This window comes from Oncorhynchus kisutch, unplaced genomic scaffold, assembly GCF_002021735.2.
Source record: "Oncorhynchus kisutch isolate 150728-3 unplaced genomic scaffold, Okis_V2 Okis04b-Okis11a_hom, whole genome shotgun sequence".
Taxonomy (NCBI): domain Eukaryota; kingdom Metazoa; phylum Chordata; class Actinopteri; order Salmoniformes; family Salmonidae; genus Oncorhynchus; species Oncorhynchus kisutch.
The window spans coordinates 4,369,138-4,441,226 of record NW_022261981.1 but is presented as its reverse complement, the minus strand read 5'-3'; the positions used below and the strand labels follow the sequence as shown (position 1 = coordinate 4,441,226).

The following is a 72,089-nucleotide window of genomic DNA, read 5'->3' as shown; positions in this document are numbered from 1 at the left end:
GTGCTTGCGAGAGGAGGGAGTATCTACTTTTGTATTTAATTAGATAAAGTTTACAAGCTTTCAAAGAGTTAGACATTAGCATGAAGAAGAAAAGCAGGACGGGGCTGGAAGGGGAGGAGACTAGGAGACAAGTCACAGAACAGAAACAGACAGGATGGGGCTGGGAGGAGACTAGGAGACAAGTCACAGAACAGAAACAGAGAGCTCTTGGGCTGGAAGGGGAGGAGACTAGGAGACAAGTCACAGAACAGAAAACAGACAGCTCTTGGGCTGGAAGGGGAGGGGACTAGGAGACAAGTCACAGAACAGAAACAGACAGGATGGGGCTGGGAGGGGAGGAGACTAGGAGACAAGTCACAGAACAGAAACAGACAGCTCTTGGGCTGGGAGTGGAGGAGACTAGGAGACAAGTCACAGAACAGAAACAGACAGCTCTTGGGCTGGAAGGGGAGGGGACTAGGAGACAAGTCACAGAACAGAAACAGACAGGATGGGGCTGGGAGGGGAGGAGACTAGGAGACAAGTCACAGAACAGAAACAGACAGCTCTTGGGATGGAAGGGGAGGAGACTAGGAGACAAGTCACAGATCAACTGATAGGAATGTTTCTATATCTGTTTCAGCCTTCCTGCCTGGGCCCTTTGTCACAGATGGGGAAGGAGAGGGAGCGAAGTATGGAGAGAGAGAGAGAGAGAGAGAGAGCGAGAGAGAGCGAGAGAGAGCGAGAGAGAGCGAGAGAGAGAGAGAGAGAGAGAGAGAGAGAGAGAGAGAGAGAGAGAGAGAGAGAATCCAGGCTTAATTTGTTCTCTCTGTTTGTGTAGGTCGATTTTCAAATGGATCACGTGAACCTTGGAATTGAGAGCTTTGAAATGTGCTGAGATCTTATGGGCCCGTCACATCATGTCAGATGGAAGACATTCATTTGATCTGCCAGCGCAATGACTCACACACACACACACATGACTCATATCTCCAGATACCTCAGAAGTAAGCTGGCCATGTACAATACATGTTGTCTCCCACGGCTACTTTTGGTCAGTTTAAACACAACGGAACCACAGACCACAAACCCTAAAGACAGGAAGTCTTTGCTGTTGCTGCACCAAGTACAGATTTAGGTTAAACAGTGTTTTGTTTTTAACCCACTTTCCTTGTGGAACACTTCAGAATAACCTACAGTTGGATGGACTGGTGTCTTTCAGGTCATTCAGAATAACCTACAGTTGGATGGACTGGTGTCTTTCAGGTCATTCAGAATACCCTACAGTTGGATGGACTGGTGTCTTTCAGGTCATTCAGAATAACCTACAGTTGGATGGACTGGTGTCTTTCAGGTCATTCAGAATAACCTACAGTTGGATGGACTGGTGTCTTTCAGGCCATTCAGAATACCCTACAGTTGGATGGACTGGTGTCTTTCAGGTCATTCAGAATACCATACAGTTGGATGGACTGGTGTCTTTCAGGTCATTCAGAATAACCTACAGTTGGATGGACTGATGTCTTTCAGGTCATTCAGAATAACCTACAGTTGGATGGACTGGTGTCTTTCAGGTCATTCAGAATAACCTACAGTTGGATGGACTGGTGTCTTTCAGGTCATTCAGAATAACCTACAGTTGGATGGACTGGTGTCTTTCAGGTCATTCAGAATAACCTACAGTTGGATGGACTGGTGTCTTTCAGGCCATTCAGATGGTTGGTTGAGGATTTCTTTGCTGAGGGAAATGGTTGTTTTTTTGTGTTTGTGTTTTGTATGTTTTGTATGTCTTGTGTATTTCCTACTCTCCCATGCTGCCTTGATTGTGTAATTGTTTGTCATGCAGGGCTCCCGTGTAAACAACACCTCGGTCTCAATTGGACTCAACCCTGCCTAATGAAAGAATAAATCATGTAAAATACAATCCTATCATTCCATATCTGAGAAGATATCGTTGGTCCTTCCTTGTTTGGTGTTGTCTATTTCTCCATGTCTCCAGCTGCTGGGTTATTTCAATCACATCTAAATGAGACAGTAATTAGTGGCATCAGAGCTGTGGAGACGATACTCCTACGCTCCTCCCTCCCTCCCTGCTGTCCTCGAGCAGGCCCACATAGAAAAAATGAGAAAAAAATACTCATATGCTCCTCTTCTCCCTCCTCTTTTCCTCCCTCCATCCCTCTGTCCCTCCCTGCTGTCCCCAAGCAGGCCCACTTAGACAAGAGGGAGATAAAACAGAACTTGACTTTGCTGAATAATTGAAGGGGTTTTTACAAGAGCAACAGCCTGCAATCTGACCTCAAAAAGGCTTTACACAGGGCTCTATCAGTGGCACCCAGGAGCCAACACACACACACACACACACACACAAATAAATACATACAATGTCCTGTGCGTACAGTATATAGATGTATTGGTTACCAACACACACTCTACAAGGAAGAACACAGGAAGGTTTCTTCAGCAGGATTCTATTTCAACACGTCTTATAAACAGGGACTGTACAGGGGATAATGTATAGCATCAGCCCCAGTGATGGTGGTGATAATGTATGGCAACAGCCCCAATGATGGTGGGGATAATGTATAGCAAACAGCCCCAGTGATGGTGGTGATAATGTATAGCATCAGCCCCAATGATGGTGGGGATAATGTACAGCAACAGCCCGGTGATGGTGGTGATAATGTATGGTAACAGCCCCAGTGATGGTGGGGATAATGTATGGTAACAGCCCCGGTGATGGTGGGGATAATGTACAGCAACAGCCCGGTGATGGTGGTGATAATGTATGGCAACAGCCCCAGTGATGGTGGGGATAATGTATGGTAACAGCCCCGGTGATGGTGGGGATAATGTACAGCAACAGCCCGGTGATGGTGGTGATAATGTATAGCAACAGCCCCAATGATGGCGGGGATAATGTACAGCAACAGCCCGGTGATGGTGGTGATAATGCATGGCAACAGCCCCAGTGATGGTGGGGATAATGTACGGTAACAGCCCCGGTGATGGTGGGGATAATGTACAGCAACAGCCCGGTGATGGTGGTGATAATGTATGGCAACAGCCCCAGTGATGGTGGGGATAATGTATGGTAACAGCCCCGGTGATGGTGGGGATAATGTATGGTAACAGCCTCGGTGATGGTGGGGATAATGTGTGGCAACAGCCCCGGTGATGGTGGGGATAATGTATGGTAATAGCCCTGGTGACGGTGGGGATAATGTGTGGTAACAGCCCCGGTGATGGTGGGGATAATGTGTGGCAACAGCCCCGGTGATGGTGGGGATAATGTATGGCAACAGCCCCGGTGATGGTGGGGATAATGTATGGTAATCTGAAGCTGAACATTCAGAGAAAACGTATTTAAGGATAAAAGCATGAAAACATCCCTGGAAGGGGTTGACACAATTATAGTATTGTGGCTGTGATGTAAAGCACCTCGGGAAGGTGGTGGTAATGTAGAGTATGTCAGTACGGTGTGGTAATGTGGAGTATGCCATTATGGTGGTGGTAATGTGGAGTATATCAGTACGGTGTGGTAATGTGGAGTATATCAGTACGATGGTGGTAATGTGGAGTATATCAGTACGATGGTGGTAATGTGGAGTATGTCAGTACGATGGTGGTAATGTGGAGTATATCAGTACGATGGTGGTAATGTGGAGTATGTCAGTACGGTGTGGTAATGTGGAGTATGTCAGTACGATGGTGGTAATGTGGAGTATGTCAGTACGGTGGTGGTAATGTGGAGTATGTCAGTACGATGATGGTAATGTAAAGCACCTCAGTACGGTGGTGGTAATGTGGAGTATGTCAGTACGATGGTGGTAATGTAAAGCACCTCAGTACGGTGTGGTAATGTAAAGCACCTCAGTACGGTGGTGGTAATGTGGAGTATGTCAGTACAGTGGTGGTAATGTAGAGTATGTCAGTACGGTGTGGTAATGTGGCGTATGTCAGTACGGTGGTGGTAATGTGGAGTATGTCAGTATGGTGGTGGTAATGTGGTGTATGTCAGTATGGTGGTGGTAATGTGGTGTATGTCAGTACGGTGGTGGTAATGTAGAGTATGTCAGTACAGTGGTGGTAATGTAGAGTATGTCAGTACGGTGGTGGTAATGTGGCGTATGTCAGTACGGTGGTGGTAATGTGGCGTATGTCAGTACGGTGGTGGTAATGTAAACACAGGAGACCATCCATGTAAACATATAAAACATGGATCCCCACTCTCTCTCACACACACACACACACACACACACACACACACACACACACACACACACACACACACACACACACACAGTCTTGTACTGCTAACCTTGTGGCGACACACAATGCAGTCCCATTCAAAATCCTATTTTCCCTCACCCTTACGCTAACCCTAATTAACCCAAAAACCGAACGAAATGAATTTACATTCTAAGCCACACAGAAACATTTATGTAACATTAATATTCTGTACAATTAATAATGATAGATTATATAGGATGCAATAAAATATATAGCACGCGCTCCAGCAGGTATATTTCACTGGTCACCCCCAAAGCCAATTCCTCCTTTGGCCGCCTTTCCTTCCAGTTCTCTGCTGCCAAAGACTGGAACGAATTGCAAAAATCACTGAAGCTGGAGACTTATATCTCCCTCACTAACTTTAAGCATCAGCTATCAGAGCAGCTTACAGATCATTGCACCTGTACACAGCCCATCTGTAAATAGCCCAACCAACTTCCTCATCCCCATATTGTTTATTTATTTATATTTTTAGCTCCTTTGCACCCCAGTATCTCTACTTGCACATTCATCTTCTGCACATCTGTCACTCCAGTCTTTATTTGCTAAATTGTAATTATTTCGCCACTATGGCCTATTTATTCCCTTACCTCCCTGATCTTACTGTCAGGGTTTACTAGGAGTGGTGGGTAGGAGTCAGGCGCAGAGAGCAGAGGGTTTACTAGGAGTGGTGGGTAGGAGTCAGGCGCAGAGAGCAGAGGGTTCGGTGAAATGTAATTATTTATTCTCCGGCACAAACGGTCACGCCAAATTACAGGGCGCATAACACTGACCAGCCCAAAACACAGGACAAACAGTCCGCAGAAAACAAAACGAAAACACATCCACAACCATAACACTGACCAGCCCAAACACAGGACAAACAGTCCACAGAAAACAAAACGAAAACACATCCACAACCATAACACTGACCAGCCCAAACACAGGACAAACAGTCTGCAGAAAACAAAACGAAAACACATCCACAACCATAACACTGACCAGCCCAAACACAAGACAAACAGTCTGCGGAAAACAAAACGAAAACACATCCACAACCATAACACTGACCAGCCCAAAACACAGGACAAACAGTCTGCAGAAAACAAAACGAAAACACATCCACAACCAACAGAGTAACAAAATAATCCTGCACAAACCTAAGCGGGCCTAACAGGTTGAAGTAGACACAAACCTAAGCGGGCCTAACAGGTTGAAGTAGACACAAACCTAAGCGGGCCTAACAGGTTGAAGTAGACACAAACCTAAGCGGGCCTAACAGGTTGAAGTAGACACAAACCTAAGCGGGCCTAACAGGTTGAAGTAGACACAAACCTAAGCGAGCCTAACAGGTTGAAGTAGACACAAACCTAAGCGAGCCTAACAGGTTGAAGTAGACACAAACCTAAGCGGGCCTAACAGGTTGAAGTAGACACAAACCTAAGCAGGCCTAACAGGTTGAAGTAGACACAAACCTAAGCGGGCCTAACAGGTTGAAGTAGACACAAACCTAAGCGGGCCTAACAGGTTGAAGTAGACACAAACCTAAGCGGGGCCTAACAGGTTGAAGTAGACACAAACCTAAGCGGGCCTAACAGGTTGAAGTAGACACAAACCTAAGCGGGCCTAACAGGTTGAAGTAGACACAAACCTAAGCAGGCCTAACAGGTTGAAGTAGACACAAACCTAAGCAGGCCTAACAGGTTGAAGTAGACACAAACCTAAGCAGGCCTAACAGGTTGAAGTAGACACAAAACCTAAGCGGGCCTAACAGGTTGAAGTAGACACAAACCTAAGCGGGCCTAACAGGTTGAAGTAGACACAAACCTAAGCGGGCCTAACAGGTTGAAGTAGACACAAACCTAAGCAGGCCTAACAGGTTGAAGTAGACACAAACCTAAGCAGGCCTAACAGGTTGAAGTAGACACAAACCTAAGCAGGCCTAACAGGTTGAAGTAGACACAAACCTAAGCAGGGCCTAACAGGTTGAAGTAGACACAAACCTAAGCGGGCCTAACAGGTTGAAGTAGACACAAACCTAAGCAGGCCTAACAGGTTGAAGTAGACACAACCTAAGCAGGCCTAACAGGTTGAAGTAGACACAAACCTAAGCGGGCCTAACAGGTTGAAGTAGACACAAACCTAGGCAGGCCTAACAGGTTGAGGTAGACACAAACCTAAGCGAGCCTAACAGGTTGAAGTAGACACAAACCAAGAAACACAAAAAGGAACAGGTGCAACTAATAAGACTAAACTAACAGAAAAGGGAAAAGGGATCGGTGGGGGCTGGTAGACCGGGGCTGGTAGACCGGGGCTGGTAGACCGGGGCTGGTAGACCGGGGCTGGTGGACCGGGGCTGGTAGACCGGGGCTGGTAGACCGGGGCTGGTGGGGGCTGGTAGACCGGCGACGGTGGGGTCTAGTAGACGGCGACGGTGGGGGCTGGTAGACCGGCGACGGTGGGGGCTGGTAGACCGGGGCTGGTAGACCGGGGCTGGTAGACCGGGGCTGGTAGACCGGCGACGGTGGGGGCTAGTAGACCGGCGACGGTGGGGGCTGGTAGACCGGCGACGGTGGGGGCTGGTAGACCGGCGACGGTGGGGGCTAGTAGACCGGCGACGGTGGGGGCTGGTAGACCGGCGACCGTGGGGGCTGGTAGACCGGCGACGGTGGGGGCTAGTAGACCGGCGACGGTGGGGGCTGGTAGACCGGCGACGGTGGGGGCTGGTAGACCGGTGACGGTGGGGGCTGGTAGACCAGCGACGGTGGGGGCTGGTAGACCGGCGACGGTGGGGGCTGGTAGACCGGGGCTGGTAGACTTGCGACGGTGGGGGCTGGTAGACCGGGGCTGGTAGACCGGCGACGGCGGGGGGGGGGCTGGTAGACCGGCGACGGTGGGGGCTGGTAGACCAGCGACGGTGGGGGCTGGTAGACCGGCGACGGTGGGGGCTGGTAGACCGGCGACGGTGGGGGCTGGTAGACCGGCGACGGCGACCGCCGAGAACCGCCCGAACAGGCAGGGGAGCCACCTTCAGTGGGGGTCGTGACACTTACTCCATTTGCCCACACTGTACATAGATATTTATTTTGTGTTATTCACTGTACGTTTGTTGATTTTATGTGTAACTCTGTTGTTGTTTGTGTCGAACTGCTTTGCTTTATCTTGGGCAGGTCGCAGTTGTAAATGAGAACTTGTTCTCAACTGGCCTACCTGGTTAAATAAAGGTGAAATAAATTGTTTTATCTATTTCTTATATGGTCTAACTAAGACTGGCTTAATGAATCAGACTTGTCTTACTAAGACAGGCTTAATGAATCAGACTTGTCTTACTAAGACTGGCTTAATGAATCAGACTTGTCTTACAAAGACTGGCTTAATGAATCAGACTTGTCTTGACATTTTCCACCAGTTAGCCTCTACATTTCACTGACTGAGTGTTACCCATAAACACTGACTGTCTGACTGTCAGATCTACCGTCATTTATACAGTAAAGTGTGAGGGAAATACAATGCAGTGTTATTTTACTCTTCCTTCTACAGTAACAGACTGTGATACAGAGATGCTGATTTGCTTCTCGTGTGTGTGTGTGCGTGCGTGTGTATGTGTGTGTGTGTGTGCATGTGTATGTGTGTGTGCGGAGAGAGATGTTGGAGGAGCAGGGATGGGGGAGACCGATCAGGGAGGAGGATCGGAGAGTGAGGGTAGCGCCCTGGGATTCGCCGCTGACAGGAAGCAGAAATTGGAATATGGTCCCTCCTGTTGTCGCTGGAGACTCTGGCGGGCCGTGTGGTGGTTGCTGCTGTGGGGAGTGACGAGGGTGTTCGCCATATGCTCAACCCTCCCGGTGTCCCAGGGAAGTCAAAGTGGAAAATGAACCCCCTTCCAATATGTTCAAATCCCCCCCCAAATGAAAATGTGACTGTAAAAGACAGACTTCTTACCCCGGCCAATTTTAGATCAAAGCCAATTAGAGCAGGGAGCAAGAGGCAGGATGGAAGAGAAAGAGAGGGGGAGTTATGTATGAAATGCAAAAGGAAGTTGTAGTTCTACAATATGATGAGCGACTAGAGAGATGTTATGATCGAGAGACAATCCTCTAATGATGACAAACATCCATTTAACGTTACCACAGTTACTAGATCTCCGGCGTCTAAAAAGAGAACTGACTGTACACTACAGATACTGTAACTTCCTGCTCGCTTCCTGCTTGGTTAAACAAGGATGTGTGTTTTCCAAGCCACCTGAGACCGCCTGGTTTCCTCGGGGTCTGAGGTATAGCAGCCACAGGGCCTCTCTGTCTCTGACTTTATTAAATAGGATTTGGTTCATGGCTGTGGACAGGACTACATAAGAAGTGTTACAGAGTTACAGATGGATCTTACAGATGGATCATACAGATGGCTCATACAGATGGCTCATACAGATGGCTCATATAGATGGATCATACAGATGGTTCATACAGATGGTTCATACAGATGGATCATACAGATGGATCATACAGGAGGAAAGTGTTGAGCTCTATAATACTCACTCATTCAAAACAGAAATTGTCCAAAACCAGGGCCCTGTTGAAATAGCTTTTAAATGCAACCTTCCTTCCTCCCTTTGTTGAGACATTAAAGTATTCAAACAGGGCCTAAGAGAAGAAGAAATATTAAAGGCACCTCTATTCGCCCCCTATGCCCTTCCCGCCTCCCATCTCATCCTCACCTCTCCCTCTTCTTTCTCTACTCTCTGCATTAATCGTCTCTTTTCCTTCACCCTGACTCCTTTTCCCATCTTCCCTAACCTTTAGTTTCTTCACATTCTCCAGAGAGTAGGTCACATGCTCCAGACCTGGCCCGTGCCATCTGGCCCACTTCCTGTCATACCTGCCCCAGGAGAGGGTGACTCTGCTGGGTAAACAGCAACTGGGATGACAGAGATAGAGAGAGAAAACCACCATTGTAAATATAACCTATATTTTTATGTTTATTTATTTTTCCTTTCGTATTTAAACTATTTGCACATTGTTACAACACTGTACATAGCCAATAATATACCTATATTTTTATGTTTATTTATTTTTCCTTTCGTATTTAAACTATTTGCACATTGTTACAACACTGTACATAGCCAATAATATACCTATATTTTTATGTTTATTTATTTTTCCTTTCGTATTTAAACTATTTGCACATTGTTACAACACTGTACATAGCCAATAATATACCTATATTTTTATGTTTATTTATTTTTCCTTTCGTATTTAAACTATTTGCACATTGTTACAACACTGTACATAGCCAATAATATACCTATATTTTTATGTTTATTTATTTTTCCTTTCGTATTTAAACTATTTGCACATTGTTACAACACTGTACATAGCCAATAATATACCAGAGAGAGAGAGAGAGAGAGAGATAAAAGAGAGAGAGAGAGACAAAGAGAGATAAAGAGAGATAAAGAGAGAGAGATAAAGAGAGAGAGAGAGATAAAGAGCGAGAGAGAGAGAGAGAGAGAGAGAGAGAGAGAGAGAGAGAGAGAGAGAGAGAGAGAGATAAAGAGAGAGAGAGAGAGATAAAGAGAGAGAGAGAGAGATAAAGAGAGAGAGAGAGAGATAAAGAGAGAGAGAGAGAGAGAGAGAGAGAGAGATAAAGAGAGAGAGAGAGATAAAGAGAGAGAGAGAGATAAAGAGAGAGAGAGAGATAAAGAGAGAGAGAGAGATAAAGAGAGAGAAAGAGAGAGAGAGAGAGAGATAAAGAGAGAGAGATAAAGAGAGAGAGAGAGAGAGAGAGAGAGAGAGAGAGAGAGAGAGAGAGAGATAAAGAGAGAGAGAGAGAGAGATAAAGAGAGAGAGAGATAAAGAAAGAGAGAGATAAAGAAAGAGAGATAAAGAGAGAGAGAGAGAGAGAGAGATAAAGAGAGAGAGAGAGAGAGAGAAAGAGAGAGAGAGAGAGATAAAGAGAGAGAGACAGAGAGATAAAGAGAGAGAGATAAAGAGAGAGAGAGAGAGAGAGAGAGAGAGAGAGAGAGAGAGAGAGAGAGAGAGAGAGAGAGAGAGAGAGAGAGAGAGAGAGAGAGAGAGAGAGAGATTGAGATAGAGAGAGAGGGAAAGAATTGAGCTGGGGGAAGGAAGAGAGAGAGGGAGAGAGATTGGAGATAGGGGGACAGGAGAGAGAGAGAGGGAGAGAGGTTGAGATAGGGGGAAGGAGAGGGAGAGAGATTGAGATAGGGGGACAGGAGAGAGGGAGAGAGATTGAGATAGGGGGACAGGAGAGAGAGAGAGAGGGAGAGAGATTGAGATAGGTGGAAAGGAGATAGAGAGAGGGAGAGAGATTGAGATAGGTGGAAAGGAGAGAGGGAGAGAGATTGAGATAGGTGGAAAGGAGAGAGAGAGAGGGAGAGAGATTGAGATAGGTGGAAAGGAGAGAGAGAGAGGGAGAGAGATTGAGATAGGGGGACAGGAGAGAGAGGGAGAGGGAGAGAGATTGAGATAGGGGGACAGGAGAGAGAGAGAGAGAGGGAGAGGGAGAGAGATTGAGATAGGGGGAAAGGAGAGAGAGAGGGAGATAGGGGGGAAAGGAGAGAGAGAGGGAGAGAGATTGAGATAGGGGGAAGGAAGAGAGAGAGAGAGGGAGAGAGATTGAGATAGGGGGACAGGAGAGAGAGAGTGGGAGAGAGATTGAGATAGGGGGACAGGAGAGAGAGAGAGAGAGGGAGAGGGAGAGAGATTGAGATAGGGGGAAAGGAGAGAGAGAGGGAGATAGATTGAGATAGGGGACAGGAGAGAGAGAGAGGGAGAGAGATTGAGATGGGGGAAGGAAGAGAGAGAGGGAGAGAGATTGAGATAGGGGGAAGGAAGAGAGAGAGAGAGTGATTGAGATAGGGGGAAGGAAGAGAGAGAGCGAGAGATTGAGATAGGGGGAAAGGAGAGAGAGAGAGAGATTGAGATAGGGGGAAGGAAGAGAGAGAGAGAGTGATTGAGATAGGGGGAAGGAAGAGAGAGAGGGAGAGAGATTGAGATAGGGGGAAGGAAGAGAGAGAGAGAGTGATTGAGATAGGGGGAAAGGAGAGAGAGAGAGAGAGATTGAGATAGGGGGAAAGGAGAGAGAGAGAGGGAGAGAGAGAGAGAGAGGGAGGGAGATTGAGATAGGGGGAAAGGAGAGAGAGAGAGGGAGAGAGAGAGAGAGAGAGGGAGGGAGATTGAGATAGTGGGAAGGAAGAGAGAGAGAGAAAATCCTGTCAGTACAGAAATGCACTGTTAGGAACTGTAAGGAGCATTGATTAATCAAGTACCTCTGGTAACCATCTGTGTTCGAGACAAAATAGGTCTGATTTCATGATACTGAAAATTTGATTTTTGCAAAAGCACAAAGGAAATAGCAGCATTTTAGTAGCATTAAGTAGTTTTAATGAACAACAATCTAAAATTACTTATCCAGACAGTTCTGCAGCTTTCTGGTAATCAACAAGTATTATATACATATGAAATGAGGATTTTCTTAGAGCCCCGACCGACATTACTTTTTTGAATTCTAAAACACCACTGGAGAAATCCTGAGTCCATTTCCACAGCCGACCACATCAAAGACCTTCACATATTGTCTCCCACTTTCCTCCGCCTCTCTCCCCCTTCATTCTCTCCTCCCCCTCTACTCTCCTTCTCCCTGCTCAATATAAAGGAAAAATAATAAATGCAATTGGTTAAAAAGTGACTAAGGCACAGATTAATCTCAATGTACCACCCACGGCCTAAATATTCATATAAATATCCCATGACCGTTGCCACGGAACATTCTATTGGTTTTCCTCCTTTCTAAATTGGCGCGCCCTGATTGATGAATATTTTAACACATGTGCAGTCCGTGGGACATTCATCATCAGCGTGGCTAGTATGAACAGAATAAATGAGCAGTCAAGTCAGGTAGACGTAGGCTAAGAGCTATGGTGTAGCTACTATCATGCTAGAATAGAACTATGGTGTAGCTACTACCATGCTAGGCTAGAGCTATGGTGTAGCTACTACCATGCTAGGCTAGAGCTATGGTGTAGCTACTATCATGCTAGAATAGAACTATGGTGTAGCTACTACCATGCTAGGCTAGAGCTATGATATAGCTACTACAATGCTAGGCTAGAGCTACGGTGACGCTACTAAAATGCTAGGCTAGAGCTACGGTGTTGTAGCTACTACCATGCTAGAATAGAACTATGGTGTAGCTACTATCATGCTAGGCTAGAGCTATGGTGTAGCTACTATCATGCTAGGCTAGAGCTAGGCTAGAACTATGGTGTAGCTACTATCATGCTAGGCTAGAGCTATGGTGTAGCTACTATCATGCTAGGCTAGAGCTAGGCTCGAACTATGGTGTAGCTACTAACATGCTAGGCTAGAGCAATGGTGTAGCTACTACAATGCTAGGCTAGAGCTACAGTGACGCTACTACAATGCTAGGCTAGAGCTACGGTGACGCTACTACCATGCTAGGCTAGAGCTATGGTGTAGCTACTACTATGCTAGGCTAGAGCAATGGTGTAGCTACTACTATGCTAGAATATAACTATGGTGTAGCTACTACCGTGTTAGGCTAGAGCTAGGCTACAGTTATGATATAGCGACTACAATTCTAGGCTAGAGCTATGCTAGAGCTATGGGAGATCTACTACCATGCTAGACTAGAGCCAGGCTAGAGTTATGATATAGCTACTACCATGCTAGGCTAGAGCTATTGTGTATCTACTACCATGTTAAAAGCTAGAGTTATGATATAGCTGTTACCATGTTAAGCTAGAGCTAGAAATATGGTGTACCTACTACCATGTTCCTGCAGGTTCATGCTCTACAACATCTGCATAGTATGACCCTACCTCACACAGGAAGCAGCACATGTCCTAATCCAGGCACCTGTCATCTCCCGTCTGGACTACTGCAACTCGCTGTTGGCTGGGTTCTGGGCTCGTGACAACAAACCTCTGAAATGTATCCAAATACGCTGCAGCCCGTTTGGTTTTCAACCTTCTCATGCTCTCCCATGTCACCCCGGTCCTCCACTAGCTTCCAGTCAAAGCTCGCATCCACTACAAGACCATGGTGCTTGCCTACGTAGCAGCAACAGGAACTGCCCCTCCCTAACTGCAGGGTATGCTCAAACCTTCCTCCCAACCCAAGTCCTGCCACCTCTGGACTCTTGGCCCTCCTACCCCTAATGGGATGTCAGACCCTGCTCAGCCCAGTCCAACTCTTCTCTGTCCTGGTGTCACACCCTGATCAGTTTCACCTGTCTTGTGCTTGTCTCCACCCCCCCCACCAGGTGTTGCCCATTTCCCCCACTTTATCTCCTGTGTATTTATACATGCATTTTCTGTTTGTCCGTATCCAGTTCGTCTTGTCTTGTCAGGTCGTACCCGCGTGTTTCCCGGTTTCTTGTTCTCAAGATTTTGTTTCTACTCTTCCCGGTTCAAACCTTTCTGCCTGTCCTGACCCTGAACCTGCCAGAAGTCCGGTACCTGCCTGACTCTGATCTGGATTACGAACCTCTGCCTGTAGATTCAAACTATCTACCTCCTGTGTTTGCATCTTGGTCTTATCCTGAGGCGTAGTCCTGGCACCACAACGGTGGAACAAGCGAACCCCTGAAGATAGGCCAGCAGAGTCCCTGCCCATCTTCAGAAAATATCTGAAACCCTACTTTCTTCGAAGACTCTCTTAAATAACCACAAAGCACCCCACCTCGCTGATGGCTACTTTACTGAGGAGAAGTGTACTGACTATGCCTGTGATATGTGGTTGTTCTACCTAGCTAGTTACAAATTGATAAAGTGCCTAAAGCTAATAGGGAAGTGGAACAGAGAGAACAGGAGGAGAGTAGCGACTCTGGACCCTGCAGAGTTGCTAAAGGGACAATCTTATTGGCTGAAATACATTGGACCCTATCCACATTCCTCCACCCTTCACCTGCATGGTTACAGGATCAGGACTTATCGCCAAGGCTTTCATCCAGAGCACCAGGCTATTGGCAGCAGCAGCCTCTGTGATATCCCTCCTCTGCTCTACTCTGTGGTGGAGCTGGCACCAAACCCACCGTTCACTTCCTTCCACATCAGAGGGTTCCGCCACATGCTAACTGTCACACATGAAGCACTGCTAGCCCAAAGGGGGGTCTGCTGGCTCATATGGGAATATGGAGAAGGGCTGGGGAGGTTGCCAGAAATAAAAACATGGAGAGATACTGTCACACACACATGCGCACATGCATAAACGCATGCACACACACACACATGCGCACATGCATAAACGCATGCACACACACACACATGCGCACATGCATAAACGCATGCACACACACACACACAGAAAAAATAAAACATCAGGCTCCTCAGAGAGTATGGTGATTTATCCGGATGCCTGTTCTGTTCTGCGTCGCACTCCAGAGAGACCCTGGTGGTGCTCCACTACGCCCAGCCTAGAGTGCACCGGAGCTGGGACCAGCGCTGTAGAAGAGACCCCTTCTCTCCTCTCCTCTGTTCCTCCTTCTTGCTCGTTTTCATAACCACCAGCAGCTGTTGGAGCAATTAGCCATGAACTAACTGTACTTTACTACAATACCCCAGACCTCAGCCTCATCACAATTAGCTCCCTAATGGGGTCTAAACAACCAAGGAGGAACAAATACATAAAGAAGGCAGTGTGTGTGTGCCGGAGTGGGGGCGGGCAGAGAGAGGGTACGGTGGCGCAGTGCATCGGTGCTGCAATGGGGCAGTGGGGGATATGGGGCAGTGGGGGATCTGGGGAAGGTAGTGGGGGGATCTGGGGAAGGCAGTGGGGGGATCTGGGGAAGGCAGTGGGGGGATCTGGAGCAGGCAGTGGGGGATCTGGGGCAGTGGGGGATATGGGGCAGGTAGTGGGGGGGATCTGGGGAAGGTAGTGGGGGGATCTGGGGCAGGCAGTGGGGGATCTGGGGAAGGTAGTGGGGGGGATCTGGGGCAGGCAGTGGGGTGGATCTGGGGCAGGCAGTGGGGGATCTGGGGCAGTGGGGGATATGGGGCAGGCAGTAGGGAGTGATCTGGGGCAGGCAGTAGGGAGGGACCTGGGGCAGGCAGTAGGGAGTGATTTGGGGCAGGCAGTGGGAGGGATCTGGGGCAGGCAGTGATCTGGGGAAGGCAGTAGGGAGGGACCTGGGGTACGGTGGCGCAGTGCATCGGTGCTGCAATGGGGCAGTGGGGGATATGGGGCAGTGGGGGATCTGGGGAAGGTAGTGGGGGGATCTGGGGAAGGCAGTGGGGGGATCTGGGGAAGGCAGTGGGGGGATCTGGAGCAGGCAGTGGGGGATCTGGGGCAGTGGGGGATATGGGGCAGGTAGTGGGGGGGATCTGGGGAAGGTAGTGGGGGGATCTGGGGCAGGCAGTGGGGGGATCTGGGGCAGGAAGTAGGGAGTGATCTGGGGCAGGCAGTGGGGGGATCTGGGGCAGGCAGTAGGGAGGGATCTGGGGCAGGCAGTGGGGGGATATGGGGAAGGCAGTGGGGGAATCTGGGGCAGGAAGTAGGGAGTGATCTGGGGCAGGCAGTGGGGGGATCTGGGGCAGGCAGTATGGACGGATCTGGGGCAGGCAGTGGGGGGGGGGGGTCTGGGGCAGGCAGTGGGGGGATCTGGGGCAGGCAGTATGGAGGGATCTGGGGCAGGTAGTGAGGGAATCTGGGGCAGGTAGTGGGGTGATCTGGGGCAGGTAGTGGGGGGATCTGGGGCAGGTAGTGGGGGGATATGGGGAAGGCAGTAGGGAGGGACCTGGGGCAGGCAGTAGGGAGTGATCTGGGGCAGGCAGTAGGGAGTGATCTAGGGAAGGCAGTAGGGAGGGACCTGGGGCAGGCAGTAGGGAGTGATCTGGGGCAGGCAGTAGGGAGTAATTTGGTGCAGGCAGTAGGGAGTGATCTGGGGCAGGCAGTAGGGAGGGACCTGGGGCAGGCAGTAGGGAGTGATTTGGGGCAGGCAGTAGGGAGGGATCTGGGGCAGGCAGTAGGGAGTGATCTGGGGAAGGCAGTAGGGAGGGACCTGGGGAAGGCAGTAGGGAGTGATCTGGGGCAGGCAGTTGGGAGGGACCTGGGGCAGGCAGGAGGGAGGGACCTGGGGCAGGCAGTAGGGAGGGACCTGGGGCAGGAAGTAGGGAGGGACCTGGGGCAGGCAGTAGGGAGGGACCTGGGGCAGGCAGTGTGTTCTCTCTTCCTTCTACTCCTATGCGGCCTTTGGCAGTCTGCCGAGCGGAAGAGGAGAATGAGAAAAGAGGGGGATGAAGAGGAGGGGAGGAAGAGGGAGAAGAGTACGAAGTGGAGGAGGAGGGGGAGGGGGAAGAGCATGGGGAGGAGGGGGAGGAAGAGGAGGAGGGAGACATAGTGGAGAAGGATGAGGAGGAGGAGGAGGAGGAGGCAGTCACTGCATGGCGGGCGGTGAGACAGTGGGTTGTTTGACATCTCATATTCAAATTGAATGTGACATATCTGTGGTCTTTACGCCGTCGTCTAACTATCAGTTCTGTGAAATGCTAACATTTGGTGTGACGGGGTGTTACTGTGACTTTTAGACAGGGCTCTAGACGGTCCCTACGGGCTCCTTTCTGTGTGGGAGAGGGATATGACACACAGACACACACACACACACACACACACGTACATATGCACAGACTCACACATGAACACACACACATACGCATGCACAGACACACACAAACACACACACACAGACTCACACACACACACGTACACACACACACACACATATACATACATACATATGCACAGACTCACACATGAACACACACACATACGTATGCACAGACACACACACACACACACACACACACACACACACACACACACACACACATACATACATACGTACATATGCACAGACACACACAAACACACACACATACGCATGCACAGACACACACAAACACACACACGTACACACACACACACACACAGACACACACACACACACACACACACGTACATATGCACAGACTCACACATGAACACACACACATACGCATGCACAGACACACACAAACACACACACACAGACTCACACACACACACACGTACACACACACACACACATATACATACATACATATGCACAGACTCACACATGAACACACACACATACGTATGCACAGACACACACACACACACACACACACACACACACACATACATACATACGTACATATGCACAGACACACACAAACACACACACATACGCATGCACAGACACACACAAACACACACACACACACGTACACACACACACACAGACACACACACACACACACACATACATACATACGTACATATGCACAGACACACACAAACACACACACATACGCATGCACAGACACACACACACACACACATACATGAAGGTCTGAAACAGAATATATGGTTGATTACTTTACTACAACGACATCAGTTCATTAGTGTGACCTGCTTCAGCAGTCACGTTCTGGTCTTTGACTTATTTATTTATTACTGTGACTTGATTCAGCAGTCACACTCTCATGTATATCTTCTTTAGTAGGTGTGCTTGCTGAAAGAACAACTACTCAAATCTGACATACTTTTTTATGAACCCTCGTCTTCTGTTGACATCTGTAGCTCTCAACCCGTAACAACAAACAACGTTAAAACCTGCCGGTTGACCAAAAGTATTGTTATGGTAGAGGAAGAAGTTTAGAAGTTGGAATTGTTAGAAGCTAGTGTTGAAAATTTGAGGTTTGCTTCGTAGTAGAAGTTGCCACAACCTGATCTGTTTTACCTGTCTTGTGCTTGTCTCCCCCCCCCCCCCCCACCAGGTGTGTCCCCCCCCCCCCCCCCCCCCCCCCCACCAGAGGTCTCCACCCCCCCCCACCAGGTGTCTCCACCCCCCCCCCCCCCCCCACCAGGTGTCTCCACCCCCCCACCAGGTGTCTCCACCCCCCACCAGGTGTCTCCACCCCCCCACCAGGTGTCTCCACCCCCCCCACCAGGTGTCTCCACCCCCCCCACCAGGTGTCTCCACCCCCCCCCCCCAACAGGTGTCTCCACCCCCCCACCAGGTGTCTCCACCCCCCCACCAGGTGTCTCCACCCCCCCCACCAGGTGTCTCCACCCCCCCCCAACAGGTGTCTCCACCCCCCCACCAGGTGTCTCCACCCCCCCCACCAGGTGTCTCCACCCCCCCACCAGGTGTCTCCATTCTCCATTATTTCCTGCTTATTTATACCTGCGTTTTCCATTTGTCTGTTGCCAGTTCGTCTTTTCTTGTCAGGTCGCCTGCCTGCCTTCCTGTACCTGCCTGTCTCTAACCTGAATTTCAAACCTATGCCTGCCCTCAACTTGCCCTTTGCTTGACCCTTGTGTTAAAACAAATATCTAAGCATCAAACTCTCCTGTGTCTGCATCTGGGTCTTATCCTGAATCGTGATAGAAAGAACTGGCCATGACTGCACAACTGACTCGGACCAGCTCGGCAACGCTGTCTCCTTCCAAGGAGCTGTCATCTGAAGACACGAGGAGTTACTTCAAAACGTCAGAACTCCAGACCTGGGTGCAACGCCACGGAAGCAATGCTTCACTGCATTGCTGGAGAAATTCCCCAGCAAACTACAGCGGTAACCTGCCAGACTCTCAGTAATCCCGCTACCAGCGGCACTTTTCCCCAGCCTACCCCGGCTTCCCGAGGACCCCACTTACCTCCTACGGAGCGCTATGCTGGAGATCCAGGAACCTGCCGGGTGTTTCTCTCCCAGTGCTCCCTTATAGCGTACCTGATAATGCTGATGTCCGGGAGGCCTGAGCTACGGCGGTTGTCAGAGCAACAATCCACCGTTTGCCTCAGTCTGGAGGAGTTTGTGGCGGAGGTTAGAAAGGTTTTTGATTCTCCATTGTCCTGGAGAGAGGTTGCTCGGAAGCTATTTCAACTGCGTTAAGACTCCGGTAGTGTAGCAGACTACGTGGTAGATTTTCGCACTTTGGCTGCTGAGAGTGCCTGGAACCCAGAATCCCTATTAGACACGTTCCTTCATGGATTATCAGAGATGGTTGAAGATGAGCTCGCAGCCTGGGTGCTTCCCTTGGACATCGACTCTCTCTTTGCCTTGACCATACGGATCGCTAGGCATCTACGTGAACGTAGGAGGGAGAAGAGGTCTGTTCCCGGTCACACTCGCTCGTCCACGGTTCCCACCTTGCCACCCGAGGAATCCCGGAAGTCCCTGGCGTCTACATTACAGGAAGAATCCGATGTCACCCGAGTTCCATCTGGAACGCTGAGGGCTATCGACTCGCCTCCTCCGGAGTCCATGCAACTGGCCAGGGCTAGATTGTCTCCTGCTGAACGCTTATGCAGACTGAGCACCAAGAGCTGTCTGTATTGTGGAACAACAGGACATTACATATCTACTTGTCCATTAAAAGACCATGCTCATCAGTAGGTACGAGTACGCTAGTGAGCCGTACGGGGAGTTTCTAATCTCCCATTACTCGCACCCCTCTCCATGCCATCCTGAGGTGGGTGGACCGGTCAAAATATCTCCGGGTGCTCATTGACTCTGGGGCCAACGAGTCCTTTATGGACGCTACCCTGGTGTTGGAGCTGGGAATCTCCACACAACCCCTCTTCATTCCCGTGGACGTCTGGATGGGCGCTCTGTTGGCAGAGTCACCCACAATATGGTTCCTATCAACCTGTGAAGGTCAGGTAATCACAGTAAGTCTATGCAGTTCCTGATCATCGAATCTCCTCATGTGCCCGTGGTGTTGGTTTTCATGGCTCCAGAGGCACAATCCACTGATTCGACTGGGCTACTGGTTCTATCATGGGTTGGAGCCCATTCTGCTAAATGTGCAATATCTGAAGTCGGCGCAGCCTGCCCCGGATCTCTCTGCCGTCCCTGCCGATTATCAGGACCTCTGGGAGGTTTTCAACAAGGCCCGCACCACATCTCTTCCCCCACATCGACCTTCTCCCGGGCACAGCACCGCCTTGAGGGCGGGTTTTTTTTTCCCTGTCGGGTCTCATAGTAGTAGTAGTAGTAGTAGTAGTAGTAGTAGCAGTAGTACAGTAGTTAACCTCATAGTAGTAGTAGTAGTAGTAGTAGTAGTAGTAGTGGTATTAGTAGTGTTTAGTAGTAGTAGTAGTAGTAGTAGTAGTACAGTAGTTAACCTCATAGTAGAAGTAGTAGTAGTAGTAGTAGCAGTAGTAGTAGTAGTAGTAGTAGTAGTAGTAGTAGCAGTAGTAGTAGTAGTAGTAGTAGTAGTAGTAGTAGTAGCAGTAGTGGTATTAGTTGTGTTTAGTAGTAGTAGTAGTAGTAGTACAGTAGTTAACCTCATATTAGTAATAGTGGTATTAGTAGTGTTTAGTAGTAGTACAGTAGTTAACCTTATAGTAGTAGTAGTAGTGGTATTAGTAGTGTGTAGTAGTAGTAGTAGTAGTAGTAGTAGTAGTATTAGTAGTGATATTAGTAGTGTTTAGTAGTAGTAGTAGTAGTAGCAGTAGTACAGTAGTTAACCTTAAATGAGTAGTAGTAGTAGTTAACCTTATAGTAGTAGTAGTAGTAGTAGTAGTGGTGGTATTAGTAGTGTTTAGTAGTAGCAGTAGTACAGTAGTTAACCGTATAGTAGTAGTAGTAGTAGTAGTAGTAGTAGTGGTATTAGTAGTGTTTAGTAGTAGCAGTAGTACAGTAGTTAACCTTATAGTAGTAGTAGTAGTAGTTGAATATCAAGAGTGGTCTTGCTGAGGAAGTTGATAATGATGTCGTCATCACACCAACCATTCATATCAGTGGTGGCTGCTGAAGGGAGGACTGCTCATAATAATGTCTGGAAAGGAATACATGGAATGGCATCAAACACATTGATACCCATTCCACTAATTCTGCACCAGTCGTCACCATCACCTCCAGTGATTCATATTTATAGTTACAATTTTAGGTGGATCTCAATGGTGCTTAAAGAAAAATAATCCACATTTGTTTACGTGTTGAACTGTAAAGCTGGTGTAAATAGTTGTTGTCGTATTGCTCAATGCTCTCTAGCTGTACACTAAGATTTTTCTGTCATTTCAACAGTAAAACATTGTAGAATGAACAACAAAATAGCATAAATATGTTTTACAACATTAATGCTGTAGAATGTACTGCATTATGGGTAAAATGCCCCCCAAAAATAAGACTGTTGTTAACTGTAATTGGAAATGTCCTGTAAAAATGACTCTTAACATACTGTATTTCTTTAGAATAATAGCTTATGCCTACTGTAGATTACTGTTTTTGTTTCAGGCGCAAACCTCACGCTGTAGGGTGAGACACATGACGCTCAGACTATTTTACTAAATATCTTCTTGAAGCGGCAGTGAAGTGGAAGAATATTTTCAGCACCTGCTTCGTAGGTACCTTTACTTTTTTTAAGTATATTTATTGCTAGGCAACGTTTAATTAGTGCAAGTTTTCTTAGCTTGCTAGCTAGCAAGTTAGCTAGCTCAAGTTGACAAGCCGTTTCGGTCTGCTCTAAATTGTTTACAAATATCATGCTGTGTGACCTCGAAGAAAAATCCCCCAGATAATAATTGAGCTCAGATTTGTGACTGTTATGTTTTCACCATCGCTACAGAGAACATGGCTTGTTTAGATCAAAAGATATGGCCTATATTCCCTGTGAAAAAATAATAATAATAACATTTCAAGTAGGATAGCAACCTACACAATAAATAACTTATTGGTAGACATTTCGATGTCACCGTGGTACAGTCTACTCAATGGGAAGAGCATGAACGACAACAACACCAGGACACAGTGTCCTTAGCTGTCACAACCCTCTGTGATTCGGTTTACTCTGCTCTCAGCTGTGCAACATATGTCATTGTTTTTCATGCCAGAAGTGTCCGTATAGCCTCTCCCTGCTCACCATTGTTTACACCATTGTTCCATAATGTTACAGTATTAGCTAAACCTGTTCACTGTACCGGTAGTATGCAAACATTTGGTGGCCATGAGAGAAAATAAAATGTTGTGAGTCTGGTAAAATAATCTGTGGTATTGTGTGTAGATTATAGCAATGTTTGTAATAGTTAGCTAGGGTTTAAGGTAGATGTATCTAGCTGTGTCATTCTCACGAAACTGACATTTGACAACAGAAATCTCAAGTGTCATCTTTCGGCCTCTGATTGGCACAGCGGTCTAAGGCACTGCAGTGCTTGAGGCGTCACTACAGATCCGGGTTCGATCCCGGGCTGTGATGCAGCCGGCCACGACCGGGTGATCCATGAGGCAATGTCCATTTTGACCCAGCGTCTTCCGGGTTAGGGGAGGGATTGGCCGTCCGGGATGTCCTTGTCCAATCACGCTCTAGCAACTTCCGTGTGACACGGTCGCCAGTTGTACTGTGTTTCCTCCGACACATTGGTGCGGCTGGCTTTCGGGTTAAGCAAGCAGTGTGTCAAGAAGCAGTGCGGCTTGGTGGGGTCATGTTTCGGGGGATGCCCTCGACCTTCGTACGGGAGTTACAATGATCGGACAAGACTGTAACTACCAATTGCATATCATGAAATTGACGAGAAAAAGGGGTAAAAAAAAATAAATAATAATATATATATATACACTACCATTCAAAACTGTGGGGTTACTTAGAAATGTCCTTGTTTTGTAAATAAAAGCCCATTCTTTTGTACAATGAAATATCATAAAGTTTATCAGAAACACAGTGTAGACATAGTTAATGTTGTAAATGATTATTATAGCTGGAAACAGCAGATTTTTTTTATGGAATATCCACATAGGCGTACAGAGGCCCATTATCAGCAACCATCACTCCTGTGTTCCAATGGCACATTGTGTTAGCTAATCCAAGTTTATCATTTTAAAAGGCTAATTGATCATTAGAAAACCCTTTTGCAATTATGCTAGCGCAGCTGGAAACTGTTGTTCTGATTAAAGAAGCAATAAAACTAGCCTTTTTTAGACTAGTTGAGTATCTGGAGCATCAGCATTTGTGGGTTCGATTACATGCTCAAAATGGCCAGAAACAAAGAACTTTCTTCTGAAACTCGTTGGTCTATTCTTGTTCTGGGAAATGAAGGCTATTCCATGCGAGAAATTGCCAAGAAACTGAAGATCTCGTACAACGCTGTGTACTACTCCCTTCACAGAACAGCACAAACTGGCTCTAACCAGAATAGAAAGAGGAGTGGGAGGCCCCGGTGCACAAATGAGCAAAAGGACAAGTGCATTAGAGTGTCTAGTTTGAGAAACAGATGCCTCACAATTCCTCAACTGGCAGCTTCATTAAATTGTACCCACAAAACACCAGTCTCAACGTTAACAGTGAAGAGGTGACTCCAGGATGCTGGCCTTCTAGGCAGAGTTGTAAAGAAAAATACATATCTCAGACTGGCCAATAAAAAGAAAAGATTAAGATGGACAAAAGAAGACAGACACTAGACAGAGGAACTTTACCTAGATGGATGAACTCTACCTAGAAGGCCAGCATCCCGGAGTCGCCTCCTCACTGTTAACGTTGAGACTGGACAGAGGAACTCTACCTAGAAGGCCAGCATCCCGGAGTCGCCTCTTCACTGTTAACGTTGAGACTGGACAGAGGAACTCTACCTAGAAGGCCAGCATCCCGGAGTCGCCTCTTCACTGTTAACGTTGAGACTGGACAGAGGAACTCTACCTAGAAGGCCAGCATCCCGGAGTCGCCTCTTCACTGTTAACGTTGAGACTGGACAGAGGAACTCTACCTAGAAGGCCAGCATCCCGGAGTCGCCTCTTCACTGTTAACGTTGAGACTGGACAGAGGAACTCTACCTAGAAGGCCAGCATCCCGGAGTCGCCTCTTCACTGTTAACGTTGAGACTGGACAGAGGGAACTCTACCTAGAAGGCCAGCATCCCGGAGTCGCCTCTTCACTGTTAACTTTGAGACTGGACAGAGGAACTCTACCTAGAAGGCCAGCATCCCGGAGTCGCCTCTTCACTGTTAACGTTGAGACTGGACAGAGGGAACTCTACCTAGAAGGCCAGCATCCCGGAGTCGCCTCTTCACTGTTGACGGTTTATTTCACCCCTTTTTCTCCCCAATTTGGTGATATCCAAATTGGTCTTGTCCGATCGCTGCAACTCCCGTACGAAGGTCAAGAGCCAGAATAATAATACTAATAATACTAATACTAATAATAATAATAATACTAATAATAATACTAATAATACTAATACTAATAATAATAATAATACTAATACTAATAATAATAATAATACTAATAATACTAATAATAATAATAATACTAATAATACTAATAATAATAATACTAATAATAATACTAATAATACTAATACTAATAATACTAATAATACTAATACTAATAATAATAATAATACTAATACTAATAATAATAATAATACTAATAATACTAATAATAATAATAATACTAATACTAATAATAATAATACTAATAATAATAATAATACTAATAATACTAATAATACTAATACCAATAATAATACTAATAATACTAATACCAATAATAATACTAATAATAATAATAATAATAATAATAATAATAATAATAATAATAATAATACTAATAATAATACTACTAATAATAATACTAATAATAATAATAATAATAATAATAATAATAATAATACTAATAATACTAATAATAATAATAATAATAATAATAATACTAATAATAATAATACTAATAATAATACTAATAATAATAATACTAATAATAATAATAATAATAATAATAATAATAATACTACTACTAATAATAATAATAATAATACTAATAATAATACTAATAATAATAATACTAATAATAATAATAATAATAATAATAATAATACTAATAATAATAATAATAATAATAATAATAATAATAATAATACTAATAATAATACTACTAATAATAATACTAATAATAATAATAATAATAATAATAATAATAATACTAATAATACTAATAATAATAATAATAATAATAATAATAATACTAATAATAATAATACTAATAATAATACTAATAATAATAATACTAATAATAATAATAATAATAATATAATAATAATACTACTACTAATAATAATAATAATAATACTAATAATAATACTAATAATAATAATACTAATAATAATAATAATAATAATAATACTAATAATACTAATAATAATAATAATAATAATAATAATAATAATACTAATAATACTAATAATAATAATAATACTAATAATACTAATAATACTAATAATAATAATAATACTAATAATAATACTAATAATACTAATAATAATAATAATAATACTAATAATACTAATAATAATAATAATACTAATAATACTAATAATACTAATAATAATAATACTAATAATAATAATAATAATAATAATACTAATAATACTAATAATACTAATACTAATAATAATAATAATAAATAAGGTCATCTTTAACGAAATGTCCTCTTTGGATAACTGACATTAAGGATATGTAACTATCTATTTCAGAATAATGATTATGTTTTTTTGATTAGAATTCTTTGCATCTTACCACCATTTCCACAAAAATTATCATTACAGCAACAGTCCAAAAAAGGTATAAACAAATCAATGTAATGTTTGTTAACGTTGCTCCCCTAATGAACATGCCTGAGTTAAACACTGTAAAATATTATTAACATTTACTTATTCAATTAGTATAAAATTAATTCTGACTTTTTCCCAATTTGAGCTGTTTAGCTGTTTCGGTAATGAGAAGGCAAAGTGGGTTAAAGGGGGTGTATGAGAATAAGAACCTCCTTCTGAAGGCATAGAAGCAAATCAATTAACTTCACTTCCTGTAGATGATGCATTATGGGTGAATATATATCTTTTTTTTTTTTTACTGATTGGAGTTTTTGCAGGAACTTGAAAAATTGTCACGTAATGTCCACCACAGACGCTGTGTTTTGTAGGTAATAAATATTATAGTTTAATGTAAACATCAAACTAGTTTACCATTTTTTTATGATTCATGGACAAACTACAGCAAAATATCAAATCAGTTAGTAAAATGTGTTAAAAATTAAAATCCGGACACACATCGGTAATGAGAATGTACAAAATGCAGGCGAAAATGCAAAAATGTATTTAAAAGAAGACACTGCTAAATACGAGACATCTTAGTACTCAGAATGATTTTTTACAGATGCATCATGGTTTTATAACTCAATTTGCTACAGACATGTTTACAAGTGGTTTCATCAGAATCACCCAGTAGTCTAATTTGTGTTTCTTCAATCCCTCAATAGATTTAATATTTCATCAACTATATTGGATAAATGTTTGTGCAGATTGCTGGTTCATATCAACCCAAGATGATGACGCTGAAGACAAAGTGTATGACAAGGTGGCCCAGAGGAAGCCAGCTGTTCTCATCCCCTACATTTATCCCATTCTTCAAAGAGCTCAGTGAGTGAAGAACACCTGATGCTGCACTGAATTCTTCCTCCTGGATGTTCTCCTGTCCCATTGTGTGTTTCACTGCCTCTGAACCCCCTTTACTCTAAATAGAGTTGTCCCTGATCATAGCTTTAGGATTGTACCAATCCCAATTTTAACTCCACCTCCCTCTCCCACCCCTACACCCCACATACACAAGATATCGTTTTTACATTCATGTTGTAATGATGCTCTTATTTGTATAAATATGTGTTCATTGTTTTTACTTCTATTGTCAATTCTGTTGATCATTTTGTTGTTAATTGTGTGAACAATTTGAATGAATGTATTTTATGTACAAATGTATTGTTTTTATTACAATTAGATTTCAGGGAGAATTTCCCTGTAAATCCACAGCATTATACTGGCACTTAGAGTTGCCAGCTTCATACTGTAATATTCCTTTACAGCAGAGATGTAAAATATCTTACAGCATCTCTGCTGTAAACCTAAATTACAGTAATAAACTGGGTGCTCTGGTGCCAGTATAATCCAACATATTTACAGGGAAAAGTTTTACAGTGTAATAATACTCTTTGATTTATAGTAACCCTGTAGAATACTTTTACACTGTTTCATGCTATTTTACCTTTAGTTGTTTTCTCCCCAACTCTTCCAACATTAGATCAATATAGCTCACTGGATCCACCACTGTGAATGGGCTAAGACACGTCCCCCCAACAGAACTACCTTAGAAGACGGAGTAAATGTGGTGAACAAAATAAGTTACATTTCAAAAGGGCTTAAGCATTAGAGATGTCAATCAGTCAATGTATGGATTCTGTGAGGATGGATGGGGGGGGTGGGGGGGTGGGGTGGGGGGGGGTTGTTTCCATCCAATCAAAGACTTGGTTCCAATCATAATACAGACGGCTGGCTCGCGTTTCGTTTCACATCACTTGATATGTGAAGTGTAACAGAATGTGAACTATTGCACAACCAGGCTGGTCCCAGCAGGCTATTTCAAACATGACACATGATATGTTCTGCCCTCAGAAGTACATCTGAGTGAAGTGAAGGGACGAGCTGCCCGTTGCATTAAACAAGCACACACCGTTAAGCACAGGAAAACAAACTGCTCATAGGGAGAGGTGGTATAAAGAGAGTGGAACAGGCAGAGGAGAGGTATTCGGTGAGTGTTGTGGCGTTTTCAGGTAAGGGGGCGTGGCCAGAGGGAGTAATGGTCTGGTGACAAGATGACATGACCTTTGACCTTCCGCTACAATAAACGCTGTCAGGGCAAGAACAACTTGTTTTTTTTCTTCCTAGAGGTTGGAACGTCTCAGCTACTTAAAAACAGCCAGCCCCTGCACATTCTATTCGCTGCCAAAGTCTGTAGTCAAAATTAGCAGCTTGGGCCTATAAAAAAATAAAAGATTTTGAACAGATTTGGGTCAGAGATAATAAAAATCCTGGCAGAGATATTAAAAATCCTGGCAGAGAAAATTTAAAATCCTGGCATGGAGATCTTTGTACATTTCTTTCTCTCCTTTTCTTTGTGTTTTCACTTTCTAAGAAGTTTTGTAGAACCTATGGATTCTACCGTTGAGAAACACTGTGTGGAACTGATTGTCCTTGAGCGAAGTGGTCACACAGCTGTATTAGAGGGAAATACTCTGCATGTCTGGGGAGGCTACATGGTAAGCCTCAAACATGATTTGTAAATTCCCTTCCTGGACCTATGTTGAAAGCATTCCTAATGGATGGTGTTGTTTTGAATTGATGTTTAGCATTCACATTTACTGTGTAAAACATACATGCTGCTGATAGATGTATTTTCTCAGTAACAACACGCTTAGATTTGTTTTTGTTCTGTTCTGCAGTCAACCGCTGAGAGTGAAGATTTCCTTCCCAGTGATGAAATCTGGTTGTATGACTTAGAAAGAGGTGTATGGTAAGAATATCAATGGAATTCTAACATGGTGTTTGTGCGTATGGGCTGTATATAACACAGGGTAAAGAATATGAATGGAGAAGTTGTTTGGGATTAACACTGTATCTGGATATTCCCTCTGTAGATGCTCTATAGTATTAGACCAGTAACATTTCAACTAAGTATCTACGAACCCTAACCCTTATCCTTCCCCTAAACCTAACCATTACCCTAAACTTAACCATTACCCTAAACCTAACCCTTACCCTAACCATTACCCTAAACTTAACCCTTACCCTAACCCTTATCCTTCCCCTAAACCTAACCATTACCCTAAACCTAACCCTTACCCTAACCCTAACCCTTACCCTAAACTTAACCCTTACCCTAACCCTTATCCTACCCCTAAACTTAACCCTTATCCTTCCCCTAAACCTAACCATTACCCTAAACTTAACCCTTGCCCTTACCCTAACCCTTACCCTAAACTTAACCCTTACCCTAACCCTTATCCTTCCCCTAAACCTAACCATTACCCTAAACCTAACCCTTACCCTAAACTTAACCCTTACCCTAACCCTTATCCTACCCCTAAACTTAACCCTTATCCTTCCCCTAAACCTAACCATTACCCTAAACTTAACCCTTGCCCTAACCCTTACCCTAACCCTTACCCTAAACTTAACCCTTACCCTAACCCTTATCCTACCCCTAAACTTAACCCTTACCCTGACCCTAAACTTAACCCTTACCCTAAACTTAACCCTTACCCTAAACGTAACCCTTATCCTTCCCCTAAACTTAACCCTTACCCTAACCCTTACCCTAAACTTAACCCTTACCCTAACCCTTACCCTAAACTTAACCCTTACCCTAAACTTAACCCTTATCCTAACCCTTATCCTAACCCTAAACTTAACCCTTACCCTAAACCTTGCCCTAAACTTAACCATTACCTTAAACCTAATCCCTTACCCTAAACTTAACCCTTACCCTTATTCTTAACCTTTTTATTTATTTATTTCACCTTTATTTAACCAGGTAGGCTAGTTGAGAACAAGTTCTCATTTACAACTGCAACCTGGTCAAGATAAGGCAAAGCAGTGCGACACAAATAACAACAACAACAACAAAGAGTTACACATGGAACCGAACCCTAGCCGTGTCCTTAGCAAGCAGTTGCTTATCAACAGATACAACATATAGTGCTAGACTGGTCTATAGTGGCCTATAGTATTAGACTGGTCTATAGTGGCCTATAGTATTAGACTGGTCTATAGTGGCCTATAGTATTAGACTGGTCTATAGTGGCCTATAGTATTAGACTGGTCTATAGTATTAGACTGGTCTATAGTGGTCTATAGTATTAGACTGGTCTATAGTGGCCTATAGTGGCCTATAGTATTAGACTGGTCTATAGTGGCCTATAGTATTAGACTGGTCTATAGTGGCCTATAGTATTAGACTGGTCTATAGTAGCCTATAGTATTAGACTGGTCTATAGTGGCCTATAGTATTAGACTGGTCTATAGTGGCCTATAGTATTAGACTGGTCTATAGTGGCCTATAGTATTAGACTGGTCTATAGTATTAGACTGGTCTATAGTATTAGACTGGTCTATAGTGGTCTATAGTATTAGACTGGTCTATAGTATTAGACTGGTCTATAGTGGCCTATAGTATTAGACTGGTCTATAGTGGTCTATAGTATTAGACTGGCCTATAGTATTAGACTGGTCTATAGTGGCCTATAGTATTAGACTGGTCTATAGTATTAGACTGGTCTATAGTGGCCTATAGTATTAGACTGGTCTATAGTGGTCTATAGTATTAGACTGGTCTATAGTGGCCTATAGTATTAGACTGGTCTATAGTATTAGACTGGTCTATAGTGGCCTATAGTATTAGACTGGTCTATAGTATTAGACTGGTCTATAGTGGCCTATAGTATTAGACTGGTCTATAGTGGCCTATAGTATTAGACTGGTCTATAGTATTAGACTGGTCTATAGTGGCCTATAGTATTAGACTGGTCTATAGTGGCCTATAGTATTAGACTGGTCTATAGTATTAGACTGGTCTATAGTGGCCTATAGTATTAGACTGGTCTATAGTATTAGACTGGTCTATAGTGGCCTATAGTATTAGACTGGTCTATAGTGGCCTATAGTATTAGAGTGGTCTATAGTGGTCTATAGTATTAGACTGTCTATAGTGGTCTATAGTATTAGACTGGTCTATAGTATTAGACTGGTCTATAGTGGTCTATAGTATTAGACTGGTCTATAGTGTCTATAGTATTAGACTGGTCTATAGTGTCTATAGTATTAGGCTGGTCTATAGTATTAGACTGGTCTCTAATGGTTTATAGTATTAGACTGGTCTACAGTATTAGACTGGTCTATAGTGGTCTGAAGTGGTCTACAGTATTAGACAGTTCTATAGTACTAGACTGGTCTATAGTGGTCTATAGTATTAGACTGGTCTATAGTATTAGACTGGTCTATAGTATTAGACTGGTCTATAGTGGCCTATAGTATTAGACTGGTCTATAGTATTAGACTGGTCTATAGTGGCCTATAGTATTAGACTGGTCTATAGTGGCCTATAGTATTAGACTGGTCTATAGTATTAGACTGGTCTATAGTGGCCTATAGTATTAGACTGGTCTATAGTGGCCTATAGTATTAGACTGGTCTATAGTATTAGACTGGTCTATAGTGGCCTATAGTATTAGACTGGTCTATAGTGGTCTATAGTATTAGACTGTCTATAGTGGTCTATAGTATTAGACTGGTCTATACTGCTAGACTGGTCAATAGTGGTCTACAGTATTAGACAGTTGTATAATACTAAACTGGTCTATAGTATTAGACTGGTCTATAGTGGTCTATAGTATTAGACTGGTCTATAGTGTCTATAGCATTAGACTGGTCTATAGTGTCTATAGTATTAGGCTGGTCTATAGTATTAGACTGGTCTCTAGTGGTTTATAGTATTAGACTGGTCTACAGTATTAGACTGGTCTATAGTGGTCTGAAGTGGTCTACAGTATTAGACAGTTCTATAGTACTAGACTGGTCTATAGTGGCCTATAGTATTAGACTGGTCTATAGTGGCCTATAGTATTAGACTGGTCTATAGTATTAGACTGGTCTATAGTGGCCTATAGTATTAGACTGGTCTATAGTGGCCTATAGTATTAGACTGGTCTATAGTATTAGACTGGTCTATAGTGGCCTATAGTATTAGACTGGTCTATAGTATTAGACTGGTCTATAGTGGCCTATAGTATTAGACTGGTCTATAGTGGCCTATAGTATTAGAGTGGTCTATAGTGGTCTATAGTATTAGACTGTCTATAGTGGTCTATAGTATTAGACTGGTCTATAGTATTAGACTGGTCTATAGTGGTCTATAGTATTAGACTGGTCTATAGTGTCTATAGTATTAGACTGGTCTATAGTGTCTATAGTATTAGGCTGGTCTATAGTATTAGACTGGTCTCTAATGGTTTATAGTATTAGACTGGTCTACAGTATTAGACTGGTCTATAGTGGTCTGAAGTGGTCTACAGTATTAGACAGTTCTATAGTACTAGACTGGTCTATAGTGGTCTATAGTATTAGACTGGTCTATAGTATTAGACTGGTCTATAGTATTAGACTGGTCTATAGTGGCCTATAGTATTAGACTGGTCTATAGTATTAGACTGGTCTATAGTGTCATATAGTATTAGACTGGTCTATAGTGGCCTATAGTATTAGACTGGTCTATAGTATTAGACTGGTCTATAGTGGCCTATAGTATTAGACTGGTCTATAGTGGCCTATAGTATTAGACTGGTCTATAGTATTAGACTGGTCTATAGTGGCCTATAGTATTAGACTGGTCTATAGTGGTCTATAGTATTAGACTGTCTATAGTGGTCTATAGTATTAGACTGGTCTATACTGCTAGACTGGTCAATAGTGGTCTACAGTATTAGACAGTTGTATAATACTAAACTGGTCTATAGTATTAGACTGGTCTATAGTGGTCTATAGTATTAGACTGGTCTATAGTGTCTATAGCATTAGACTGGTCTATAGTGTCTATAGTATTAGGCTGGTCTATAGTATTAGACTGGTCTCTAGTGGTTTATAGTATTAGACTGGTCTACAGTATTAGACTGGTCTATAGTGGTCTGAAGTGGTCTACAGTATTAGACAGTTCTATAGTACTAGACTGGTCTATAATATTAGACTGGTCTATAGTATTAGACTGGTCTATAGTATTAGACTGGTCTATAGTATTAGACAGGTCTATAGTATTAGACAGGTCAATAGTGGTCTATAGTATTAGACTGGTCTATACTGCTAGACTGGTCAATAGTGGTCTACAGTAGTAGACAGTTGTATAGTACTAAACTGGTCTATAGTATTAGACTGGTCTATAGTGGTCTATAGTATTAGACTGGTCTATAGTATTAGACAGGTCAATATTGGTCTACAGTATTAGACAGTTATATAGTAGTAGACTGGTCTATAGTGTCTATAGTATTAGGCTGGTCTATAGTATTAGACTGGTATATAGTGGTCTATAGTATTAGACTGGTTTGTAGTATTAGACTGGTATATAGTATTAGACTGGTCTATAGTGGTCTATAGTATTAGACTGGTCTATAGTATTAGACTGGTCTATAGTATTAGACTGTCTATAGTGGTCTATAGTATTAGACTGGTCTATAGTATTAGACTGGTCTATAGTGGTCTATATTATTAGACTGGTCTATAGTGTCTATAGTATTAGACTGGTCTATAGTAGTCTATAGTATTAGACTGTCTGTAGTGTCTATAGTATTAGACTGTCTGTAGTGTCTATAGATTAGACTGGTGTATAGTGTCTATAGTGTTAGACTGGTCTATAGTGGTCTATAGTGGCCTATAGTATTAGACTGGTCTATAGTGGCCTATAGTATTAGACTGGTCTATAGTGGCCTATAGTATTAGACTGGTCTATAGTAGCCTATAGTATTAGACTGGTCTATAGTGGCCTATAGTATTAGACTGGTCTATAGTGGCCTATAGTATTAGACTGGTCTATAGTGGCCTATAGTATTAGACTGGTCTATAGTATTAGACTGGTCTATAGTATTAGACTGGTCTATAGTGGTCTATAGTATTAGACTGGTCTATAGTATTAGACTGGTCTATAGTGGCCTATAGTATTAGACTGGTCTATAGTGGTCTATAGTATTAGACTGGCCTATAGTATTAGACTGGTCTATAGTGGCCTATAGTATTAGACTGGTCTATAGTATTAGACTGGTCTATAGTGGCCTATAGTATTAGACTGGTCTATAGTGGTCTATAGTATTAGACTGGTCTATAGTGGCCTATAGTATTAGACTGGTCTATAGTATTAGACTGGTCTATAGTGGCCTATAGTATTAGACTGGTCTATAGTATTAGACTGGTCTATAGTGGCCTATAGTATTAGACTGGTCTATAGTGGCCTATAGTATTAGACTGGTCTATAGTATTAGACTGGTCTATAGTGGCCTATAGTATTAGACTGGTCTATAGTGGCCTATAGTATTAGACTGGTCTATAGTATTAGACTGGTCTATAGTGGCCTATAGTATTAGACTGGTCTATAGTATTAGACTGGTCTATAGTGGCCTATAGTATTAGACTGGTCTATAGTGGCCTATAGTATTAGAGTGGTCTATAGTGGTCTATAGTATTAGACTGTCTATAGTGGTCTATAGTATTAGACTGGTCTATAGTATTAGACTGGTCTATAGTGGTCTATAGTATTAGACTGGTCTATAGTGTCTATAGTATTAGACTGGTCTATAGTGTCTATAGTATTAGGCTGGTCTATAGTATTAGACTGGTCTCTAATGGTTTATAGTATTAGACTGGTCTACAGTATTAGACTGGTCTATAGTGGTCTGAAGTGGTCTACAGTATTAGACAGTTCTATAGTACTAGACTGGTCTATAGTGGTCTATAGTATTAGACTGGTCTATAGTATTAGACTGGTCTATAGTATTAGACTGGTCTATAGTGGCCTATAGTATTAGACTGGTCTATAGTATTAGACTGGTCTATAGTGGCCTATAGTATTAGACTGGTCTATAGTGGCCTATAGTATTAGACTGGTCTATAGTATTAGACTGGTCTATAGTGGCCTATAGTATTAGACTGGTCTATAGTGGCCTATAGTATTAGACTGGTCTATAGTATTAGACTGGTCTATAGTGGCCTATAGTATTAGACTGGTCTATAGTGGTCTATAGTATTAGACTGTCTATAGTGGTCTATAGTATTAGACTGGTCTATACTGCTAGACTGGTCAATAGTGGTCTACAGTATTAGACAGTTGTATAATACTAAACTGGTCTATAGTATTAGACTGGTCTATAGTGGTCTATAGTATTAGACTGGTCTATAGTGTCTATAGCATTAGACTGGTCTATAGTGTCTATAGTATTAGGCTGGTCTATAGTATTAGACTGGTCTCTAGTGGTTTATAGTATTAGACTGGTCTACAGTATTAGACTGGTCTATAGTGGTCTGAAGTGGTCTACAGTATTAGACAGTTCTATAGTACTAGACTGGTCTATAGTGGCCTATAGTATTAGACTGGTCTATAGTGGCCTATAGTATTAGACTGGTCTATAGTATTAGACTGGTCTATAGTGGCCTATAGTATTAGACTGGTCTATAGTGGCCTATAGTATTAGACTGGTCTATAGTATTAGACTGGTCTATAGTGGCCTATAGTATTAGACTGGTCTATAGTATTAGACTGGTCTATAGTGGCCTATAGTATTAGACTGGTCTATAGTGGCCTATAGTATTAGAGTGGTCTATAGTGGTCTATAGTATTAGACTGTCTATAGTGGTCTATAGTATTAGACTGGTCTATAGTATTAGACTGGTCTATAGTGGTCTATAGTATTAGACTGGTCTATAGTGTCTATAGTATTAGACTGGTCTATAGTGTCTATAGTATTAGGCTGGTCTATAGTATTAGACTGGTCTCTAATGGTTTATAGTATTAGACTGGTCTACAGTATTAGACTGGTCTATAGTGGTCTGAAGTGGTCTACAGTATTAGACAGTTCTATAGTACTAGACTGGTCTATAGTGGTCTATAGTATTAGACTGGTCTATAGTATTAGACTGGTCTATAGTATTAGACTGGTCTATAGTGGCCTATAGTATTAGACTGGTCTATAGTATTAGACTGGTCTATAGTGTCATATAGTATTAGACTGGTCTATAGTGGCCTATAGTATTAGACTGGTCTATAGTATTAGACTGGTCTATAGTGGCCTATAGTATTAGACTGGTCTATAGTGGCCTATAGTATTAGACTGGTCTATAGTATTAGACTGGTCTATAGTGGCCTATAGTATTAGACTGGTCTATAGTGGTCTATAGTATTAGACTGTCTATAGTGGTCTATAGTATTAGACTGGTCTATACTGCTAGACTGGTCAATAGTGGTCTACAGTATTAGACAGTTGTATAATACTAAACTGGTCTATAGTATTAGACTGGTCTATAGTGGTCTATAGTATTAGACTGGTCTATAGTGTCTATAGCATTAGACTGGTCTATAGTGTCTATAGTATTAGGCTGGTCTATAGTATTAGACTGGTCTCTAGTGGTTTATAGTATTAGACTGGTCTACAGTATTAGACTGGTCTATAGTGGTCTGAAGTGGTCTACAGTATTAGACAGTTCTATAGTACTAGACTGGTCTATAATATTAGACTGGTCTATAGTATTAGACTGGTCTATAGTATTAGACTGGTCTATAGTATTAGACAGGTCTATAGTATTAGACAGGTCAATAGTGGTCTATAGTATTAGACTGGTCTATACTGCTAGACTGGTCAATAGTGGTCTACAGTAGTAGACAGTTGTATAGTACTAAACTGGTCTATAGTATTAGACTGGTCTATAGTGGTCTATAGTATTAGACTGGTCTATAGTATTAGACAGGTCAATATTGGTCTACAGTATTAGACAGTTATATAGTAGTAGACTGGTCTATAGTGTCTATAGTATTAGGCTGGTCTATAGTATTAGACTGGTATATAGTGGTCTATAGTATTAGACTGGTTTGTAGTATTAGACTGGTATATAGTATTAGACTGGTCTATAGTGGTCTATAGTATTAGACTGGTCTATAGTATTAGACTGGTCTATAGTATTAGACTGTCTATAGTGGTCTATAGTATTAGACTGGTCTATAGTATTAGACTGGTCTATAGTGGTCTATATTATTAGACTGGTCTATAGTGTCTATAGTATTAGACTGGTCTATAGTAGTCTATAGTATTAGACTGTCTGTAGTGTCTATAGTATTAGACTGTCTGTAGTGTCTATAGATTAGACTGGTGTATAGTGTCTATAGTGTTAGACTGGTCTATAGTGGTCTATAGTATTAGACTGTTCTATAGTATTAGACTGGTCTATAGTGCTAGACTGGTCAATAGTGGTCTACAGTATTAGACAGTTGTATAGTACTAAACTGGTCTATAGTATTAGACTGGTCTATAGTGTCTATAGTATTAGACTGGTCTATAGTGGTCTATAGTATTAGACTGTTCTATAGTGTTAGACTGGTCTATACTATTAGACTGGTCTATAGTGTCTATAGTATTAGACTGGTCTATGGTATTAGACTGGTATATAGTATTAGACTGGTCTATAGTGGCCTATAGTATTAGACTGGTCTATAGTGGCCTATAGTATTAGAGTGGTCTATAGTGGTCTATAGTATTAGACTGTCTATAGTGGTCTATAGTATTAGACTGGTCTATAGTATTAGACTGGTCTATAGTGGTCTATAGTATTAGACTGGTCTATAGTGTCTATAGTATTAGACTGGTCTATAGTGTCTATAGTATTAGGCTGGTCTATAGTATTAGACTGGTCTCTAATGGTTTATAGTATTAGACTGGTCTACAGTATTAGACTGGTCTATAGTGGTCTGAAGTGGTCTACAGTATTAGACAGTTCTATAGTACTAGACTGGTCTATAGTGGTCTATAGTATTAGACTGGTCTATAGTATTAGACTGGTCTATAGTATTAGACTGGTCTATAGTGGCCTATAGTATTAGACTGGTCTATAGTATTAGACTGGTCTATAGTGGCCTATAGTATTAGACTGGTCTATAGTATTAGACTGGTCTATAGTGGCCTATAGTATTAGACTGGTCTATAGTGGCCTATAGTATTAGACTGGTCTATAGTATTAGACTGGTCTATAGTGGCCTATAGTATTAGACTGGTCTATAGTGGCCTATAGTATTAGACTGGTCTATAGTATTAGACTGGTCTATAGTGGCCTATAGTATTAGACTGGTCTATAGTGGTCTATAGTATTAGACTGTCTATAGTGGTCTATAGTATTAGACTGGTCTATACTGCTAGACTGGTCAATAGTGGTCTACAGTATTAGACAGTTGTATAATACTAAACTGGTCTATAGTATTAGACTGGTCTATAGTGGTCTATAGTATTAGACTGGTCTATAGTGTCTATAGCATTAGACTGGTCTATAGTGTCTATAGTATTAGGCTGGTCTATAGTATTAGACTGGTCTCTAGTGGTTTATAGTATTAGACTGGTCTACAGTATTAGACTGGTCTATAGTGGTCTGAAGTGGTCTACAGTATTAGACAGTTCTATAGTACTAGACTGGTCTATAGTGGTCTATAATATTAGACTGGTCTATAGTATTAGACTGGTCTATAGTATTAGACTGGTCTATAGTATTAGACAGGTCTATAGTATTAGACAGGTCAATAGTGGTCTATAGTATTAGACTGGTCTATACTGCTAGACTGGTCAATAGTGGTCTACAGTAGTAGACAGTTGTATAGTACTAAACTGGTCTATAGTATTAGACTGGTCTATAGTGGTCTATAGTATTAGACTGGTCTATAGTATTAGACAGGTCAATATTGGTCTACAGTATTAGACAGTTATATAGTAGTAGACTGGTCTATAGTGTCTATAGTATTAGGCTGGTCTATAGTATTAGACTGGTATATAGTGGTCTATAGTATTAGACTGGTTTATAGTATTAGACTGGTATATAGTATTAGACTGGTCTATAGTGGTCTATAGTATTAGACTGGTCTATAGTATTAGACTGGTCTATAGTATTAGACTGTCTATAGTGGTCTATAGTATTAGACTGGTCTATAGTGTCTATAGTATTAGACTGGTCTATAGTAGTCTATAGTATTAGACTGTCTGTAGTGTCTATAGTATTAGACTGTCTGTAGTGTCTATAGATTAGACTGGTGTATAGTGTCTATAGTGTTAGACTGGTCTATAGTGGTCTATAGTATTAGACTGTTCTATAGTATTAGACTGGTCTATAGTGCTAGACTGGTCAATAGTGGTCTACAGTATTAGACAGTTGTATAGTACTAAACTGGTCTATAGTATTAGACTGGTCTATAGTGTCTATAGTATTAGACTGGTCTATAGTGGTCTATAGTATTAGACTGTTCTATAGTGTTAGACTGGTCTATACTATTAGACTGGTCTATAGTGTCTATAGTATTAGACTGGTCTATGGTATTAGACTGGTATATAGTATTAGACTGGTCTATAGTGGTCTATAGTATTAGACTGGTCTATAGTATTAGACTGGTCTATAGTATTAGACTGGTCCATAGTGTCTATAGTATTAGACTGGTCTATAGTGGTCTATAGTATTAGACTGTCTGTAGTGTCTATAGTATTAGACTGGTCTATAGTGTCTATAGGGTTAGACTGGTCTATAGTTGTCTATAGTCCTAGACTGGTCTCTAGTGGTTTATAGTATTAGACTGGTCTACAGTATTAGACTGGTCTATATAGTTGTCTGAAGTGGTCTACAGTATTAGACTGGTCTATAGTTGTCTATAGTCCTAGACTGGTCTCTAGTGGTTTATAGTATTAGACAGTTCTATAGAACTAGACTGTTCTATAGTATTAGACTGGTCTATAGTATTAGATTGGTCTATAGTATTAGACTGGTCTATAATATTAGACTGGTCTATAGTGTCTATAGTATTAGACTGTTCTATAGTGTTAGACTGGTCTATACTATTAGACTGGTCTATAGTGTCTATAGTATTAGACTGGTCTATAGTATTAGACTGGTCTATAGTATTAGACTGGTCCATAGTGTCTATAGTATTAGACTGGTCTATAGTGGTCTATAGTATTAGACTGTCTGTAGTGTCTATAGTATTAGACTGGTCTATAGTGTCTATAGGGTTAGACTGGTCTATAGTGGTCTATAGTATTAGACTGTTCTATAGTATTAGACTGGTCTACAGCGCTAGACTGGTCAATAGTGGTCTACAGCATTAGACAGTTGTATAGTACTAAACTGGTCTATAGTATTAGACTGGTCTTTAGTGGTCTATAGTATTAGACTGGTCTATAGTGTCTATAGTATTAGACTGGTCTATAGTGTCTATAGTATTAGGCTGGTCTATAGTATTAGACTGGTCTATAGTTGTCTATAGTCCTAGACTGGTCTCTAGTGGTTTATAGTATTAGACTGGTCTACAGTATTAGACTGGTCTATATAGTTGTCTGATGTGGTCTACAGTATTAGACTGGTCTATAGTTGTCTATAGTCCTAGACTGGTCTCTAGTGGTTTATAGTATTAGACAGTTCTATAGTACTAGACTGGTCTATAGTATTAGACTGGTCTATAGTATTAGACTGGTCTATAGTATTAGATTGGTCTATAGTATTAGACTGGTCTATAATATTAGACTGGTCTATAGTGTCTATAGTATTAGACTGGTCTATACTGCTAGACTGGTCAATAGTGGTCTACAGTATTAGACAGTTGTATAGTACAAAACTGGTCTATAGTATTAGACTGGTATATAGTATTAGACTGGTCTATAGTGGTCTATAGTATTAGACTGGTCTATAGTATTAGACTGGTCTATAGTATTAGACTGGTCCATAGTGTCTATAGTATTAGACTGGTCTATAGTGGTCTATAGTATTAGACTGTCTGTAGTGTCTATAGTATTAGACTGGTCTATAGTGTCTATAGGGTTAGACTGGTCTATAGTGGTCTATAGTATTAGACTGTTCTATAGTATTAGACTGGTCTACAGCGCTAGACTGGTCAATAGTGGTCTACAGCATTAGACAGTTGTATAGTACTAAACTGGTCTATAGTATTAGACTGGTCTTTAGTGGTCTATAGTATTAGACTGGTCTATAGTGTCTATAGTATTAGACTGGTCTATAGTGTCTATAGTATTAGGCTGGTCTATAGTATTAGACTGGTCTATAGTTGTCTATAGTCCTAGACTGGTCTCTAGTGGTTTATAGTATTAGACTGGTCTACAGTATTAGACTGGTCTATATAGTTGTCTGAAGTGGTCTACAGTATTAGACTGGTCTATAGTTGTCTATAGTCCTAGACTGGTCTCTAGTGGTTTATAGTATTAGACAGTTCTATAGTACTAGACTGGTCTATAGTATTAGACTGGTCTATAGTATTAGACTGGTCTATAGTATTAGATTGGTCTATAGTATTAGACTGGTCTATAATATTAGACTGGTCTATAGTGTCTATAGTATTAGACTGGTCTATACTGCTAGACTGGTCAATAGTGGTCTACAGTATTAGACAGTTGTATAGTACAAAACTGGTCTATAGTATTAGACTGGTCTATAGTGGTCTATAGTATTAGACTGGTCTATAGTATTAAACTGGTCTATAGTATTAGACTGGTCTATAGTGGTCTATAGTATTAGACTGGTCTATAGTATTAGACTGGTCTATAGTATTAGACTGGTCTATGGTATTAGACTGGTATATAGTATTAGACTGGTCCATAGTGTCTATAGTATTAGACTGGTCTATAGTGGTCTATAGTATTAGACTGTCTGTAGTGTCTATAGTATTAGACTGGTCTATAGTGTCTATAGGGTTAGACTGGTCTATAGTGGTCTATAGTATTAGACTGTTCTATAGTATTAGACTGGTCTACAGCGCTAGACCGGTCAATAGTGGTCTACAGCATTAGACAGTTGTATAGTACTAAACTGGTCTATAGTATTAGACTGGTCTTTAGTGGTCTATAGTATTAGACTGGTCTATAGTGTCTATAGTATTAGACTGGTCTATAGTGTCTATAGTATTAGGCTGGTCTACAGTATTAGACTGGTCTATAGTTGTCTATAGTCCTAGACTGGTCTCTAGTGGTTTATAGTATTAGACAGTTCTATAGTACTAGACTGGTCTATAGTATTAGACTGGTCTGTAGTATTAGACTGGTCTATAATATTAGATTGGTCTATAGTATTAGACTGGTCTATAATATTAGACTGGTCTATAGTGTCTATAGTATTAGACTGGTCTATACTGCTAGACTGGTCAATAGTGGTCTACAGTATTAGACAGTTGTATAGTACAAAACTGGTCTATAGTATTAGACTGGTCTATGGTATTAGACTGGTATATAGTATTAGACTGGTCCATAGTGTCTATAGTATTAGACTGGTCTATAGTGGTCTATAGTATTAGACTGTCTGTAGTGTCTATAGTATTAGACTGGTCTATAGTGTCTATAGGGTTAGACTGGTCTATAGTGGTCTATAGTATTAGACTGTTCTATAGTATTAGACTGGTCTACAGCGCTAGACTGGTCAATAGTGGTCTACAGCATTAGACAGTTGTATAGTACTAAACTGGTCTATAGTATTAGACTGGTCTTTAGTGGTCTATAGTATTAGACTGGTCTATAGTGTCTATAGTATTAGACTGGTCTATAGTGTCTATAGTATTAGGCTGGTCTATAGTATTAGACTGGTCTATAGTTGTCTATAGTCCTAGACTGGTCTCTAGTGGTTTATAGTATTAGACTGGTCTACAGTATTAGACTGGTCTATATAGTTGTCTGAAGTGGTCTACAGTATTAGACTGGTCTATAGTTGTCTATAGTCCTAGACTGGTCTCTAGTGGTTTATAGTATTAGACAGTTCTATAGTACTAGACTGGTCTATAGTATTAGACTGGTCTATAGTATTAGACTGGTCTATAGTATTAGATTGGTCTATAGTATTAGACTGGTCTATAATATTAGACTGGTCTATAGTGTCTATAGTATTAGACTGGTCTATACTGCTAGACTGGTCAATAGTGGTCTACAGTATTAGACAGTTGTATAGTACAAAACTGGTCTATAGTATTAGACTGGTCTATAGTGGTCTATAGTATTAGACTGGTCTATAGTATTAAACTGGTCTATAGTATTAGACTGGTCTATAGTGGTCTATAGTATTAGACTGGTCTATAGTATTAGACTTGTCTATAGTATTAGACTGGTCTATGGTATTAGACTGGTATATAGTATTAGACTGGTCTATAGTGGTCTATAGTATTAGACTGGTCTATAGTATTAGACTGGTCTATAGTATTAGACTGGTCCATAGTGTCTATAGTATTAGACTGGTCTATAGTGGTCTATAGTATTAGACTGTCTGTAGTGTCTATAGTATTAGACTGGTCTATAGTGTCTATAGGGTTAGACTGGTCTATAGTGGTCTATAGTATTAGACTGTTCTATAGTATTAGACTGGTCTACAGCGCTAGACTGGTCAATAGTGGTCTACAGCATTAGACAGTTGTATAGTACTAAACTGGTCTATAGTATTAGACTGGTCTTTAGTGGTCTATAGTATTAGACTGGTCTATAGTGTCTATAGTATTAGACTGGTCTATAGTGTCTATAGTATTAGGCTGGTCTATAGTATTAGACTGGTCTATAGTTGTCTATAGTCCTAGACTGGTCTCTAGTGGTTTATAGTATTAGACTGGTCTACAGTATTAGACTGGTCTATATAGTTGTCTGAAGTGGTCTACAGTATTAGACTGGTCTATAGTTGTCTATAGTCCTAGACTGGTCTCTAGTGGTTTATAGTATTAGACAGTTCTATAGTACTAGACTGGTCTATAGTATTAGACTGGTCTATAGTATTAGACTGGTCTATAGTATTAGATTGGTCTATAGTATTAGACTGGTCTATAATATTAGACTGGTCTATAGTGTCTATAGTATTAGACTGGTCTATACTGCTAGACTGGTCAATAGTGGTCTACAGTATTAGACAGTTGTATAGTACAAAACTGGTCTATAGTATTAGACTGGTCTATAGTGGTCTATAGTATTAGACTGGTCTATAGTATTAAACTGGTCTATAGTATTAGACTGGTCTATAGTGGTCTATAGTATTAGACTGGTCTATAGTATTAGACTGGTCTATAGTATTAGACTGGTCTATAGTGGTCTATAGTATTAGACTGGTCTATAGTATTAGACTGGTCTATAGTGGTCTATAGTATTAGACTGGTCTATAGTATTAGACTGGTATATAGTGGTCTATAGTATTAGACTGGTCTATAGTATTAGACTGGTCTATAGTGTCTATAGTATTAGACTGGTCTATAGTGGTCTATAGTATTAGAATGTCTATAGTGTTTATAGTTTTAGACTGGTCTATAATGTCTATAGTGTTAGACTGGTCAAAAATTGTTCTACAGTATTAGACTGTTCTATAGTATTAGACTGGTCTATAGTATTAGACTGGTCTATAGTATTAGACTGTTCTATAGTATTAGACTGGTCTATAGTATTAGACTGGCCTATAGTATTAGACTGTTCTATAGTGTTAGACTGGTCTATACTATTAGACTGGTCTACAGTGGTCTATAGTATTAGACTGATCTATAGTGGTCTATAGTGCTAGATTGGTCAAAGGTGTGTCTACAGTATTAGACAGTTATATAGTACTAGACTGGTCTATAGTGTTTATAGTATTAGACTGGTCTATAGTGGTCTATAGTGCTAGACTGCTCTATAGTATTAGACTGGTCTATAGTGCTAGACTGGTCTATAGTATTAGACTTGTCTATAGTGTTTATAGTATTAGACTGGTCTATAGTGGTCTATAGTGCTAGACTGGTCTATAGTATTAGACTGGTCTATAGTATTAGACTGGTCTATAGTATTAGACTGGTCTATAGTGCGGCAGGGTAGCCTAGTGGTTAGAGCGTTGGACTAGTAACCGGAAGGTTGCTAGACTGGTCTATAGTATTAGACTGGTCTACAGTAGTCTATAGTGCTGCACTGGTCTTATCTTCAGTTTGACCCCAGAATGTGACATCTACCCCCAAGCCAAATTTGCATTAAGACTTAGCTCTGTTGCTTGGAACTTAATGCTGTGTATGCTGTGTGTATTCATAGTTGGTTTATTCATTTTATCTTCTGAAGGGAAATGTGTCAAATGTCAGGAGAGATCCCGCCCCCCATGTCAGGCACCTGCAGCTGCTTTCTAATTGGCCACATGTACATATTCGGAGGATATGATGACACGGGACAGACCAATCAGGTGAGCTAGCTCAACAGAAACTGTAGTGCCCCTGATGCGGAAATATTTTTTTCTGAACATCACCAAAAGCTTATTAATTGTTATTAAGGCTTCCGTTGTTAGGAGTTGAGATGGGTGTGGAACTCTAGCTTCAGAGACACGTTATTAAGGCTTCCGTTGTTAGGAGTTGAGATGGGTGTGGAACTCTAGCTTCAGAGACACGTTATTAAGGCTTCCGTTGTTAGGAGTTGAGATGGGTGTGGAACTCTAGCTTCAGAGACACGTTATTAAGGCTTCCGTTGTTAGGAGTTGAGATGGGTGTGGAACTCTAGCTTCAGAGACACGTTATTAAGGCTTCCGTTGTTAGGAGTTGAGATGGGTGTGGAACTCTAGCTTCAGAGACACGTTATTAAGGCTTCCGTTGTTAGGAGACGGTTCAGATGGGTGTGGAACTCTAGCTTCAGAGACACGTTATTAAGGCTTCCGTTGTTAGGAGTTGAGATAGGTGTGGAACTCTAGCTTCAGAGACACGTTATTAAGGCTTCCGTTGTTAGGAGTTCAGATGGGTGTGGAACTCTAGCTTCAGAGACACGTTATTAAGGCTTCCGTTGTTAGGAGTTCAGATGGGTGTGGAACTCTAGCTTCAGAGACACGTGTATTACATTCTGAAAAGATGTGTGCTTGTAGCTTTACCGTGTCAACCTCCTGGATGGGGACTACAGATGGAAGAACGTGAAAGCTGAGAGTGGCTCTCCTCCTTCACCCAGAGATAAGCTGTGCTGCTGGGTTTTCAACAACAGGTCAGTGACATATAACATCAGAATGCAACGTCAATGCCCATTGCAGTATTGCTATAAACAGGAAGACAGTCAGGGTTCAAATGACACATTTGTAAGGGAATATTGTGAGAATCTGGCAATTAGCAATTAGCCAATGCTAGCTAGCCTTGGTGCAGTGACTGGAAGTCTACGGGTACAGAAAATCTTTTCCCAGTTAAGAATTTTCCATTCTGTAGGGTCACCTGCTTTGAGAAGCTTCCATTCTGTAGGGTCACCTACTATGAGAATCTTCCATTCTGTAGCGTCACCTACTTTGAGAATTTTCCATTCTGTAGGGTCACCTACTTTGAGAATCTTTCATTCTGTAGGGTCACCTACTATGAGAATTTTCCATTCTGTAGGGTCACCTACTTTGAGAATCTTTCATTCTGTAGGGTCACCTACTTTGAGAATCTTTCATTCTGTAGGGTCACCTACTTTGGTGGATATGGTCACAAGACACTTGATGACATCATGGATGACAAAAGCTTCATCGTGGACACGGCATCATTGGTACATTTTAGCTTTTTGTTTATGATGGCGTCCAAACGTATGAATTACAACCACCATTTTCAACGTGATGTATTGTGTGTTTTGTAGGAGCAGAACGTTGGTTGGGGATGGAACAATGAAGTCCACGTTTTTGATACAACACTAGCCAGCTGGAGGGAACCACAGAGCTCTGTAAGACAGACACACACTGTATGATTACATCACAACATAACTTCACTATGTGGAACTTAGTTAGCTTGAAATGTCGCTGATGGAGCTATCCAATCGGTACCTGTTGTATAGCGCAATCTGTTTCTACATTGTCAAGCTGGTGGTCGTGTGTGTTGGTGACGTAGAGGACCCTGGTTCAAGTCCAGTCAGAGGAGAGATAGAGGAACCTACTTCAAGCCCATTCAGAGGAGAGGTAGAGGACTTTGGTTCAAGCCCAGTCAGAGGAGAAGTAGAGGACCCTGGTTCAAGACTAATCAGAGGAGAGGTAGAGGACTTTGGTTCAAGCCCAGTCAGAGGAGAAGTAGAGGACCCTGGTTCAAGCCCAGTCAGAGGAGAGGTAGAGGACCCTGGTTCAAGCCCAGTCAGAGGAGAGGTAGAGGACCCTGGTTCAAGCCCAGTCAGAGGAGAGGTAGAGGACTCTGGTTCAAGCCCAGTCACAGACACGTTTAGGGAGGCAGCACTATATGCTAAGCTAGCACAATTATGCTGGTTATACATGAACTAATTAGTTATTTGCACACAAACAGCCAAGCAACAATTTGTCCTTCTGTACCTGTACTGTAAGTAGTTCTTTCTGACGACAGGGTCGTGCTCCTGCCCCCAGAGCTGCCCATGCAGGTGCAACACTTGGTCATAAAGGGTATGTCTATGGGGGCAGAGTACTGGTGAGTACTCTGTTGACTTGAACTCCTCACGTTTTGTATTGCATTGATGCAGAGACACAGAAAACCCTAAAACGTTGCTAAGATTAATGGGATCACATGGCTTATACTGTACAGTCAAGTTTAATACTTGACTCAAGTTTTGTTGATCTGTTTTGGGATGTTCAGTGGTTTGCCTGTCCTTCTACCCTTCTCTTTAGGAAACCACACCAAGTGACATTCATTGTCTAGATCTAGAATCATGGACATGGTCTGAAATGTAGGTATTTATAGTTCGCTCTTTCAAATGATCATCTTTAAAACGTTCCAGTGTTTATCATAATAACAGCTTTGGTGTGTTTAACTGTTCCCTCCAAATGTCTTCTCCAGAGTACCAACATCCACTGTGCCAGGGGGAAGGTCGTGGCACAGCCTCACTGCAGTATCTGATAACACTTTGTTTCTATTTGGTGGACTGAATGTAGACTGCAAACCAATGAGTAAGTCATTTACCCATTTAGACCCAGTAGGATGAAATCCTTACTCAGCTGTTACTCAACAATTTGACCCTCCTAGAAAACCTTCTGTTCCATGGAGTTCTTTCTGTCTTGTACCTGTTCTGTAGGTGATAGATGGGTTTTAGACGTTGACACAAAGACATGGAGGGAGTTTGACCATCCAAACAACAACAAACCAAGGTAGTACAGTAGCTGACAGTTTAGCATCATGATAAATCTAGTTCCTAATCTGATTAAACTGGTATGACTGGTATGACTCCCTGATAAAACCTAAAGGTTCGATCAGAACGCATTCCATTTCCATCTCATCTGAAGTCTATAAGTGCAGATCAAGGAGTGAAGAGAAATTAGCCTAAAATGTACAATGATTAAACGGAGTGCACATTCTCTGTACTTTGATTAAATCCCCCATTTCATTGACGTTCCTCCCCTGCAGGTTGTGGCACACAGCAAGCCAAGCAAAGGACTCTGACGTCGTTGTGTTTGGGGGTAGTTGTGACTACGTCCTCCTAGTAGGAACGTATGGGAATTTGACGGTATGACGATAGCCTTCAGCCAAATCATCACAGTGGCCCTGGTTAAATGTAGAATCACTGACACTACAACTAACTGTTTGTTTTCACATGTTTTCAGGGCCACAGCAATGATGCACTTGTTTTCCAGACCCAGCCTTATCCCCTCTTTCGGTAAAATGTCTCATAATAATCACAGATTTTATTTACGTCACATGTAATGTCCATTTTCATTGTCCCTTAAAAGTAGAAATCAGTTGTGGAAACAATAACAAACTGTTTTCCCCTGCTCCTGTTTTGGTATGGGGCTGGAGAGGGAGAAACCACTCACATGTATAGACAGAGCTATGGATGGAAGGACTGACCATTATAGTTTTGGTATGGGGCCGGAGAGGGAGAAACCACTCACATGTATAGACAGAGCTATGGATGGAAGGACTGACCATTATAGTTTTGGTATGGGGCTGGAGAGGGAGAAACCACTCACATGTATAGACAGAGCTATGGATGGAAGGACTGACCATTATAGTTTTGGTATGGGGCCGGAGAGGGAGAAACCACTCACATGTATAGACAGAGCTATGGATGGAAGGACTGACCATTATAGTTTTGGTATGGGGCTGGAGAGGGAGAAACCACTCACATGTATAGACAGAGCTATGGATGGAAGGACTGACCATTATAGTTTTGGTATGGGGCTGGAGAGGGAGAAACCACTCACATGTATAGACAGAGCTATGGATGGAAGGACTGACCATTATAGTTTTGGTATGGGGCTGGAGAGGGAGAAACCACTCACATGTATAGACAGAGCTATGGATGGAAGGACTGACCATTATAGTTTTGGTATGGGGCTGGAGAGGGAGAAACCACTCACATGTATAGACAGAGCTATGGATGGAAAGACTGACCATTATAGTTTTGGTATGGGGCCGGAGAGGGAGAAACCACTCACATGTATAGACAGAGCTATGGATGGAAGGACTGACCATTATAGTTTTGGTATGGGGCCGGAGAGGGAGAAACCACTCACATTTATAGACAGAGCTATGGATGGAAAGACTGACCATTATAGTTTTGGTATGGGGCCGGAGAGGGAGAAACCACTCACATGTATAGACAGAGCTATGGATGGAAGGACTGACCATTATAGTTTTGGTATGGGGCTGGAGAGGGAGAAACCACTCAAATGTATAGACAGAGCTATGGATGGAAGGACTGACCATTATAGTTTTAACCATGTTCTGAGGCTATATGGTGTTTGTTTAAATTCAATTTGTTTACAAACATTGGGGTAAAACAAGATTATTTTCCGGGTTCTGATGGGGTCCGACAGTTGAACTAAGCTCATGAGGCGTTGATAAGTTATAGTCTTCAAGAAGGAATGGGTACATATCATTAATTTATATGTCCAAAAATGGATGAGGCATCTGCTGATTTCCACTTAAAAAATGTTGTTTTGTCTTACAGGATATGTGTGGACTGCATAGCAAAGAATGTGAATAACTTCAAGATGCTTCAAAACCAGCTTCCATCTCTGCCCCGGAAACTACTGGAAGCTGTACAGAGGAGAACGTCCAGAAATATATAATACATACAGTGCATTCAGAAAGTATTCAGACTCCTAGACTTTTCCCCGATTTTGTTATGTTACAGCCTTATTCTAAAATGGATTACATTGTTTTTTCCCCTCATCAATCTACACACAATAACCCATAATGACAAAGCAAAAATAGGTTTTTAGACATTTTTGCAAATGTATAAAAAAAGAAAATTGGGGTGAAATATCACATTTCCGAAAGTATTCAGACCCTTTACTCAGTACTATGTCAAAGTAATTTTGGCAACGATAACAGTCTCGAGTCTTAATTGGGTATGACGCTACAAGCTTGGCACACCTGCATTTGGGGAGCTTCTCCCATTCCTCTCTGCAGATCCTCTCAAGCTCTGTCAGGTTGGATGGGGAACGACTCTGCACAGCTCTTTTCAGGTCTCTCCAGAGATGTTCGATCGGGTTCAAGTCCGGGCTCTGGCTGGGCCACTCAAGGACATTCAGAGACTTGTCCCGAAGCCACTCCTGCGTTGTCTTGGCTGTGTGCTTAGGGTCGTTGTCCTGTTGGAAGGTGAACCTTCATCCCAGTCTGAGATCCTGAGTGCTCTGGAGCAGGCTCTTATCAAGGAAAGGGAAGGGTGGATACCTAGTCAGTTGTACAACTGAATGCTTTCAAATTAAATGTGTCTTCTGCATTTAACCCAACCCCTCTGAATCAGAGAGGTGCAGGGGGCTTCCTTAATCGACATCCACGTCATTGGCGCCCAGGAAACAGTGTGTTAACTGCCTTACTTAGAGACAGAACGACAGAGTGTTACCCTCGGGATCTCTTTGTACTTTGCTCCTTTCATCTTTGCCTCGATCCTGACTAGTCTCCCAGGTTTCCTCCAGACGTGACCCTTGGCATTCAGGCCAAAGAGTTCAATATTGGTTTCATCAGACCAGAGAATCTTGTTTCTCATGGTCTTTAAGTACCTTCTGGAAAACTCCAAGCGAGCTGTCATGTGTCTTTCTCTGAGTTGTGGCTTCCGTCTGGCCACTCTACCATAAAGCCCTGATTGGTAGAGTGCTGCAGAGATGGTTGTCCTTCTGGAAGGTTCTCCCATCTCCACAGGGGAACTCTAGAGCTTTGTCAGATTGACCATCGTTTTCTTGGTCACCTCCCTAACCAATACCCTTTCCCCCCCCGATTGCTTAGTTTGGCCGGGCGGCCAGCTCTAGGAAGGGTCTTGGTGGTTCCAAACTTCTTCCATTTAAGAATGATGGAGAGTTATTTTAGTTTTTTTAAATACATTTTAGAATAAGGCTGTAATGTAACATAATACTTTCCGAAGGAACTGTATAGTAAATCTAATAAAGATTATTTCAGAGAGATGGTAGTCAACAGTAGATGCTGCAGTAAAGTGATAATGCAGGACAGTAGATGCTGCAGTAAAGTGATAATGCAGGACAGTAGATGCTGCAGTAAAGTGATAATGCAGAACAGTAGAGGCTGCAGTAAGGTGATAATGCAGAACAGTAGAGGCTGCAGTAAGGTGATAAATATAGAATAGTAGAGGCTGCAGTAAAGTGATCATGCAGAACAGTAGAGGCTGCAGTAAGGTGATAAATACAGAATAGTAGAGGCTGCAGTAAAGTGATCATGCAGAACAGTAGAGGCTGCAGTAAGGTGATAATGCAGAACAGTAGTCTGCAGTAAGGTGATAATGCAGAACAGTAGAGGCTGCAGTAAGGTGATTATGCAGTACAGTAGAGTCTGCAGTAAAGTGATATTGCAGACCAGTAGAGGCTGCAGTAGTGATAATGCAGTACCGTAGAGGCTGCAGTAAAGCAATAATGCAGAACAGTAGAGGCTGCAGTAAGGTGATGAATGCAGAACAGTAGAGGCTGCAGTAAGGTGATAAATGCAGAACAGTAGAGGGTGTAGTAAAGTGATAATGCAGTGTAGGTCTATATGTACAGGTTATGTAGGGACATTCTGTCCTGCAAAACATTTATTCACGTATTATACCGTGTATAAAACCCCACAAGAGTCAATGACCGACCTTGATTAAATACTTATTTTAATCTTGCACAATGGAAAAGTATTTCAGCGAGACCAGTCATTGTCTCTTCAAGTGTGTCGTTCTCTAGGCCTAGGGCTAGGGTTAGGACTAGGGTTAGGGCTAGGGTTAGGACTAGGGCTAGGGTTAGGACTAGGGTTAGGACTAGGGTTAGGGTTAGGGCTAGGGTTAGGGCTAGGGTTAGGACTAGGGTTAGGGCTAGGGTTAGGGCTAGCGTTAGGACTAGGGTTAGGGCTAGGATTAGGGCTAGGGTTAGGGCTAGGGTTAGGGCTAGGGTTAGGGCTAGGGTTAGGCAAATATGTGTTTTGGTTTCCAAGCTGCTTTCCTGCCAGTGCCAGCACATTGAATATCTGTGCACACGGATCTACCTCCAATTTGTTGACTTCATTTATCTGTACATAGTTCAATGTTTTACAGATTATTGTATATGATATGCATGAATGTATCCTGAAGTAAAAGCTCAGGTGGAATAAAGATATACATACTGTTGTAGTTTTGGCTACACGGCTGGAGATGGCTAAACTCTGACACTATCGATCAATACAGAATAAGAGCAAATCTTAGATGTATAATTACTAGTCCGCAGCTAGATATTACGTAAGTCTAGGACGAGAATACCGACCATCGCCGAAGCATCTATTCTATGAGAACATTTCCGAATGGTACTCTGAAGTATCCATTCTATCCACCTAAAACCCCGAAAGACATTATGACTTCTGGGAAAATTAACCAGCGACTCTGATGAACTCTACAGGACGATCAAGTGTTTTCAACGGAGAGACAACAATGACGTACAAGCGTAAATATGTACAGTGCAATTTCTTTCAGAATGAGCGGCAGATCATGTGCAAAGTGTTAGCATGTCCATGAGTACAATTATCCACTGTGTGTAGTGAATCCATTTTGTCTTTCCCGCTCTTTCTCAGTCTCCACCCCTTTCCTTTGTTTACCAAGCCGTCATATCGGCTTCGTCCACTAGGGACTTTTTCTTTGTATCATGTAGTAACCCAAATGTCTACTGTTTGTTTGTTATGTAATTCTGTGTGATTGTTTAGTTAGTTAGTAAATTAATAATTAAACCAATTTGTACATAGCTGATTCATTCATTTAGGCTAGAGTTCGTGCAGATATCCAAAGGTTTGTGACGTTCAGTAATGAAAACTGATAAGGTAATAATTACAATTCATTAATAAGCGACTGTTTTGATAAGATATGAAAATATCTGAAGAGTTATATTCGGGAAATTGACACTCTATAAACAACATGTTCCCGTGGTGCCCCGACTTCCTGGTTAATTAACATGCACATGATTAGTTTAATCACGTAATAATAATTACACATAGAGAATTGATTTGATAAATCTAAAGTCTTCACCTTTAATGATAGTCACAGACACGACAGTATTGTTACTGCTGGACTTGGCAGAACCGTGGGTATTGTTACTGCTGGACTTGGCAGAACCGTGGGTATTGTTACTGCTGGACTTGGCAGAACCGTGGGTATTGTTACTGCTGGACTTGGCAGAACCGTGCGTATTGTTACTGCTGGACTTGGCAGAACCGTGCGTATTGTTACTGCTGGACTTGGCAGAACCGTGGGTATTGTTACTGCTGGACTTGGCAGAACCGTGGGTATTGTTACTGCTGGACATAGCAGAACCGTGGGTATTGTTACTGCTGAATCCTTTTGTAATAAAGTCCTCCATTCCTCCTGATTCACCCCATGTGACCCATCTGTGTTTCCTCTTTCATAATTCTGACGTGTATGAATGTGCCTCGCTTCAACAAGACCACTCTAGATAAACAACTACTACTAGTATTATTAGGCGTACTACTATCACTGTCACTATTACAAGAGTCACTACTATGTGCTACTACCACAGTCACTACTACGTACTACTACTGCAGTCACTACTATGTGCTACTACCACAGTCACTACTACGTACTACTACTGCAGTCACTACTACGTGCTACTACCACACTCACTACTACGTGCAACTACTGCAGTCACTACTACGTGCTACTACCACAGTCACTACTACGTACTACTACCACAGTCACTACTACGTACTACTACTGTAGTCACTACTACGTGCTACTACCACAGTCACTACTACGTACTACTACCACAGTCACTACTACGTACTACTACCACAGTCACTACTACGTACTACTACTGCAGTCACTACTACATACTACTACCACAGTCACTACTACGTACTACTACCACAGTCACTACTACGTACTACTACCACAGTCACTACTACGTACTACTACCACAGTCACTACTACGTACTACTACCACAGTCACTACTACGTACTACCACCACAGTCACTACTACATACTACCACCACAGTCATTACTACGTACTACTACTGCAGTCACTACTACATACTACCACCACAGTCACTACTTCTACTTTTAATATGCATTACATGATCAGAAGTATGTGGACACTTGCTTGTCCAACATCTCATTCCTAAATCATGGGCATTAATATTAAGTTGGTCCCCCTTTGCTGTTTTAACAGCCTCCACTCTTCTGAGAGGCTTTCCAGTAGATGTTGGAACATTTTGTGGGGACTTGCTTCCATTCTACCACAAGAGCATTAGTGAGGTTGGACACTGATGTTGGCTGATTAGGCCTGGCTCGCAGTCGGTGTTCCAATTCATCCCAAAGGTGTTCGATGGGGTTAAGGTCATTCTTATCATGCTGACACAGGAAAGGGCCTTCCCCAAACTGTTGCCACAAAGTTGAAAGCACAGAATCGTCTAGAAGGTCATTGTATGATGTAGCGTTAAGATTTCCCTTCACTGGAACTATTGGGCCTGAACCATGAAAATCAGCCCCAGACCATTATTCCTCCTCCATCAAACCTTACAGTTGGCACTATCCATTCGGGCAGGTATCATTCTCCTGGCATCTGCCAAACCCTGATTCGTCCATTGGACTACCAGATGGTGAATTGTGATTCGTCACTCCAGAGAATGTGTTTCCACTACTCCAGAGTCCCCCTTAACGGGGAGCTTGACACCATTCCAGCCGACGCTTGGCATTGCACAGCTAGGCTGTGGAAACACATTTCATGAAGCTCCCGACAAACAGTTCTTGTGCTGACGCTGCTTCCAGAGGCAGTTTGGAACTCGGTAGTGAGTGTTGTAACTGAGGACAGACAATGTTTACACGCTACGCACTTCAGAATTCGCCGGTCCCGTTCTGTGAGCTTGTGTGGCCTACCACTTCGTGGCTGAGCCGTTGTTGCTCCTTGATGTTTACACTTCACAATAACAGCACTTACAGTGGACCGGGGCAGCTCTAGCAGGGCAGACATTTGACAAACTGACTTGTTGGAAAGGTGGGCATCCTTTGATGGTGCCACGTTGAAAGTCACTGAGCTCTTCAGTTTGGCCATTCTACTGCCAATATTTGTCTATGGAGATTGCATGGCTGTGTGCTCGATTGAATACACCTGTCAGAAACGGGTGTCGCTGAAAAAATAGAATCCACTAATTTGAAGGGGTGTCCACATACTTTTGTATATATAGAGTATCACTAAAGGCTAGTATCCCACTACTGTAATACATTCACTACTTACAACTCGCCAACAGTTTTCAACACAGGCAATTTCAATTTCTAAACATTTAAAAAATATTATTGGACAAATTAAGCAAGTCACACAATTTCTCTTTAGGGAAAATACCCATTCTAGTTGCTATTTGATCTCTGGCCTGGCTACAACATTGATGACAATGGTACTATTAATATGACCACCATGGAATATAGCTCCCCTCAGCCCCCTCTGACCTCTGACCTTAACAATACCACTCATTGAAAAAAATGCAGGCAAAACATAAATTAAATCTCACATCTCTCCAAGACAGAACAAAACATCAGTATCAAAAATCCAAGTATGAATAATCCAGTCGTGTCTGTTATTCACACACAAGGAAGCAGTCAAGCCCAGAGAAGCAAACACACATCCGCCCTGCTCCAGTCTCCCTGCATCCAGCCCATATCCCCACAGCATCAAACGCACCACACTCACACAGGTACACACACAAGCCACATTTACACACACGCCACACTTACACACACGCACGAACGCACACACACACACACACACACACACAGAGCAAGAGAGGTATACAGGCACCATCTAGTGCTTTGCTCAGGAAAATCCTCTGAGATAGAAATACAGAGAATCATGTATCAAACTACATTGTTTTATATATCTGTTACACTTTTATATATCAATTAAACTTGTTTTATATATCTGTTAAACTTGTTTATGTCTATTAAACTTGTTTTATCTATTAAACTTGTCACGTTCTGACCATAGTTCTTGTGTGTTTTCCTTGTTTTAGTGTTGGTCAGGATGTGAGCTGGGTGGGCATTCTATGTTGTGTGTCTAGTTTGTCTGTTTCTGTGTTTGGCCTGATATGGTTCTCAATCAGAGGCAGGTGTTAGTCATTGTCTCTGATTGGGAACCATATTTAGGTAGCCTGTTTTGTGGTGGGTTTTTGTGGGTGATTATTTCCGTGTCTGTGTTTGTTTCACCACACAGGACTGTTTTCGGTTTTCACATTTATTGTTTTGTATATTTGTAGTGATTTCTCGGTCTTTATTAAAGATGTTTAACCCTAACCACGCTGAGTTTTGGTCCACCTCTCCTTCCCAGGAAGAAAGTTGTTACAAAACTTGTTTATATATCAATTAAACTAGTTGTATCTATTTAACTTGTTTATATATCTAAACTAGTTTTATCAATTAAACTTGTTTTATATATCTGTTAAACTTGTTGTATATATCTAGTAAATTAGTTGTATCTATTTAACGTGTTTTATATATCAATTAAATGTATTTTATATATCTATTAAACTTGTTTTGTATATCTATTAAACCTGATATATATATATATATATATATATATCAGTTAATCTTGTACTGCATATCTATTAAACTTGATATATATATATATTAGTTAATCTTGTACTGTATATCTATTTAACTTGATATATATATGAGTTAATCTTGTACTGTATATCTATATATATATATTAGTTAATCTTGTACTGTATATCTATTAAACTTGATATATATATATATATATATATATATATATATATTAATCTTGTACTGTATATCTATATATATATATTAGTTAATCTTGTACTGTATATCTATTAAACTTGATATATATATATATATATATATATATATATATATTAATCTTGTACTGTATATCTATTAAACTTGATAAATATATGAGTTAATCTTGTACTGTATATCTATTAAACTTGTTTTTTAAAATAATTTTATCACTGTGCTTTAACATGCATTCATCAGAGAAACATGTTCTGTTTGAATTAACACAACTTGAAATGGTAATATGTGTCAAATGTATGGAACATTTCTCATTCCTCAGTAAGACTTCATAAGTAATACAAATTACACACCAGCAAAACAAAATTATACATCAGACATTTTTATATCTAAATATAATGTGTAAATTAAATTAAATTAAATAAAAAACGTCCCCCAATAATAATACACTATCATGTTTCAGTTTATCTTTACATCTTCTCAAGGTTGTATAATTCAATAGACTACAAAATGAGCACAACAAATGGCCACATTTTGACCCAGACATGTGTTATCACTGGTGTGAAACAGTGTTGAAGTATATCCGCAAGCTTTTCCTGAGTCCCAAATGGCCCCCTACTTCATGTATAGTGCACTACTTTTGACCAGAGCCCTATGCCAAAAGTAGTGCACTACATAGGGAATGGGCCCTGGGTCAATAGCACGGCACTACATTGGGATGCATCCTTTGTCTCTGAACCTGTTGCAGCCAGACAGTAATTCTATCTTAGGGTCACCTACGATAACAGGGATAAATGCCCTACAAACTCCTGCGACAAGATTTCAAACATTTCAAAATACGATTGAACTGAAATATGATACACATGACCACGGCAGCGGAGAATATGTTTTGGGGTGGGGGTGTTATTGACGGGGGGCGGGAAAGGGGGCACTTTTTATCCCCTCTTTGCTGACAAGTATTTTTCTTTGCTTCGTACAGGAGTAATAAAGGCCACTCATTTGGTGGAGTATAAATCATGTTTTATTGTGATTTATCAGGGGTTGATACAGCAGCCACAGCACTACTACTGTGAGCTGCTACTGTATGTACGTGACCAACCTATAATGGCATCAGGAATAGTGAGTGGGGGATGAAGGCTTGGTGGACACTTTGATGAACACTGGCTAGTGTGTGTGTGTGTGTGTGTGTGTGTGTGTGTGTGTGTGTGTGTGTGTGTGTGTGTGTGTGTGTGTGTGTGTGTGTCTCGCTAAATGAGGACAGCTTAAAATATTTCAAAGCTCATTGGGATGAACCAAATGTACAACTACATCTTACCCTAACCCAACTATATCTGACCCTAACCCTAACCCAACTATATCTGACCCTAACCCAACTATATCTGACCCTAACCCTAACCCAACTATATCTGACCCTAACCCAACTATATCTGGTCCTATCCCTAACCCAACTATATCTGACCCTAACCATAAACCTAACCCAACTATATCTGACCCTAACCCAACCATATCTGACCCTAACCCTAACTCAACTATATCTGACCCTAACACAACTATATCTGAACCTAACCCAACTATATCTGACCCTAACCCTAACCCAACTATATCTGACCCTAACCCAACTATATCTGGTCCTAACCCTAACCCAACTATATCTGACCCTAACCACAAACCTAACCCAACTATATCTGACCCTAACCCAACTATATCTGGTCCTAACCCTAAACCAACTATATCTGACCCTAACCCTAAACCTAACCCAACTACATCTGACCCTAACCCTAACTCAACTATATCTGACCCTAACACAACTATATCTGAACCTAACCCAACTATATCTGACCCTAACCCAACTATATCTGGTCCTAACCCTAACCCAACTATATCTTTTTTATTTATTTTTATTTATTTTACCTTTATTTAACCAGGTAGGCAAGTTGAGAACAAGTTCTCATTTACAATTGCGACCTGGCCAAGATAAAGCAAAGCAGTTCGACAGATAAAACGACACAGAGTTACACATGGAGTAAAAACAAACATACAGTCAATAATGCAGTATAAACAAGTCTATATACAATGTGAGCAAATGAGGTGAGAAGGGAGGTAAAGGCAAAAAAAGGCCATGATGGCAAAGTAAATACAATATAGCAAGTAAAATACTGGAATGGTAGTTTTGCAATGGAAGAATGTGCAAAGTAGAAATAAAAAAATAATGGGGTGCAAAGGAGCAAAATAAATAAATAAATAAAAATTAAATACAGTTGGGAAAGAGGTAGTTGTTTGGGCTAAATTTTAGGTGGGCTATGTACAGGTGCAGTAATCTGTGAGCTGCTCTGACAGTTGGTGCTTAAAGCTAGTGAGGGAGATAAGTGTTTCCAGTTTCAGAGATTTTTGTAGTTCGTTCCAGTCATTGGCAGCAGAGAACTGGAAGGAGAGGCGGCCAAAGAAAGAATTGGTCTTGGGGGTGACTAGAGAGATATACCTGCTGGAGCGTGTGCTACAGGTGGGAGATGCTATGGTGACCAGCGAGCTGAGATAAGGGGGGACTTTACCTAGCAGGGTCTTGTAGATGACATGGAGCCAGTGGGTTTGGCGACGAGTATGAAGCGAGGGCCAGCCAACGAGAGCGTACAGGTCGCAATGGTGGGTAGTATATGGGGCTTTGGTGATAAAACGGATTGCACTGTGATAGACTGCATCCAATTTGTTGAGTAGGGTATTGGAGGCTATTTTGTAAATGACATCGCCAAAGTCGAGGATTGGTAGGATGGTCAGTTTTACAAGGGTATGTTTGGCAGCATGAGTGAAGGATGCTTTGTTGCGAAATAGGAAGCCAATTCTAGATTTAACTTTGGATTGGAGATGTTTGATATGGGTCTGGAAGGAGAGTTTACAGTCTAACCAGACACCTAAGTATTTGTAGTTGTCCACGTATTCTAAGTCAGAGCCGTCCAGAGTAGTGATGTTGGACAGGCGGGTAGGTGCAGGTAGCGATCGGTTGAAGAGCATGCATTTAGTTTTACTTGTATTTAAGAGCAATTGGAGGCCACGGAAGGAGAGTTGTATGGCATTGAAGCTTGCCTGGAGGGTTGTTAACACAGTGTCCAAAGAAGGGCCGGAAGTATACAGAATGGTGTCGTCTGCGTATAGGTGGATCAGGGACTCACCAGCAGCAAGAGCGACCTCATTGATGTATACAGAGAAGAGAGTCGGTCCAAGAATTGAACCCTGTGGCACCCCCATAGAGACTGCCAGAGGTCCGGACAGCAGACCCTCCGACTTGACACACTGAACTCTATCAGAGAAGTAGTTGCTGAACCAGGCGAGGCAATCATTTGAGAAACCAAGGCTGTCGAGTCTGCCGATGAGGATATGGTGATTGACAGAGTCGAAAGCCTTGGCCAGATCAATGAATACGGCTGCACAGTAATGTTTCTTATCGATGGCGGTTAAGATATCGTTTAGGACCTTGAGCGTGGCTGAGGTGCACCCATGACCAGCTCTGAAACCAGATTGCATAGCAGAGAAGGTATGGTGAGATTCGAAATGGTCGGTAATCTGTTTGTTGACTTGGCTTTCGAAGACCTTAGAAAGGCACGGTAGGATAGATATAGGTCTGTAGCAGTTTGGGTCAAGAGTGTCCCCCCCTTTGAAGAGGGGGATGACCGCAGCTGCTTTCCAATCTTTGGGAATCTCAGACGACACGAAAGAGAGGTTGAACAGGCTAGTAATAGGGGTGGCAACAATTTCGGCAGATAATTTTAGAAAGAAAGGGTCCAGATTGTCTAGCCCGGCTGATTTGTAGGGGTCCAGATTTTGCAGCTCTTTCAGAACATCAGCTGAATGGATTTGGGAGAAGGAGAAATGGGGAAGGCTTGGGCGAGTTGCTGTTGGGGGTGCAGTGCTGTTGTCCGGGGTAGGAGTAGCCAGGTGGAAAGCATGGCCAGCCGTAGAAAAATGCTTATTGAAATTCTCAATTATGGTGGATTTATCAGTGGTGACAGTGTTTCCTATCTTCAGTGCAGTGGGCAGCTGGGAGGAGGTGTTCTTATTCTCCATGGACTTTACAGTGTCCCAGAACTTTTTTGAGTTAGTGTTGCAGGAAGCAAATTTCTGCTTGAAAAAGCTAGCCTTGGCTTTTCTAACTGCCTGTGTATAATGATTTCTAGCTTCCCTGAACAGCTGCATATCACGGGGGCTGTTCGATGCTAATGCAGAACGCCATAGGATGTTTTTGTGTTGGTTAAGGGCAGTCAGGTCTGGGGAGAACCAAGGGCTATATCTGTTCCTGGTTCTAAATTTCTTGAATGGGGCATGTTTATTTAAGATGGTTAGGAAGGCATTTTTAAAAAATATCCAGGCATCCTCTACTGACGGGATGAGATCAATATCCTTCCAGGATACCCCGGCCAGGTCGATTAGAAAGGCCTGCTCGCAGAAGTGTTTCAGGGAGCGTTTTACAGTGATGAGTGGAGGTCGTTTGACCGCTGACCCATTACGGATGCAGGCAATGAGGCAGTGATCGCTGAGATCTTGGTTGAAGACAGCAGAGGTGTATTTAGAGGGGAAGTTGGTTAGGATGATATCTATGAGGGTGCCCGTGTTTAAGGTTTTGGGGAGGTACCTGGTAGGTTCATTGATTACTTGTGTGAGATTGAGGGCATCAAGTTTAGATTGTAGGATGGCTGGGGTGTTAAGCATGTTCCAGTTTAGGTCGCCTAGCAGCACGAACTCTGAAGATAGATGGGGGGCAATCAGTTCACATATGGTGTCCAGAGCACAGCTGGGGGCAGAGGGTGGTCTATAGCAGGCGGCAACGGTGAGAGACTTGTTTTTAGAGAGGTGGATTTTTAAAAGTAGAAGTTCAAATTGTTTGGGTACAGACCTGGATAGTAGGACAGAACTCTGCAGGCTATCTTTGCAGTAGATTGCAACACCGCCCCCTTTGGCAGTTCTATCTTGTCTGAAAATGTTGTAGTTTGGAATTAAAACTTCAGAATTTTTGGTGGTCTTCCTAAGCCAGGATTCAGACACAGCTAGAACATCCGGGTTGGCAGAGTGTGCTAAAGCAGTGAATAGAACAAACTTAGGGAGGAGGCTTCTAATGTTAACATGCATGAAACCAAGGCTATTACGGTTACAGAAGTCGTCAAAAGAGAGCGCCTGGGGAATAGGAGTGGAGCTAGGCACTGCAGGGCCTGGATTCACCTCTACATCGCCAGAGGAACATAGGAGGAGTAGAATAAGGGTACGGCTAAAAGCTATGAGAATTGGTCGTCTAGAACGTCTGGAACATAGAGTAAAAGGAGGTTTCTGGGGGCGATAAAATAGCATCAAGGTATAATGTACAGACAAATGTATGGCAGGATGTGAATACAGTGGAGGTAAACCTAGGTATTGAGTGATGAAGAGAGAGATATTGTCTCTAGAAACATCGTTGAAACCAGGAGATGTCATTGCATGTGTGGGTGGTGGAACTAATAGGTTGGATAAGGTATAGTGAGCAGGACTAGAGGCTCTACAGTGAAATAAGCCAATAAACACTAACCAGAACAGAAATGGACAAGACATATTGACATTAAGGATAGGCATGCTTAGTCGAGTGATCAAAAGGGTCCGGTGAGTGGAGAGGTTGGTTGGTGATTTAGACAGCTAGCCAGGGCATCGGTAGCAAGCTAGCATAGGATGGAGGTCTGTTAGCCACCCCTTACGTTCCGTCAGTAGATTAGTGGGGTTCCGTGTGGTAGAGGGGATTAATCCAAATCACACAACAACAACAAAAATAAAAACAATAGATATAGTTATAGAGGCCCAAGAAGAAAATATAATAATAATAATTTAAAAAAATAATAAATAAAAAAAATAATAATAAAAAAAAAAATTGTCCGATTGTCTATTCAGATAGCAGCCGGTAAGACAGCTAACGGTTAGCAGGCCGCAGATGGGCGTTCAGGTAACGTCGCGACGGAGGAGCCGGCCGAATAACTCCTTCGGGTAGATAACGTCGGCAGTCCAGTTGTGAAGGCCCGGTGGGGCTCCGCGAAGGCAGTAAAACGGGTCCGGATAGGTGACTGCAGCCCAGGTGTGATTGATGGAACTCAGGAGTGATTGACGGAGCTTGCTAGCTCCGATGGTCACACGGATAGCAGCTAGCTAGCTGTGAGATCCGGGTATGAATGTCCAGGGACATGGAGAGAAAAATTGGTCCGGTATGTTCCGTTCCGAGCCGCGCTGCGCCGTACAGAACTGGCGATAGATTTTCGAGCTAAAGGATAGCTGATGACCACAAAACGATTTGCCAGTAAAGGAGCTAACTAGCTTCTGAACTAGCTTCTGGATTAGCTTCTGGCTAGTTTCAGGCTAGCTTCTTGGAGTTTCTGGCTAGCTTCTTGGAGGATTACAGATCTGAGGTAAATAATACTTTTTTATAAATATACATTGGTGAGGCGGGTTGCAGGAGAGTGTTTTGAAGATGAGTTGATGGAAAATAAAAATAAAATGTATGTGAAAAAGTTCTGACCCTAACCATAAACCTAACCCAACTATATCTGACCCTAACCCAACTATATCTGGTCCTAACCCTAACCCAACTATATCTGACCCGGACCCTAAACCTAACCCAACTATATCTGACCCTAACCCAACTATATCTGACCCTAACCCTAACTCAACTATATCTGACCCTAACCCAACTATATCTGAACCTAACACAACTATATCTGGTCCTAACCCAACTATATCTGACCCTAACCCAACTATATCTGACCCTAACCCAACTATATCTGACCCTAACCCAACTATATCTGACCCTAACCCATCTATATCTGAACCTAACCCAACTATATCTTAACCTAACACAACTATATCTGGTCCTAACCCAACTATATCTGACCCTAACCCAACTATATCTGGTCCTAACTCAACTATATCTGACTCTAACCCATCTATAGCTGACCCTAACCCAACTATATCTGAGCCTAACCCAACTATATCTGACCCTAACACAACTATATCTGACCCTAACCCTAACCCAACTATATCTGACCCTAACCCTAACTCAACTATATCTGACCCTAACCCAACTATATCTGACCCTAACCCTAACCCAACTATATCTGACCCTAACACAACTATATCTGGTCCTAACCCTAACCCAACTATATCTGACCCTAACCCAACTATATCTGACCACAACCCAACTATATCTGACTCTAGCCCAACTCTATCTGACACTACCCCAACTCTCTCTGACACTACATCTAACTATATTTAACCCTAAACCAACTATATCAAACCCTAACCCAACTCCAAATATATCTGACCCTAACCTAACTGTATCTGGCCCAAACCCAACTATATCTGACCCTACACCTAACCCAACTATACCTGACCCTAACCCAACTATATCTGACCCTAAACCCAACCTGACTATACCTGACCCTAACCCAACTATATCTGACCCTAAACCTAACCAAACTATATCTGACCCTAACCCAAATATATCTGACCCTATCCCAAATATATCTGACCCTAAACCTAACCAAACTATATCTGACCCTAACCCAAATATATCTGACCCTAACCCAACCATATCTGACCCTAACCCAACCATATCTGACCCTAACCCAACTATTTCTGACCCGAACAAAACCATATCTGACCCTAACCCAAATATTTCTGACACGAACAAAACTATATCTGGCCCTAACACAACTATATCTGACCCTAGACCTAACCCAACTGTATCTGACCCTAGACCTAACCCAACTATATCTGACCCTAGACCTAACCCAAATATATCTGACCCTAACCCAACGATATCTGACCCTAACCCAACTATATCTGACCCTAACCCAACTATATCTGACCCTAACCCAACTATATCTGACCTAACCCTAACCCAACTATATCTGGTCCTAAACCTAACACAATTATACCTGAACATAACCCAAGTATATCGACCTTAAACCTAACACAATTATATCTGCCCTAAACCTAACCCAATTATACCTGAACATAACCCAACTATATCGACCTTAAACCTAATCCAACTATTTTTGTCCCTAAACCTAACCCAACTATATCTGACCCTAAACCTAACCCAACTATATCTGACCCTGACTCTAAATCTAGCCCAACTATAACCCAACTATATCTGCTGAAGACACAGGTTAGGCTACTATACTGAATGATCTAATGCAGTATATATCAACCTTAGATCTCTCTTGATAATAAACCTGGAAAGAAAATACCCCTCGAAAAATTGAGGTTAGTCAAGTTTTGACTAATACAATATTTATCCATATAGATTTGTCCTGACAGCTTCTACATACACTCCAGACTTATCTAAACTAGATCTAGAAGAATACTTTACTAATCCAGAGATGGAGAATGGTCTTCATCTCTACCAACCCCTCTGATACACCACACACACACGCACGCACACACACACACACACACAAATAAACACACACACACACAAACACACACGCACGCACACACACACACACACAATCGGTCTAAAGAGTGTGTGACCTTAACAGTCAGTGTTGGACCTCAATACGGCCAGGAAAGTGTCATGTCTCCACATTAGTGTGATGAGGGAAGTGACACATTACCACCATGTTTGCATAGAGATTCAGAGCAAACAGCCCTGGGCCCGTATCCACAAAGCCTCTCAGAGTAGGAGAGCTGATCTAGGATCAGTATCGCCTTTTAGATCCTAATGATTAAGGCGTTTTGTGGATATGGGCCCAGGGCTTCAAGTGTATCGGAGGGGTTGGGTACAGACGAGTGGAGTATCACTTCCCAAAGCTGATGACATGCGGGACAGTCAGCTTAAGTGCCAAAAAAGTAAATGAGGCATTTGGTTGAGTTATCACTTTAAAGAGCCAGGTAGTGTAAAGTTTCACTCTATGGCTGATTGCATATGACACAGGCTTGTTTTGTTCTAGACTATTTTATGTATCTTCCTGAACTTTCCATCTGTTTTAAAATGCTGTTATTATTTTGAGAGCTCTGGTGAGATGGTGAACAGGCAAAGCGTCAATACAGGGCTAAGATTGAATCCTACTACACTGGCTCCGACGCTCGTCTTATGTGGCAGAGCTTGTAAACTATTACAGAGTATAAAGGGAAGCACAGCCGCGAGCTGCCCAGTGACACGAGCCTACCAAACGACCTAAATCACTTCTATGATCGCTTCGAGGTAAGCAACACTGAGGCATGCATGAGAGCCTCAGCTGTTCTGGACGACTGTGTGATCACTCTCTCCATAGCCGACTTGAGTAAGACCTTTAAACAGGTCAACATACACAAGGCTGCGGGGCCAGACGGATTACCAGGACGTGTGCTCCGGGCATGTGCGGACCAACTGGCAGGTATCTTCACTGACCTTTTCAACATGTCTCTGATTGAGTCTTTAATACCAACATGTTTCAAGCAGACCACCGTAGTCCCTGTGCCCAAGAACACAAAGACAACCTGCCTAAATGACTACAGACCCGTAGCACTCAGGTCCGTAGCCATGAAGTGCTTTGAAAGGCTGGTAATGGCTCACATCAACACCATTATCCCAGAAACCCTAGACCCACTCCAATTTGCATACCGCCCAAACAGATCCACAGATGATGCAATCTCTATTGCACTCCACACTGCCCTTTCCCACCTGGACAAAAGGAACACTTATGTGAGAATGCTATTCATTGACTACAGCTCAGCGTTCAACACCATAGTACCCTCAAAGTTCATCACTAAGCTAAGGACTCTGGGACTAAACACCTCCCTCTGCAACTGGATCCTGGACTTCCTGACGGGCCTCCCCCAGGTGGTGAAGGTAGTTAGCAACACATCTGTCACGCTGATCCTCAACACTGGATCCCCCCAGGGGTGCGTGCTGAGTCCCCTCCTGTACTCCCTGTTCACCCACGACTGCATAGCCAGGTACGACTCCAACATCATCATTAAGTTTGCAGATGACACAACAACGACGAGACAGCCTATAGGCTGACAGGGTGGTGCCAGAATAACAACCTATCCCTCAACGTAACAAAGACTACGGAGATGATTGTGGACTACAGGAAAAGGAGGACCGAGTACGCCCCCATTGTCATCGACTGGGCTGTAGTGTAGCAGGTTGACAGCTTCAAGTTCCTTGTTGTTCACATCACCAACAAACTAGAATGGTCCAAACACACCAAGACAGTTGTGAAGAGGGCACGACAAAGCCTATTCCCCCTCAGGAAACTAAAAGGATTTGGCATGAGTCCTGAGATCCTCAAAAGCTTCTACAGCTGCAACATCGAGAGCATTGGTCTACAACAGGTGGTACGGCAACTGCTCGGCCTCCGACCGCAAGTCACTACAGTCACTACAGAGGGTAGTGCGTGCAGCCCAGTACATCACTGGGGCTAAGCTGCCTGCCATCCAGGACTTCTACACCAGGCGATATCAGAGGAATGCCATAGACTGTTCTCTCTACTACCGCATGGCAAGCGGTACCGGAATGCCAAGTCTAGCACAAAAAGGCTTTTCAACAGTTTTTACCCCCAAGCGATAAGCCTCCTGAACAGGTAATCAAATGGCTACCCGGACTTTTTGCATTGTGTGCCTCCCCCATCCCCTCTTTTACACTGCTGCTACTCTCTGTTCATCATACATGCATAGTCACTTTAACTATATATTCATGTACATATGTACATACTACCTCAATTGGCCTGACCAACCAGTGCTCCCGCACATTAGCCAACCGGGCTATCTGCATTGTGTCCCACTCGTGTTTGCATCTCAATGTGAAAAAAACTGTTTGCATGTTCTTCACAAAGAGGGCAACAGATGCTACTGAGCCAGATGTCTATGTGTCAGGGGAGAAGCTCCAGGTGGTATCCGATTTTAAGTAACTTGGCATCATACTTGATTCCAACCTCTCTTTTAAAAAGCATGTGAAAAAGGTAATTCAAATAACCAAATTCAACCTAGCTAATTTCCGATTTATACGAAATTGTTTGACTACAGAGGTAGCAAAACTGTACTTCAAATCTATGATACTCCCCCACTTAACATACTGCTTGACTAGTTGGGCCCAAGCTTGCTGTACAACATTAAAACCTATTCAGTCTGTCTACAAACAGGCTCTCAAAGTGCTTGATAGGAAGCCCAATAGCCATCATCATTGTCACATCCTTAGAAAGCATGAGCTCTTGAGTTGGGAAAATCTTGTGCAATACACCGAAGCATGTCTTGTATTCAAGATCCTCAATGGCCTGGCTCCCCCTCCACTCAATATTTTTGTTAAACAGAAAACCCTGACATATGGCAGCAGATCCACAAGGTCTGCCATGAGAGGTGACTGTATAGTTCCCCTAAGGAAAAGCACCTTTAGTAAATCTGCATTCTCTGTGAGAGCTTCCCATGTCTGGAATACACTGCCATCAGACACACATAACTGCACCACATATCACACTTTCACAAAATGCTTGAAGACATGGCTAAAGGTCAATCAGATTTGTGAACATGGTCCCTAGCTGTGTGTTGCCACTCCATGTTGTCTGTTGTCTGTAGCTTGTGAGGTGTGGAAACACTTTGTTGCTTTTATGAATTTTGTCTTGCTGCTTTTTGTTTTATGCTGCTCTGTCTGTATGCTACGTCTTGCTTGTCCTATGTTGCTCTGTCTGTATGCTGTGTCTTGCTTGTCCTATGTTGCTATGTCTTGCTTGTTCTATGTTGCTATTGTCTATATTGTAATTGTTTTTAATAACCTGCACAGGGACTGCGGTTGAAAATTAGCCGGTTGGCTAAAACCGGCACTTTTACTGAAATGTTGATTAATGTGCACTGTCCCTGTAAGAATAAAAATAAACTCAAACTCAAACCCACCACCAGCCAACCGGGCTATCTGCATTGTGTCCCACCACCCACCACCAGCCAACCAGGCTATCTGCATTGTGTCCCACCACCCACCACCAGCCAACCAGGCTATCTGCATTGTGTCCCACCACCCACCACCAGCCAACCAGGCTATCTGCATTGTGTCCTACCACCCACCACCAGCCAACCAGGCTATCTGCATTGTGTCCCACCACCCACCACCAGCCAACCAGGCTATCTGCATTGTGTCCTACCACCCACCACCAGCCAACCAGGCTATCTGCATTGTGTCCTACCACCCACCACCAGCCAACCAGGCTATCTGCATTGTGTCCTACCACCCACCACCAGCCAACCAGGCTATCTGCATTGTGTCCTACCACCCACCACCAGCCAACCGGGCTATCTGCATTGTGTCCTACCACCCACCACCAGCCAACCAGGCTATCTGCATTGTGTCCTACCACCCACCACCAGCCAACCAGGCTATCTGCATTGTGTCCCACCACCAGCCAACCAGGCTATCTGCATTGTGTCCTACCACCCACCACCAGCCAACCAGGCTATCTGCATTGTGTCCCACCACCCACCACCAGGCAACCAGGCTATCTGCATTGTGTCCCACCACCCACCACCAGCCAACCGGGCTATCTGCATTGTGTCCCACCACCAGCCAACCAGGCTATCTGCATTGTGTCCCACCACCCACCACCAGCCAACCGGGCTATCTGCATTGTGTCCCACCACCAGCCAACCAGGCTATCTGCATTGTGTCCCACCACCCACCACCAGCCAACCAGGCTATCTGCATTGTGTCCCACCACCCACCACCAGCCAACCAGGCTATCTGCATTGTGTCCCACCACTCCTTCACGCTGCTCCTCTCTGTTTATCATATATGCACAGTCACTTTAACCATATCTACTACTACATATCTGTACATACTACCTCAATCAGCCTGACTAACCGGTGTCTGTATGTAGCCTCACTACTGTTAGAGCCTCACTACTGTTAGAGCCTCACTACTGTTAGAGCCTCACTACTGTTAGAGCCTCACTACTGTATGTAGCCTCACTACGGTTAGAGCCTCACTACTGTTAGAGCCTCACTACTGTATGTAGCCTCACTACTGTATGTAGCCTCACTACTGTTAGAGCCTCACTACTGTTAGAGCCTCACTACTGTTAGAGCCTCACTACTGTTAGAGCCTCACTACTGTATGTAGCCTCACTACTGTTAGAGCCTCACTACTGTTAGAGCCTCACTACTGTATGTAGCCTCACTACTGTATGTAGCCTCACTACTGTATGTAGCCTCACTACTGTTAGAGCCTCACTACTGTATGTAGCCTCACTACTGTATGTAGCCTCACTACTGTTAGAGCCTCACTACTGTTAGAGCCTCACTACTGTATGTAGCCTCACTACTGTTAGAGCCTCACTACTGTTAGAGCCTCACTACTGTTAGAGCCTCACTACTGTATGTAGCCTCACTACTGTTAGAGCCTCACTACTGTTAGAGCCTCACTACTGTTAGAGCCTCACTACTGTATGTAGCCTCACTACTGTTAGAGCCTCACTACTGTATGTAGCCTCACTACTGTATGTAGCCTCACTATTGTTAGAGTCTCACTACTGTTAGAGCCTCACTACTGTATGTAGCCTCACTACTGTTAGAGCCTCACTACTGTTAGAGCCTCACTACTGTTAGAGCCTCACTACTGTATGTAGCCTCACTACTGTTAGAGCCTCACTACTGTTAGAGCCTCACTACTGTTAGAGCCTCACTACTGTATGTAGCCTCACTACTGTTAGAGCCTCACTACTGTTAGAGCCTCACTACTGTATGTAGCCTCACTACTGTTAGAGCCTCACTACTGTTAGAGCCTCACTACTGTTAGAGCCTCACTACTGTATGTAGCCTCACTACTGTTAGAGCCTCACTACTGTTAGAGCCTCACTACTGTTAGAGCCTCACTACTGTTAGAGCCTCACTACTGTTAGAGCCTCGCTATTGTTTTTACTGTTGTTTTTAATTCTTTAATAACCTGTTGTTCAGCTAATACATGTTTTGCACCATTGGTTAGAGCCTGTAAGTAAGCATTTCACTGTGAGGTCTACTACACCTGTTGTATTCAGCATTTCACTGTGAGGTCTACTACACCTGTTGTATACAGCATTTCACTGTAAGGTCTACTACACCTGTTGTATTCAGCATTTCACTGTGAGGTCTACTACACCTGTTGTATACAGCATTTCACTGTAAGGTCTACTACACCTGTTGTATTCAGCATTTCACTGTTGTATTCAGCATTTCACTGTGAGGTCTACTACACCTGTTGTATTCAGCATTTCACTGTGAGGTCTACTACACCTGTTGTATTCAGCATTTCGCTGTAAGGTCTACTACACCTGTTGTATTCGGCATTTCACTGTAAGGTCTACTACACCTGTTGTATTCAGCATTTCACTGTAAGGTCTACTACACCTGTTGTATTCAGCATTTCACTGTAAGGTCTACTACACCTGTTGTATTCAGCATTTCACTGTAAGGTCTACTACACCTGTTGTATTCAGCATTTCACTGTGAGGTCTACTACACCTGTTGTATTCAGCATTTCACTGTGAGGTCTACTACACCTGTTGTATTCAGCATTTCACTGTAAGGTCTACTACACCTGTTGTATTCAGCATTTCACTGTACGGTCTACTACACCTGTTGTATTCAGCATTTCACTGTAAGGTCTACTACACCTGTTGTATTCAGCATTTCACTGTAAGGTCTACTACACCTGTTGTATTCAGCATTTCACTGTAAGGTCTACTACACCTGTTGTATTCAGCATTTCACTGTAAGGTCTACTACACCTGTTGTATTCAGCATTTCACTGTAAGGTCTACTACACCTGTTGTATTCAGCATTTCACTGTAAGGTCTACTACACCTGTTGTATTCAGCATTTTACTGTAAGGTCTACTACACCTGTTGTATTCAGCATTTCACTGTGAGGTCTACTACACCTGTTGTATTCAGCATTTCACTGTGAGGTCTACTACACCTGTTGTATTCAGCATTTCACTGTTAGGTCTACTACACCTGTTGTATTCAGCATTTCACTGTGAGGTCTACTACACCTGTTGTATTCAGCATTTCACTGTGAGGTCTACTACACCTGTTGTATTCAGCATTTCACTGTGAGGTCTACTACACCTGTTGTATTCAGCATTTCACTGTGAGGTCTACTACACCTGTTGTATTCAGCAT

The 72,089-nt window shown here is 42.4% G+C and overlaps 2 protein-coding genes across 4 annotated transcripts; one reads left to right on the top strand and one right to left on the bottom strand.

The window, feature by feature from the left end:
• Window positions 1-6,669: 6,669 nt before the first annotated feature.
• Window positions 6,670-19,572, bottom strand: LOC109878216 (vegetative cell wall protein gp1-like). The gene is made up of 4 exons (XM_031813052.1): window positions 19,456-19,572; window positions 16,093-16,404; window positions 14,964-15,952; window positions 6,670-7,279 (listed from the first exon to the last, which is right to left on the bottom strand). Exons 1-4 carry the CDS (start codon window positions 19,570-19,572, stop codon window positions 6,670-6,672), a joined length of 2,028 nt encoding a protein of 675 aa, XP_031668912.1.
• Window positions 19,573-27,739: 8,167 nt separating this feature from the next.
• Window positions 27,740-49,921, top strand: LOC116359699 (kelch domain-containing protein 1-like). Of its 3 annotated transcripts, none has more exons than XM_031812982.1 (14): window positions 27,740-27,874; window positions 28,262-28,382; window positions 28,566-28,636; window positions 44,937-45,054; window positions 45,721-45,833; window positions 46,280-46,364; window positions 46,452-46,535; window positions 47,159-47,239; window positions 47,437-47,495; window positions 47,606-47,715; window positions 47,841-47,913; window positions 48,170-48,269; window positions 48,367-48,419; window positions 49,716-49,921. In XM_031812982.1, the coding sequence occupies exons 2-14, from the start codon at window positions 28,275-28,277 to the stop codon at window positions 49,834-49,836; spliced, it is 1,176 nt and encodes a 391-aa protein (XP_031668842.1). In that variant the 5' UTR covers window positions 27,740-27,874; window positions 28,262-28,274; the 3' UTR covers window positions 49,837-49,921. The 3 variants fall into 3 exon arrangements, with proteins under 3 accessions (XP_031668842.1, XP_031668841.1, XP_031668843.1); XM_031812981.1 differs by having other exon boundaries at window positions 28,259-28,382; XM_031812983.1 differs by lacking the exon at window positions 47,159-47,239 and having other exon boundaries at window positions 28,259-28,382.
• The last annotated feature ends 22,168 nt before the right edge of the window (window positions 49,922-72,089 follow it).

Coding starts and splice junctions, on each gene's coding strand:
- LOC109878216 (XM_031813052.1), bottom strand. CDS start 19,572: ATGGACTCCGGAGGAGGCGAGTCGATAGCCCTCAGCGTTCCAGATGGA. Junction 15,953..16,092: donor CTCCCTACTGCCTGCCCCAG/GTCCCTCCCTAC, acceptor TACCTGCCCCAG/ATCACCCCACTACCTGCCCC. Junction 7,280..14,963: donor CACCGATGCACTGCGCCACC/GTACCCTCTCTC, acceptor CCCCCACTGAAG/GTGGCTCCCCTGCCTGTTCG.
- LOC116359699 (XM_031812982.1), top strand. CDS start 28,275: ATGGATTCTACCGTTGAGAAACACTGTGTGGAACTGATTGTCCTTGAG. Junction 45,055..45,720: donor ACACGGGACAGACCAATCAG/GTGAGCTAGCTC, acceptor GTGTGCTTGTAG/CTTTACCGTGTCAACCTCCT. Junction 48,420..49,715: donor CAGCCTTATCCCCTCTTTCG/GTAAAATGTCTC, acceptor TTTGTCTTACAG/GATATGTGTGGACTGCATAG.